General features: G+C 51.4%; 3 protein-coding genes and 4 non-coding genes across 14 annotated transcripts in view; 3 read left to right on the forward strand and 4 right to left on the reverse strand.

Moving 5' to 3' along the window:
• Nucleotides 1–1,509: 1,509 nt before the first annotated feature.
• On the reverse strand, nt 1,510–20,632 carry ctc1 (CTS telomere maintenance complex component 1). Of its 3 annotated transcripts, XM_031897664.1 has the most exons (24): nt 20,543–20,632; nt 20,236–20,375; nt 13,532–13,787; nt 13,231–13,439; nt 12,996–13,131; nt 11,897–12,190; nt 11,688–11,816; nt 11,336–11,562; nt 11,047–11,227; nt 10,803–10,955; nt 10,555–10,663; nt 9,024–9,102; nt 8,594–8,906; nt 7,371–7,460; nt 6,737–6,838; nt 6,583–6,647; nt 5,946–6,046; nt 5,699–5,861; nt 5,325–5,396; nt 5,105–5,249; nt 3,664–3,725; nt 2,549–2,714; nt 2,107–2,233; nt 1,510–1,765 (listed from the first exon to the last, which is right to left on the reverse strand). In XM_031897664.1, exons 1-24 carry the CDS (start codon nt 20,570–20,572, stop codon nt 1,626–1,628), a joined length of 3,489 nt encoding a protein of 1,162 aa, XP_031753524.1. In that variant the 5' UTR covers nt 20,573–20,632; the 3' UTR covers nt 1,510–1,625.
• Nucleotides 20,633–20,875: 243 nt separating this feature from the next.
• Nucleotides 20,876–20,957, forward strand: trnal-aag. Its single transcript has one exon. It is a non-coding gene; the product is annotated as a tRNA-Leu (tRNA).
• Nucleotides 20,958–29,955: 8,998 nt separating this feature from the next.
• trnap-ugg lies at nt 29,956–30,027 on the reverse strand. The gene has a single exon. It is a non-coding gene; the product is annotated as a tRNA-Pro (tRNA).
• A 2,572-nt stretch (nt 30,028–32,599) lies between these two features.
• LOC100489603 (T-lymphocyte activation antigen CD86) lies at nt 32,600–38,630 on the forward strand. 4 transcript variants are annotated; one of them, XM_002942158.5, is made up of 3 exons: nt 32,600–32,876; nt 36,581–36,973; nt 38,047–38,630. In XM_002942158.5, the coding sequence occupies exons 1-3, from the start codon at nt 32,822–32,824 to the stop codon at nt 38,220–38,222; spliced, it is 624 nt and encodes a 207-aa protein (XP_002942204.2). In that variant the 5' UTR covers nt 32,600–32,821; the 3' UTR covers nt 38,223–38,630. The 4 variants fall into 4 exon arrangements, with proteins under 4 accessions (XP_002942204.2, XP_004919449.2, XP_012809284.2 ...); XM_004919392.4 differs by having other exon boundaries at nt 32,601–32,876; nt 38,053–38,630; XM_012953830.3 differs by lacking the exon at nt 32,600–32,876 and adding an exon at nt 35,787–36,235.
• Nucleotides 38,631–39,535: 905 nt separating this feature from the next.
• Nucleotides 39,536–39,617, reverse strand: trnal-aag. The gene has a single exon. It is a non-coding gene; the product is annotated as a tRNA-Leu (tRNA).
• Nucleotides 39,618–42,997: 3,380 nt separating this feature from the next.
• Nucleotides 42,998–43,069, forward strand: trnap-agg. The gene has a single exon. It is a non-coding gene; the product is annotated as a tRNA-Pro (tRNA).
• A 2,895-nt stretch (nt 43,070–45,964) lies between these two features.
• Nucleotides 45,965–70,973, reverse strand: part of tmem107 (transmembrane protein 107) — a 30,254-nt gene continuing 5,245 nt past the window's right edge. For 2 of the 3 annotated variants that reach the window (XM_031899534.1, XM_031899535.1), the window contains exons 2-6: nt 59,742–59,836; nt 59,331–59,398; nt 58,607–58,707; nt 47,546–47,642; nt 45,965–46,126 (exon numbers count right to left, since the gene is read on the reverse strand). In XM_031899534.1, coding sequence (XP_031755394.1) covers nt 46,057–46,126; nt 47,546–47,642; nt 58,607–58,707; nt 59,331–59,398; nt 59,742–59,828 — 423 coding nt within the window. In that variant the 5' untranslated portion in view covers nt 59,829–59,836 and the 3' untranslated portion in view covers nt 45,965–46,056. Of the gene's footprint in view, nt 46,127–46,840; nt 46,938–47,545; nt 47,643–58,606; nt 58,708–59,330; nt 59,399–59,741; nt 59,837–70,973 lie in introns of all 3 variants that reach the window. The other variant, XM_004919391.4, reaches the window with a different exon arrangement.

Genomic DNA, 70,973 nt, shown 5'->3' on the forward strand with positions numbered 1-70,973 from the left:
TCCCTGCTGCAAAACCCCCCCCAAACCAATGCCGGTGCATTGCCATTGGCTGACTCATGCTGGGACCGGCCAATCACAACGAGGGAACTGTCAGTGACTCACAGCACATAAAATCCCTATTAATAATAATGTATCCCCTTCTATTTGCCAGTTGCCAGAGGGTTAATAACAATAGGGGGGCCCGGGGGGCCCAGACACTTTCAGCAGTGTTGTTGGGCAGCTCCCTGGTCGCTAAGGTAACATGGACCCTAGCAACCAGATAGCTGCTGAACAAAAAGTAAGACCAATTGCAAATGGTCTCAGAATATGACTCTGTACATTATACTAAAAGTTAACTCAAAGCTGAACAACCCCTTTAGGGTGCCATTCCCCCCCCCCCCCCCCCCCCCCCAAAAAATGTATATATTTGTATATAAAAGACATCGGCAATCTGAGCAATTGATTTGTTGGTGTTGTGGGGGGCAACAGTTACAATGGGCACAATCAAAGTGGCAAAGTTTACACCGGGTCTTGTTACCCATAGCAACAAATCAGCCGGCAGCCATTACGGGTCACCTTTTTTGGAAGCAAACACCTGATTGGTTGCTATGGGTTGCCAGACTGGTTCAAGCTTTGCATCTTTTAACACATTGCCCCTATTCATCTATGGCTCCGGGGCAGTAACGCACAAACGATCATTTCCGTAGCAACACGGACTGTTCCTAGAAATGGCGCGGTTGCCATGATACCGGCGTTAGTTCCGCCATCCATTGTATTGGTTATTCCCACGCTCGGCAACCGAACCAAATCAGGAAAGCCATTCAGGGAACGGAACCCACTTATAAGAAAGGGAATTGTAGTCATCGCTCACCTCCCACACTGATCCTGCAGGCAAAGGTTAAACGTACTTAGCGACGCGGCCGCCCACAATAAACGGCAAGGCTGCCCCCCCCCGGGAGATGAGCCCAAGGGAGACGGCTTTATAGGCAGGCAACGTGGGCGGGAAGCTCATCGGAGCTACGTCACGGGTCCATGGAGCGGATTGTGAGCTCTGCGGGCAAGGAATTTTATCCCCCCCTGGGGCAAATTAGAGAGGCTTCAGATGGGGTTTTCGCCTTCCTCAGGATCAACTGGCAGTTAGGCAGGTTATATATAGGCATTATGGTTGAACGTGATGGACGTGTGTCTTTTTTCAACCTAACTTACTATGTTACTATGATCCCCAGGGGCAACATGTTGCTCCCCAACCCCTTGGATGTTGCTCTCAGTGCCCCCAAACCATACTTAAGGAGAACCTTTTGGTGTCCATAAGGAGGCTATTCTCGTCCATGGGAAGGTAAGCTAGAAGTAGACCCTTGCACTACCCATTAGGAGACCATTTTACCATCTAGAAGATCTCAGTGTGCCATCCAGTTAGAGGGTACTCAAGGAGAACCATTTTGTGTCCAAGAGGAGGCTCTTCTTATCTATGAGCAGGTTCTCTAGAAGAAGCCCCTAGTAGGTTCCATGAGACTATATTTGCACAACCCATTAGGAAACAACACTGTTAATATTTTTATTCAATAAATATCATTGTATCATCTAATACTCGCCCCTTACGGGTGAATATACAGATATTACCAAAGGTGTATATATATATATATCATTTAGTTGCGTTCTTGGATCAGGCGGCACAGGGTCCCGGGCTCTACTTCTTCCAGCCCCAGACAGATGAGTGTGGGGGGCGGAGGCACGTGCGTCATGTAATCTCGTTCCCCCCGGGTGAACCGCCTCAAATGTGAAGGCTCTGGAGGAGGATGAAGAAGACGGGTGTTAAATATGGACACAACACGTGCTCACACTGGCTACAGCCAATTCCCCTGTACTGCGTATTAGCAACGGTCCATGTATAGGCCCCCGATAATGACTCCACATGGAAAAACCTGGTCAAACAGTGGGCCGCCCACCTCAATTGGTAAGTATTTGGGGGAGTGACCAGACAACCTGGAACAGGATGGACAGGAAGTGCCATTCAGCATTCCAACCAATCATTTCTAGGTATGTGGCCAACCTCACCATGCAGATAAACGTCCATTTATGATTTACAGTATTTTCATTGGTCATCCCACCACTGGCGCCACAGCCTACCTGCTGGGAGGGGCCTGCTAGAGGCAGCGAGCTGCTTAAACGTCAGGATCAGAGGCCGCGAGACGGCAGGGCGAGAAACGAGGTGGCTCACGTAGCAGGAGAGAGCGTCCTCGCTGCGCATTTCACCCTGAAACGGAGTGAAGGCAAAACAGGAGGTTAATGTACCAAGTCTGGTCCTGTATGGGGATATGAACCCTCTGTATGTGTCTTTGCTCTTCTGACTTGTGGACCTTCTATGGTTCTGATCCTCTACAGGTTGTTCTAGACTTGTTCTAGTGCTCTGATTGGCTACAAGCTGGCCTATTCCTGTGGGTATACTTACCCTTTGTATTCCCTAATGCTGGCATTACAAGAGGCACCCCAGTAACCCAGAAGCAAACTCGGGGGGCCCTACGTCACCCCCGCTAGGGATTAGCTTCCGAGCCCCCAAATGTACACTCACCGGCACCTCATAGTTGCGCCCCCGATTCTGCACCCTGACCTCCCCTCGAGAGAGAACTCGACCCTGCAAAGCCTCCCAGAGACCCTGCGGGACCCCCAGTGCTGCCAGGAGCGCCCCGTCTTGTAGCTGTATATGCGCCTCCCCCGAGCCGTCCTCCGCTTTCACCCTGAAACGACGGGAATAGGTCATTAAAGGGGCGGTTTGCCTTTAAGATAGTACGTTAGAGACTGTACCATTCCTAGCAACTTTGCACTTGGTCTTCATTATTTATTTTCTATAGTTTTTTTAATCATTTGCCTTCTTCGTCTAAATCGCTCCAGCTTTCACACGGGGGTCACTGACCCCGGCAGCCAATAAACTACAATTTATTGTCATTACTTATATTTCTATTTATTCCCCCTTCTATTCATATTTCAGTTTCTCATTCCCACCGCTGCCGGGTTGCTAAGGTAACCAAGCCCCTAGAAACCAGACAGCTGCTGAAATTCCAAACTGGAGAGCTGCTAAACAAAAAGCTAAATAACTGAAAAAAAAAATGAAGACCAACTGCAAATTTTCAGAGAATATCCATGTCTATATTATATGTCTACATTATACTAACAGTTAATTGCAAGTTGAACAACCCCTTTACCAGTTAGGTGGCCACGCCTCCCTACAAAGTGACACACCCCCGGGCCGCCAGGTTACACCCCTTCTGTTTATGGCCTTTGGGGTCATGCAATCAGCCAGGGTCGGACTGGGCCAATGGGACACCGGGAAAAAACCCGGTGGGCCCTGGCGGCCCAGACCGGACCCTTGCCGGCGCCCCCTCTGCCCGACTGTTCCTCCCCTGATGCGTTAAATTTACACAAGCTTAGGTGACAATGTCGGGTTGGGGACCCTGCAGGTGTTAGGGGGGCCCCAGGGGGGGGGGGGGAGGGTTAGGGGACACGGTCGGCGGGGGCACTTGCAGGGTCCCTGGGGCAGGAGCCCTGGTGGGCCCTGCACCCCCAAGTCCGACCCTGCAATCAGCAATGGGGTTTATTTAACCTAAAGCAGCCAATCAGCAATGAGCCCTGACTGGTTAGCGGAACAAATGGAAAAATCTGATTGGCTGGGTATAGAAGTAGTCTCACCAGGCTTTGGCACGGAACACTCCGGACTGGGACGTGCAGGATGAGGATCGGCTGCAGTGGCCCTGGGAGAGACAAGAGCAACATTGGCCCCGACACGAGGAGGAACGAACATTCCCCATACATTCCCCATACATTCCCCATACATCCCCCATACATTCCCCCATACATTCCCCCATACATTCCCCCATACATCCCCCATACATTCCCCATACATTCCCCCATACATTCCCCATACATTCCCCCATACATTCCCCCATACATTCCCCATACATTCCCCATACATTCCCCATACATTCCCCCATACATCCCCCATACATTCCCCATACATTCCCCCATACATTCCCCCATACATTCCCCATACATCCCCCATACATTCCCCCATACATCCCCATACATTCCCCATACATCCCCATACATTCCCCATACATTCCCCCATACATTCCCCATACATTCCCCCATACATTCCCACATCCCCCATACATTCCCCCATACATTCCCCATACATCCCCCATACATTCCCCATACATTCCCCCATACATTCCCCATACATTCCCCCATACATTCCCCATACATCCCCCCATACATTCCCCATACATTCCCCATACATTCCCCATACATCCCCCATACATTCCCCATACATTCCCCATACATCCCCCATACATTCCCCATACATCCCCCATACATCCCCATACATTCCCCCATACATCCCCCATACATTCCCCATACATTCCCCATACATCCCCCCATACATTCCCCATACATCCCCCATACATTCCCCATACATCCCCCCATACATTCCCCATACATTCCCCCATACATCCCCCATACATTCCCCATACATCCCCCCATACATTCCCCATACATTCCCCATACATTCCCCCATACATTCCCCATACATCCCCCATACATTCCCCATACATTCCCCATACATTCCCCATACATTCCCCATACATCCCCCCATACATTCCCCATACATTCCCCATACATTCCCCCATACATTCCCCATACATCCCCCCCATACATTCCCCATACATTCCCCCATACATTCCCCATACATCCCCCCATACATTCCCCATACATCCCCCATACATTCCCCATACATCCCCCCATACATTCCCCATACATTCCCCCATACATTCCCCATACATCCCCCCATACATCCCCCATACATTCCCCATACATTCCCCATACATCCCCCCATACATTCCCCATACATCCCCCATACATTCCCCATACATCCCCCCATACATTCCCCATACATTCCCCCATACATTCCCCCCATACATTCCCCATACATTCCCCTATACATCCCCCCATACATTCCCCATACATTCCCCATACATTCCCCCATACATTCCCCCATACATTCCCCATACATTCCCCATACATTCCCCATACATCCCCCCATACATTCCCCCATACAAGACTCAGGGGCACTTACTGCCCTAAACACGTCCTCACAGGCGGCGCAGACCCACGCCAGCGTCACGCTCAGCACACACGCGATGGAGCAAACGGCACGGTGGGGGATCAGTGACCTCGGCAGCTCAGAGAAGAGGGTGAACTTGGGCACGAGGAGACATTCACTGTGCAGGGGAGAAAATGTATTCATTTCATACATAGGGCAATTACCCCCCTAATTGCCCCATTTGCCCACTTACTTGCTCTCCGCCGGGGCGCTCAGGACACGCACACAGGTGACGGGCACACTGCGCAGGTACACGGCGCCGGCCCTGGGGAGAGATAGGAACGGCATTGGATGGAATACGGTCACATGACTGCATTTACACAGCACAAAGTCTAAGGGGGAAGACACACGGAGCTACTAGTAGCCGCTACTAAAACAGACAATGCTGATCATTTACTGATAATTGTCTCTACGTGTGTTTAGCAGAGGCAACTCTCAGTATTGTCTGGAGTTTAAAAATTAAAAAGTTGCTGCTACTAAGTAGCTCTGTGTGGCTTCGCCCTAAAGGGAAGGGCAAGGCTTCTCCTGAAGAAGGACAGAGAATGAAACGTGGAGAGGTAACGTTACCTGGATATTTTCCTCTCTAAGCCTTGTATTAATATTGTGGCCCCTGGCAGCAGCCCCAGGCAGTAAGGGCCCCCGGCCGGGTTCATATAAACAGACAGCGCAGCCTGACGGTCCAACTCTGCCACGGTGACCTTGAGGGAGACGCCATGTGGGAGGAAGGACTCTGAGGAGGGGGGACAGAATGGGAGAAACCACTGACATGGCTTAGTGTGGGGGGGGGGGAGTTTGAGGGGTAAATGGTACTTACCAGTAATGGTGCCGCTTGGGGGGAACATACGGGTGTTCTGGGCATCACACAGGGTACGGTGGGTCACCACGCCGGTCACGTTGAGGAGAGAACCCGCAGAGCTGGGGGGGGGGGGGACAGCAAATTAGACAGGGTACAGATGGGGTTTTCGCCTTCCTCGGGATCAGCTGGCAGTTAGGCAGGTTATATATAGGCATTATGGTTGAACGTGATGGATGTGTGTCTTTTTTCAACCTAACTTACTATGTTACTATGTATGTTACTGTGATTGCCATCTTGGAGTCAGGAAGGAATTTTTCCCCCCCTGCGGCAAATTAGAGAGGCTTCAGATGGGGTTTTCGCCTTCCTCGGATCAACTGGCAGTTAGGCAGGTTATATATAGGCATTAAGGTTGAACATGATGGACATGTGTCTTTTTTCAACCTAACTTACTATGTTTTATTATTCTGCTCAATACTGACGCATAAATAGGCCCCTAAGCATTACTAGAGTTGGTATCACCCGCAGACCCCAGTGCAACTGCACCCCCTTGTGACTGGCCGGAGCTGAGTGGCAGATACTTCTGCAAGTAGGTGTAAGTGTGTACAACAGGATTAGGTTTATTTCCCCTTCATATCAAAAATATAAAATCCTTCACCTGCTTTTCAGCGCTTGATCTACCGAGAGCGGCTCCTCCCGCGGCCAAGGTGGGGGGTCGGGGGCCTGTGTATAAAGCATTCTGTCAGCACCACGGGCAGCTCGGCCAATGGCCAGACACAGCCGGGGGGGGGGGGGTAAAACAGGGCAGGTACCTTCACATCCCGCAGGGCCCACTCACAGGGAATCCTGAAGCACACGGGGCAACTGGACATCTGCACGGAATCTTCCGGCTGCCGGTGAAATATCTCCAGGTCCTTTTAAAGGGGAAGCGCGACAAATGTGATTGGATACAAATGCCCATACAGCGTCCATATATATTCCCCCAGCAGGGTGACACAGTGACAGCGGGTCTGCCCCTCCCCCAGCAGGGTGACCTAGTGACAGCGGGTCTGTCCCTCCCCCAGCAGGGTGACACAGTGACAGCGGGTCTGTCCCTCCCCCAGCAGGGTGACACAGTGACAGCGGGTCTGTCCCTCCCCCAGCAGGGTGACCTAGTGACAGCGGGTCTGTCCCTCCCCCAGCAGGGTGACACAGTGACAGCGGGTCGGCCCCTCCCCCAGCAGGGTGACACAGTGACAGCGGGTCGGCCCCTCCCCCAGCAGGGTGACACAGTGACAGCGGGTCGGCCCCTCCCCAGCAGGGTGACACAGTGACAGCGGGTCTGTCCCTCCCCCAGCAGGGTGACACAGTGACAGCGGGTTGGCCCCTCCCCCAGCAGGGTGACACAGTGACAGCGGGTCGGCCCCTCCCCCACCAGGGTGACACAGTGACAGAAGCAATCGATACCTTCTCCCCGGTTGCGATGAGACGATACACCCTGTTGGGCTGAAGGAAATGGAACCATCGGGCAGCGGAATGGCAGAAAAGGAGCAGGACCTGCGGGAGCAGAGAGACAGGGGGTGAGAGAGACTGGGGGGGGAGAGAGACTGGGGGGGTGAGAGAGACGGGGGGGGGGGAGAGAGACAGGGGGTGAGAGAGACAGGGGGGGAGAGAGACGGGGGGGGGAGAGAGAGACGGGGGGAGAGAGAGACTGGGGGGTGAGAGAGACGGTGGGGGGGAGAGAGACAGGGGGTGAGAGAGACAAGGGGAGAGAGAGACAAGGGGAGAGAGAGAGACGGGGAGAGAGAGACAAGGGGAGAGAGAGAGACGGGGAGAGAGAGAGACAGGGGGGGGGGAGAGAGACAGGGGGAGAGAGAGACAGGGGGTGAGAGAGACAGGGGGTGAGAGAGACAGGGGGTGAGAGAGACAGGGGGTGAGAGAGAGACGGGGAGAGAGAGAGACGGGGGGGGGGAGAGAGACAGGGGGAGAGAGAGACGGGGGGGGAGAGAGATGGGGGGAGAGAGAGACGGGGGGGGAGAGAGATGGGGGGGGAGAGAGAGAGAGAGAGACGGGGGGAAAGAGACATGGGGGGAGAGAGACAGGGGGGGAAGAGAGACAGGGGGTGAGAGAGACAGGGGGTGAGAGACAGGGGGTGAGAGAGACAGGGGGGTGAGAGAGACAGGGGGTGAGAGAGACAGGGGGTGAGAGAGACAAGGGGAGAGAGAGAGACAGGGGGGGGAGAGAGACAGGGGGAGAGAGAGACAGGGGGAGAGAGAGACAGGGGGAGAGAGAGACAGGGGGTGAGAGAGAGACAAGGGGAGAGAGAGACAGGGGGGGTGAGAGAGACGGTGGGGGGGAGAGAGACAGGGGGTGAGAGAGACAAGGGGAGAGAGAGACAAGGGGAGAGAGAGACAAGGGGAGAGAGAGACAAGGGGAGAGAGAGAGACGGGGAGAGAGAGAGACAGGGGGGGGGGGAGAGAGACAGGGGGAGAGAGAGACAGGGGGTGAGAGAGACAAGGGGAGAGAGAGACAAGGGGAGAGAGAGAGACGGGGGGTGTGAGAGAGACGGGGGGTGTGAGAGAGACGGGGGGTGTGAGAGAGACGGGGGGTGTGAGAGAGGCAGGGGGTGTGAGAGAGGGTCGGGGGGACAGGTAGATCACATCTGAGTGTCACCATGTCTGTCTCTTTACCTTAGTTAAGGGTCTATGTTCCTCGTCCCATGATGCTCTCTGTTCCTCCTCTCGCTCAGTTACTTGCCCGGTGAGTAGTTCCGGTGCCCCCAGCCACACAGCCTGGGCCTGAAACTGGAACCCCCCGTCATGGCCCGGAATGGGCACGAGTCCTTCTACCCCCCTCACCAGGAAGAGTCGGCTGGCACTGGGCCCGTCCAGCTTGGGCAGCTTACAGGGTCGGGGCAGGAGGGAGGCAGCGGGGGGGCACGTGGGGCAGTCGTGGGGCAGGTGTAGGATTCGGGCATCGCTCAATAGAAACTGAACATATGTACTGGTTTGGGGGGGGGGGTTAAAAAAACACAACAAAGAGTTAAAAATGGAACATTCCAAAGGGAAAGCTCAGTGTCACATCATCATTATACGGAAATATAGAGAGACAGAACCTTACATTGTGCTGCTCGTCCCCTTCTCCGTGTCCTGGGCAGTCTCGCCGAGCAGCCTGTAGTGGCACACCTCTATGGTACAGCCTGGCGTTGGGGGATAGGGACCGGCTCATTATATGGGACCTGCTATAGGGTCCGGCTCATTATATGGGACCTGCTATAGGGACCGGCTCATTATATGGGAACAGGGGAGGGATGGAACCTTCTATAGGGACTGGCTCTTTATATGGGAACAGGGGAGGGATGGAACCTTCTATAGGGACCGGCTCTTTATATGGGACCTGCTATAGGGACCGGCTCATTATATGGGACCTGCTATAGGGACCGGCTCATTATATGGGACCTGCTATAGGGACCGGCTCATTATATGGGACCTGCTATAGGGACCGGCTCATTATATGGGACCTGCTATAGGGACTGGCTCTTTATATGGGACCTGCTATAGGGACCGGCTCATTATATGGGACCTGCTATAGGGACTGGCTCATTATATGGGACCTGCTATAGGGACCGGCTCATTATATGGGACCTGCTATAGGGACCGGCTCATTATATGGGACCTGCTATAGGGACCGGCTCTTTATATGGGACCTGCTATAGGGACCGGCTCATTATATGGGACCTGCTATAGGGACTGGCTCTTTATATGGGACCTGCTATAGGGACCGGCTCATTATATGGGACCTGCTATAGGGACTGGCTCTTTATATGGGAACAGGGGAGGGATGGAACCTTCTATAGGGACCGGCTCATTATATGGGACCTGCTATAGGGATCGGCTCATTATATGGGACCTGCTATAGGGACCGGCTCATTATATGGGACCTGCTATAGGGATCGGCTCATTATATGGGACCGGCTCATTATATGGGACCTGCTATAGGGACCGGCTCATTATATGGGACCTGCTATAGGGACTGGCTCTTTATATGGAACCTGCTATAGGGACCGGCTCATTATATGGGACCTGCTATAGGGACTGGCTCTTTATATGGGAACAGGGGAGGGATGGAACCTTCTATAGGGATCGGCTCATTATATTGGACATGCTATAGGGACCGGCTCATTATATGGGACCTGCTATAGGGATCGGCTCATGATATGGGACCGGCTCATTATATGGGACCTGCTATAGGGACCGGCTCATTATATGGGACCTGCTATAGGGACCGGCTCATTATATGGGACCTGCTATAGGGACCGGCTCATTACATGGGACCTGATATAGGGACTGGCTCATTATATGGGACCGGCTATAGGGACCGGCTCATTATATGGGACCTGCTATAGGGACCGGCTCATTATATGGGACCTGCTATAGGGACCGGCTCATTATATGGGACCTGCTATAGGGACCGGCTCATTATATGGGACCTGCTATAGGGACCGGCTCATTACATGGGACCTGATATAGGGACCGGCTCATTATACGGGAACAGGGGAGAGATGGGACCTGCTACAGGGACTGGCTCATTGTATGGGAACAGGGGAGAGATGGGACCAGCTCATTATATGGGAACAGGGGGGGTCACTTACCTATCCAGGCACTGGGCGGCCGGGGCAACACCAGGCAGGGGACAGACGCCGACTGATCCTTTAGCACAAGGCGCCCCGAGGGAGACGCATGGAGAACCCCAAGGAGTCGCTGGGGGAGAAGAGACATAAAAGAGAAATAAGATACGAGAATATCATATAGAGAAAGGGAAGGGCTTCCTGGTATTAAAGGAGAAGTAAACCTTTTACACTCTATAATGGGAGGGGGCGGGGCTATAACACACACTCACCAGACTGGGGCGAAGTTCTTGGGGTTGCAGGGAGTGATGGGTCCATCGCAGAGAGCGAGTAGACTCCTCCGCCCGAAGGTACCGGGAGTCCGAGACCACAGACTGGAGAAGCGAGAGTGCGGGGAGACTCCAGGGCGGGGAGAGGGGAGAATACTGACAGAGAGGAGAGTTTTCTGTTAGGGGGGGGGGGACCCCAATTTCCCCTTCTCCTACAGCCGCTCACCCCCCGTTCCCGCTCTCCTACCTCTCGCAGGGGGCACTCATGAGGCTCCTTCAGGATCTCTCCCTGTAGGTCTCGCTCGCACCTCGGCCCCGACGCGGAGAAAGACGAGAGCGTCTCGGACAGCAGCTTCTCTGTGACGCCGGGGGGTCCGGCACCGAGTGACCCCTGTAGGCACCGCGGCTTCACCAGAGACGGGCACAGCCTGCGGGGGGACCAGGGCAAGAGATGTCCAACCAATCAGAACTCACCCATTGCCTGAACCCCCAAAGAGACTGCTAAGCTTAGCTCTCTTGGTGCCCCCCCACATTACTTCTCTTGCAGTCTCCTGGAGACATCACAGGCCCACAGGTACTCGGGCAGTCTCAGGTGATAGCGGAACTGGAGGTGAAGGTGGAGGTTTCCGGCCGTAGAGACGGGCGATAACGGGGTGCAAAGCCGCGAAAACTGGGTGACCCTCAACCTGCTCCTGAGACAGCACGATAGGACGATGGGAGGGAAGAGAGGGCTGGGAGACTGCTGGAGGTGCGTGTCCGATATCTAAAGAGAGACAGACGGTTAATTGGATTAAGCCTGACCTGACCAAAATAAATGGGGACCTGACGTTAAGGGTGCCATGACAGTTAAACTGGAGTAGCCATGGCAACACTGGATTAGACTCTCACCTCCACTCCGGCCCCCTCTCTCAGGCCCCGCCCCCCATTCAGCAGCTGCAGGTAGGCCGTGCACAGCATCACCTTCCCGTCCAGCTCATATAATCCCGCCCGCGGGTCTACAACTCGGGTCAGCACCCCCTACAGGAGAGAAACGGAATAAGGGAAACGCTAAGGGGGATGGGCAAAGCCAAACCAATAGGAGGTGGTCTGTCCCTCACCTGATAGGTCAGAGTCTTGGCCTGCTTTTCCCCTACCCCCATCGCCTTCTGTTGGTACGACCGCTCCTCCTGTATCTCCTGCCCAACATGGCCGGGGGGGCTGCACCCACTAATCTCCTCAGCGGGGGACACGGGGTCAGGCAGGGGGAACTCTGGGCTTGAAAGGAGACAGGAAGAGGAGGTGACGGCGAAAACCTGATGGGAGGAGCCACGCAGGGAGGAGACAGAGAGTGATGTCACCGTGTACGTCTCGCCCACACGTAGGGCGTGGTACCAGCTCAGCCTGGGGGAAACCTGCCGCCATTGGAACAAAGGAACACAGTGAGACATACGTGCCAGGGGCTCAAGGGAGGAGCTGTGAGAGTGCCCCGCCCCCTGCAGGGTGACACAGACAGAAGGAGATATGAGTTTGCCCCTCCCCCTGCAGGGTGACACAGACAGAGGGAGCAACAGAAAGGACATAAAGGAGGAGCTGAGTTTGCCCCGCCCCCTGCAGGGTGACACAAAGGAGGAGCTGAGTTTGCCCCGCCCCCCGCAGGGTGACACAAAGAGAGCGACACAGAAAGGAGGAGCTGGGCTTGCCCCGCCCCCTGCAGTGACACAGAGAAAGGGACACAGAAGGGAGGAGCTGAGTTTGCCCCGCCCCTGCAGGGTGACACAGACAGAGAAAGGGACACAGAAGGGAGGAGCTGAGTTTGCCCCGCCCCTGCAGGGTGACACAGACAGAGAAAGGGACACAGAAGGGCATGAGCTGAGTTTGCCCCGCCCCTGCAGGGTGACACAGACAGAGAAAGGGACACAGAAGGGAGGAGCTGAGTTTGCCCCGCCCCCTGCAGGGTGACACAGACACAGAAAGGGACACAGAAGGGAGGAGCTGAGTTTGCCCCGCCCCCTGCAGGGTGACACAGACACAGAAAGGGACACAGAAGGGCATGAACTGAGTTTGCCCCACCCCCTGCAGGGTACAGACAGAGAAAGTGACACAGAAGGGAGGAGCTGGGTTTGCCCCACCCCCTGCAGGGTGACACAGAGAAAGCGACACAGAAGGGAGGAGCTGGGTTTGCCCCGCCCCCTGCAGGGTGACACAGCCCATAATCACCTGCACTATAACAGGGACACATTCCCGCTGATCCTGGAGGAAGAAGAAGAAGAAGGTTTTGTGTCGGATGCTGAGGAGGGAGGTGACGCGAGACACCCGGCCGGTGACAGTGACCCGGGGGGGCCTGGGCTGCAGCCTGTGGGGGGAGAATGGGGAGAGGGGAATACAGAGCAAAGGAACATGGGAAGGGCTGTGCCCCATTGCCCCGCCCCTTTACCTGTCCCCTCCCCTTTACCTGTCCTTTAGCAGCGCAGACGCACGGTGGGGTGTGAGGGGGGGAACACATTCCGGCGGGGTCTCTCTGACAGGGGGGGGCACGATGGGCTCCGGGGGGGAAATGATCTCCAGGTACCCGCCCCCTGAGCCTTTGGCCTGGGGAACGATGTACGACCAACATGGCAGCACCACCAGCGCCCCCAGGCAGGACAGGTCAAAGTGCAACACCTGGAAAGGAACAGGGCGGGGCTTAGTGTAGGGATGGGCGGGGCCCCACCTGAGGGGCCACAATATCCTGAATTAATGAGGGAGTCACTCACCTCACAGGGAATACAGCCGCTCCTGTCCCTCACATACAAGTTCCCATCATGCTTTGCACTCTCCCCAGGAGGAAGATCCGTGATGTACCCCACCAATAGCAGGTGAACTCTGGGGAGGGGCTTGTTAGGAGAGGGTGTGGCTTCCTTCAGCTCCACCTGTTCTTGGCACCACCTCTTATAACGCTCAGTGCTCCAGCCCAATAGGGAGACACAGGGGGAGTGCTGGAAGGCCAGCAGCTGGGAGATTGGGGTGAAACTGCAAGAGATGGGGGGCAGGTAATTAGCAGGGGCACATTGTAATGGAACAGCACAGGGATACACAAAGGGGCTTATGTTTTATTGTAACTGGCACCACCAGGGGCGGTATAGAGAGCGGCGGGGCTAGGGGCAGTATAGAGACCGGCAGGGCTAGGGGCAGTATAGAGACCGGCAGGGCTAGGGGCAGTATAGAGACAGGTGGGGCTAGGGGCAGTATAGAGACCGGCAGGGCTAGGGGCAGTATAGAGACCGGCAGGGCTAGGGGCAGTATAGAGACCGGCAGGGCTAGGGGCAGTATAGAGACCGGCAGGGCTAGGGGCAGTATACAGACCAGCAGGGCTAGGGGCAGTATAGAGACCGGCGGGGCTAGGGGCAGTATAGAGACCGGCGGGGCTAGGGGCAGTATAGAGACCGGCGGGGCTAGGGGCAGTATAGAGACCGGCGGGGGTAGGGGCAGTATAGAGACCGGCGGGGCTAGGGGCCGTATAGAGACCGGCAGGGCTAGGGGCAGTATAGAGACCGGCGGGGCTAGGGGCAGTATAGAGACCAGCGGGGCTAGGGGCAGTATAGAGACCGGCGGGGCTAGGGGCAGTATAGAGACCGGCGGGGGTAGGGGCAGTATAGAGACCGGCGGGGCTAGGGGCAGTATAGAGACCGGCGGGGCTAGGGGCAGTATAGAGACCGGCGGGGCTAGGGGCAGTATAGAGACCGGCGGAAGTAGGGGCAGTATAGAGACCGGCGGGGCTAAGGGCAGTATAGAGACCAGCGGGGGTAGGGGCAGTATAGAGACAGGTGGGGCTAGGGGCAGTATAGAGACCGGCGGGGCTAGGGGCAGTATAGAGACAGGTGGGGCTAGGGGCAGTATAGAGAACCGGCGGGGCTAGGGGCAGTAATAGAGACCGGCGGGGGTAGGGGCAGTATAGAGACAGGTGGGGCTAGGGGCAGTATAGAGACCGGCGGGGCTAGGGGCAGTATAGAGACCGGCGGGGCTAGGGGCAGTATAGAGACCGGCGGGGCTAGGGGCAGTATAGAGACCGGCGGGGCTAGGGGCAGTATAGAGACAGGTGGGGCTAGGGGCAGTATAGAGACCGGCGGGGCTAGGGGCAGTATAGAGACAGGCGGGGCTAGGGGCAGTATAGAGACAGGTGGGGCTAGGGCAGTATAGAGACAGGCGGGGCTAGGGGCAGTATAGAGACAGGTGGGGTAGGGGCAGTATAGAGACCGGCGGGGCTAGGGGCAGTATAGAGACCGGTGGGGCTAGGGGCCGTATAGAGACCGGCAGGGCTAGGGGCAGTATAGAGACCGGCAGGGCTAGGGGCCAGTATAGAGACCGGCAAGGGCTAGGGGCAGTATAGAGACGGTGGGCTAGGGGCAGTATAGAGACCGGCGGGGCTAGGGGCAGTATAGAGACCGGCAGGGCTAGGGGCAGTATAGAGACCGGCAGGGCTAGGGGCAGTATAGAGACCGGTGGGGCTAGGGGCAGTATAGAGACCGGTGGGGCTAGGGGCAGTATAGAGACTGGCAGGGCTAGGGGCAGTATAGAGACTGGCAGGGCTAGGGGCAGTATAGAGACTGGCAGGGCTAGGGGCAGTATAGAGACTGGCAGGGCTAGGGGCAGTATAGAGACTGGCAGGGCTAGGGGCAGTATAGAGACTGGCAGGTTTAGGGGCAGTATAGAGACCGTCAGGTTTAGGGGCAGTATAGAGACCGGCAGGTTTAAGGGCAGTATAGAGACCGGCAGGTTTAAGGGCAGTATAGAGACCGGCAGGGGTAGGGGCAGTATAGAGACCGGCAGGTTTAGGGGCAGTATAGAGACCGGCGGGGCTAGGGGCAGTATAGAGACCGGCAGGGCTAGGGGCAGTATAGACACCGGCAGGGCTAGGGGCAGTATAGAGACCGGCAGGGCTAGGGGCAGTATAGAGACCGGTGGGGCTAGGGGCAGTATAGAGACTGGCAGGTTTAGGGGCCAGTATAGAGACCGGCAGGGCTAAGGGCAGTATAGAGACCAGCAGGGCTAGGGGCAGTATAGAGACTGGCAGGGCTAGGGGCAGTATAGAGACTGGCAGGGCTAGGGGCAGTATAGAGACTGGCAGGGCTAGGGGCAGTATAGAGACCGGCAGGTTTAGGGGCAGTATAGAGACCGGCAGGGCTAGGGGCAGTATAGAGACCGGCAGGGCTAGGGGCAGTATAGAGACCGGCAGGGCTAGGGGCAGCATAGAGACCGGCAGGGCTAGAGGCAGTATAGGGACCGGCAGGTTTAGGGGCAGTATAGAGACCGGCAGAGCTAGGGGCAGTATAGAGACCGGCAGGTTTAGGGGCAGTATAGAGACCGGCAGGGCTAGGGGCAGTATAGGACTGGCCAGGGGTTGGTACCTGTAGCTGAGGGGCAGTATAGAAGACCGGCAGGGCTAGGGGCAGTATAGAGACCGGCAGGGCTAGGGGCAGTATAGAGACTGGCAGGGCTAGGGGCAGTATAGAGACTGGCAGGGCTAGGGGCAGTATAGAGACTGGCAGGTTTAGGGGCAGTATAGAGACCGGCAGGGCTAGGGGCAGTATAGAGACTGGCAGGGGTTGGTACCTGTAGCTGAGGGGCAGTATAGAGACTGGCAGGGGTTGGTACCTGTAGCTGAGGGGCAGTATAGAGACTGGAGGGGTTGGTACCTGTAGCTGTGGGGCAGTATAGAGACTGGCAGGGGTTGGTACCTGTAGCTGAGGGGCAGTATAGAGACTGGCAGGGGTTGGCACCTGTAGCTGAGGGGCAGTATAGAGACTGGCAGGGGTTGGTACCTGTAGCTGAGGGGCAGTATAGAGACTGGCAGGGGTTGGTACCTGTAGCTGAGGGGCAGTATAGAGACTGGCAGGGGTTGGTACCTGTACTGAGGGGCAGTATAGAGACTGGCAGGGGTTGGTACCTGTAGCTGAGGGGCAGTATAGAGACTGGCAGGGGTTGGTACCTGTAGCTGAGGGGGCAGTATAGAGACTGGCAGGGGTTGGTACCTGTAGCTGAGGGGCAGTATAGAGACTGGCAGGGGTTGGTACCTGTACCTGAGGGGCAGTATAGAGACTGGCAGGGGTTGGTACCTGTAGCTGAGGGGCAGTATAGAGACTGGCAGGGGTTGGCACCTGTAGCTGAGGGGCAGTATAGAGACTGGCAGGGGTTGGCACCTGTAGCTGAGGGGCAGTATAGAGACTGGCAGGGGTTGGTACCTGTAGCTGAGGGGCAGTATAGAGACTGGAGGGGTTGGCACCTGTAGCTGAGGGGCAGTAATAGAGACTGGCAGGGGTTGCACCTGTAGCTGAGGGGCAGTATAGAGACTGGCAGGGGTTGGTACCTGTAGCTGAGGGGCAGTAAGAGACTGGCAGGGGTTGGTACCTGTAGCTGAGGGGCAGTATAGAGACTGGCAGGGGTTGGTACCTGTAGCTTGAGGGGCAGTATAGAGACTGGCAGGGGTTGGTACTGTAGCTGAGGGGCAGTATAGAGACTGGCAGGGGTTGGTACCTGAGGGGCAGTTATAGAGACTGGCAGGGTTGGTACCTGTAGCTGAGGGGCAGTATAAGAGACTGGCAGGGGTTGGTACCTGTAGCTGAGGGGCAGTATAGAGACTGGCGGGGGTTGGTACCTGTAGCTGAGGGGCAGTATAGAGACTGGCGGGGGTTTGGTACCTGTAGCTGAGGGGCAGTATAGAGACTGGCAGGGGTTGGTACCTGTAGCTGAGGGGCAGTATAGAGACTGGCAGGGGTTGGTACCTGTAGCTGAGGGGCAGTATAGAGACTGGCAGGGGTCGGTACCTGTAGCTGAGGGGCAGTATAGAGACTGGCAGGGGTTGGTACCTGTAGCTGAGGGGCAAGTATAGAGACTGGCAGGGGTTGGTACCTGTAGCTGAGGGGCAGTATAGAGACTGGCAGGGGTTGGTACCTGTAGCTGAGGGGCAGTATAGAGACTGGCAGGGGTCGGTACCTGTAGCTGAGGGGCAGTATAGAGACTGGCAGGGTTGGTACCTGTAGCTGAGGGGCAGTATAGAGACTGGCAGGGGTTGGCACCTGTAGCTGAGGGGCAGTATAGAGACTGGCAGGGGTTGGTACCTGTAGCTGAGGGGCAGTATAGAGACTGGCAGGGGTTGGTACCTGTAGCTGAGGGGCAGTATAGAGACTGGAGGGGTTGGTACCTGTAGCTGAGGGGCAGTATAGAGACTGGCAGGGATCGGCACCTGTAGCTGAGGGGCAGTATAGAGACTGGCAGGGGTTGGCACCTGTAGCTGAGGGGCAGTATAGAGACTGGCAGGGGTTGGTACCTGTACCTGAGGGGCAGTATAGAGACTGGCAGGGGTTGGTACCTGTACCTGAGGGGCAGTATAGAGACTGGCAGGGGTTGGTACCTGTAGCTGAGGGGCAGTATAGAGACTGGCAGGGGTTGGTACCTGTAGCTGAGGGGCAGTATAGAGACTGGCGGGGGTTGGTACCTGTAGCTGAGGGGCAGTATAGAGACTGGCAGGGGTTGGTACCTGTAGCTGAGGGGCAGTATAGAGACTGGCAGGGGTTGGTACCTGAGGGGCAGTATAGAGACTGGCAGGGGTTGGTACCTGTAGCTGAGGGGCAGTATAGAGACTGGAGGGGTTGGTACCTTTAGCTGAGGGGCAGTATAGGGACTGGCAGGGGTTGGTACCTGTAGCTGAGGGGCAGTATAGAGACTGGCAGGGGTTGGTACCTGTAGCTGAGGGGCAGTATAGAGACTGGCAGGGGTTGGTACCTGTAGCTGAGGGGCAGTATAGAGACTGGCAGGGGTTGGTACCTGTAGCTGAGGGCAGTATAGAGACTGGCAGGGGTTGGTACCTGTAGCTGAGGGGCAGTATAGAGACTGGCAGGGGTTGGTACCTGTAGCTGAGGGGCAGTATAGAGACTGGCAGGGGTTGGTACCTGTAGCTGAGGGGCAGTATAGAGACTGGCAGGGGTTGGTACCTGTAGCTGAGGGGCAGTATAGAGACTGGCAGGGGTTGGTACCTGTAGCTGAGGGGCAGTATAGAGACTGGCAGGGGTAGGGGCAGTATAGAGACTGGCAGGGGTTGGTACCTGTACCTGAGGGGCAGTATAGAGACTGGCAGGGGTTGGTACCTGTAGCTGAGGGGCAGTATAGAGACTGGCAGGGGTAGGGGCAGTATAGAGACTGGCAGGGGTTGGCACCTGTAGCTGAGGGGCAGTATAGAGACTGGCAGGGGTTGGCACCTGTAGCTGAGGGGCAGTATAGAGACTGGCAGGGGTTGGTACTGTAGCTGAGGGGCAGTATAGAGACTGGCAGGGGTTGGTACCTGTAGCTGAGGGGCAGTATAGAGACTGGCAGGGGTAGGGGCAGTATAGAGACTGGCAGGGGTTGGTACCTGTAGCTGAGGGGCAGTATAGAGACTGGCAGGGGTTGGTACCTGTAGCTGAGGGGCAGTATAGAGACTGGCAGGGGTTGGCACCTGTAGCTGAGGGGCAGTATAGAGACTGGCAGGGGTAGGGGCAGTATAGAGACTGGCAGGGGTTGGTACCTGTACCTGAGGGGCAGTATAGAGACTGGCAGGGGTTGGTACCTGTACCTGAGGGGCAGTATAGAGACTGGCAGGGGTTGGTACCTGTAGCTGAGGGGCAGTATAGAGACTGGAGGGGTTGGTACCTGTAGCTGAGGGGCAGTATAGAGACTGGCAGGGGTTGGTACCTGTACCTGAGGGGCAGTATAGAGACTGGCAGGGGTTGGTACCTGTAGCTGAGGGGCAGTATAGAGACTGGCAGGGGTTGGTACCTGTAGCTGAGGGGCAGTATAGAGACTGGCAGGGGTTGGTACCTGTAGCTGAGGGGCAGTATAGAGACTGGCAGGGGTTGGTACCTGTAGCTGAGGGGCAGTATAGAGACTGGCAGGGGTTGGTACCTGTACCTGAGGGGCAGTATAGAGACTGGCAGGGGTTGGTACCTGTAGCTGAGGGGCAGTATAGAGACTGGCAGGGGTTGGTACCTGTAGCTGAGGGGCAGTATAGAGACTGGCAGGGGTTGGTACCTGTAGCTGAGGGGCAGTATAGAGACTGGCAGGGGTTGGTACCTGTAGCTGAGGGGCAGTATAGAGACTGGCAGGGGTTGGTACCTGTAGCTGAGGGGCAGTATAGAGACTGGCAGGGGTTGGTACCTGTAGCTGAGGGGCAGTATAGAGACTGGCAGGGGTTGGTACCTGTAGCTGAGGGGCAGTATAGAGACTGGAGGGGTTGGTACCTGTAGCTGAGGGGCAGTATAGAGACTGGCAGGGGTTGGTACCTGTAGCTGAGGGGCAGTATAGAGACTGGCAGGGGTTGGTACCTGTAGCTGAGGGGCAGTATAGAGACTGGAGGGGTTGGTACCTGTAGCTGAGGGGCAGTATAGAGACTGGCAGGGGTTGGTACCTGTAGCTGAGGGGCAGTATAGAGACTGGCAGGGGTTGGTACCTGTAGCTGAGGGGCAGCTGGGGGCAGTGGCGGCTCAGGCAGCGGATAAGGTTCTCCGTTAGATCAGGGGGCGGCGACCCCTCTCCTTCCCACAGGCAGTCCCGGGCATGCTGCTGGGCACACTCCAGCCACTGGGCAACCTGGGCACAAGGGAGATCACATGATCAGGGCACCTACACCCGGTACCGGGGGGAAACCCTCTCTGTTCCCCGGGCAGGGGCAAGAAGTGTAAATGGGAGAAACCCATTGCCAGAGTGACTGCCCCACAGTGAGAGAGCTCCCCCCTGTGTTGGGGTAAAACACTCACCCGGGGGCCCGCAGGCCGCTCACTGCCCATGTGCGCTGGGGAAGTACTGGCAAAACAAGCGGGAATGGCGTCACCCGTCCCTATTGCTCTCTGGCGGAAGTAAATAGAAGGCGCGCAGCGACACCGTGTGGCCGTACCGCGGAACTACAAGCACAGGCGCCTTTTGCGCTTAGGGCTGTGCGGCTGCAGCCGGGACCCGGCGCGGTAACGGGATTATTATCCGGGGGCCTATATGGTGCGACTAATCGCAAGGCCCGTATTATACACACGTACAATATGATATATCGCTATACAAAAACACTTTGTGGAAATGATTTGTCTTATTTACTAACTGGTAGCGTGGCCGAGCGGTCTAAGGCGCTGGATTAAGGCTCCAGTCTCTTCGGGGGCGTGGGTTCGAATCCCACCGCTGCCAAGCAAGCTTTTATGCTTTTTGTTGCCCCCTATCTGCCAGGGTATGCTCTCTGCCCCTCCATGATATTCCCTGCTGCCCCCTATCTGCCAGGGTATGCCCTCTGCCCCTCCGTGATATTCCCTGCTGCCCCCTATCTGCCAGGGTATGCCCTCTGCCCCTCCATGATATTCCCTGCTGCCCCCTATCTGCCAGGGTATGCCCTCTGCCCCTCCGTGATATTCCCTGCTGCCCCCTATCTGCCGGGGTATGCCCTCTGCCCCTGCATGATATTCCCTGCTGCCCCCTATCTGCCGGGGTATGCCCTCTGCCCATCCATGATATTCCCTGCTGCCCCCTATCTGCCAGGGTATGCCCTCTGCCCCTCCATGATATTCCCTGCTGCCCCCTATCTGCCGGGGTATGCCCTCTGCCCCTCCATGATATTCCCTGCTGCCCCCTATCTGCCGGGGTATGCCCTCTGCCCCTCCGTAATATTCCCTGCTGCCCCCTATCTGCCGGGGTATGCCCTCTGCCCTCCATGATATTCCCTGCTGCCCCCTATCTGCCGGGGTATGCCCTCTGCCCCTCCGTAATATTCCCTGCTGCCCCCTATCTGCCAGGGTATGCCCTCTGCCCCTCCATGATATTCCCTGCTGCCCCCTATCTGCCGGGGTATGCCCTCTGCCCCTCCATGATATTCCCTGCTGCCCCCTATCTGCCAGGGTATGCCCTCTGCCCCTCCATGATATTCTCTGCTGCCCCCTATCTGCCAGGGTATGCCCTCTGCCCCTCCATGATATTCTCTGCTGCCCCCTATCTGCCAGGGTATGCCCTCTGCCCCTCCATGATATTCCCTGCTGCCCCCTATCTGCCAGGGTATGCCCTCTGCCCCTCCATGATATTCCCTGCTGCCCCCTATCTGCCAGGGTATGCCCTCTGCCCATCCATGATATTCCCTGCTGCCCCCTATCTGCCGGAGTATGCCCTCTGCCCCTCCATGATATTCTCTGCTGCCCCCTATCTGCCAGGGTATGCCCTCTGCCCCTCCATGATATTCTCTGCTGCCCCCTATCTGCCGGGGTATGCCCTCTGCCCCTCCATGATATTCCCTGCTGCCCCCTATCTGCCAGGGTATGCCCTCTGCCCCTCCATGATATTCTCTGCTGCCCCCTATCTGCCGGGGTATACCCTCTGTCCCTCCATGATATTCCCTGCTGCCCCCTATCTGCCAGGGTATGCCCTCTGCCCCTCCATGATATTCTCTGCTGCCCCCTATCTGCCAGGGTATGCCCTCTGCCCCTCCATGATATTCTCTGCTGCCCCCTATCTGCCAGGGTATGCCCTCTGCCCCTCCATGATATTCCCCTGCTGCCCCCTATCTGCCAGGGTATGCCCCTCTGCCCATCCATGATATTCCCTGCTGCCCCCTATCTGCCAGGGTATGCCCTCTGCCCCTCCATGATATTCCCTGCTGCCCCCTATCTGCCAGGGTATGCCCTCTCACCTCCATGATATTCCCTGCTGCCCCCTATCTGCCAGGGTATGCCCTCTCACCTCCATGATATTCCCTGCTGCCCCCTATCTGCCAGGGTATGCCCTCTCACCTCCATGATATTCCCTGCTGCCCCCTATCTGCCAGGGTATGCCCTCTGCCCCTCCATGATATTCCCTGCTGCCCCCTATCTGCTAGGGTATGCCCTCTGCCCCTCCATGATATTCTCTGCTGCCCCCTATCTGCCAGGGTATGCCCTCTGCCCCTCCATGATATTCCCTGCTGCCCCCTATCTGCCAGGGTATGCCCTCTGCCCCTCCGTGATATTCCCTGCTGCCCCCTATCTGCCAGGGTATGCCCTCTGCCCCTCCGTGATATTCCCTGCTGCCCCCTATCTGCCAGGGTATGCCCTCTGCCCCTCCATGATATTCCCTGCTGCCCCCTATCTGCCAGGGTATGCCCTCTCACCTCCATGATATTCCCTGCTGCCCCCTATCTGCCAGGGTATGCCCTCTGCCCCTCCATGATATTCCCTGCTGCCCCCTATCTGCCGGGGTATGCCCTCTGCCCCTCCGTAATATTCCCTGCTGCCCCCTATCTGCCGGGGTATGCCCTCTGCCCTCCATGATATTCCCTGCTGCCCCTATCTGCCAGGGTATGCCCTCTGCCCCTCCGTGATATTCCCTGCTGCCCCCTATCTGCCAGGGTATGCCCTCTGCCCCTCCGTGATATTCCCTGCTGCCCCCTATCTGCCAGGGTATGCCCTCTGCCCCTCCATGATATTCCCTGCTGCCCCCTATCTGCCAGGGTATGCCCTCTGCCCCTCCATGATATTCCCTGCTGCCCCCTATCTGCCAGGGTATGCCCTCTGCCCCTCCGTAATATTCCCTGCTGCCCCCTATCTGCCGGGGTATGCCCTCTGCCCCTCCATGATATTCTCTGCTGCCCCCTATCTGCCAGGGTATGCCCTCTGCCCCTCCATGATATTCCCTGCTGCCCCCTATCTGCCAGGGTATGCCCTCTGCCCCTCCATGATATTCTCTGCTGCCCCCTATCTGCCAGGGTATGCCCTCTGCCCCTCCATGATATTCCCTGCTGCCCCCTATCTGCCAGGGTATGCCCTCTGCCCCTCCGTAATATTCCCTGCTGCCCCCTATCTGCCGGGGTATGCCCTCTGCCCCTCCATGATATTCCCTGCTGCCCCCTATCTGCCGGGGTATGCCCTCTGCCCCTCCGTGATATTCCCTGCTGCCCCCTATCTGCCGGGGTATGCCCTCTGCCCCTCCATGATATTCCCTGCTGCCCCCTATCTGCCGGGGTATGCCCTCTGCCCCTCCGTAATATTCCCTGCTGCCCCCTATCTGCCAGGGTATGCCCTCTGCCCCTCCATGATATTCCCTGCTGCCCCCTATCTGCCGGGGTATGCCCTCTGCCCCTCCATGATATTCCCTGCTGCCCCCTATCTGCCAGGGTATGCCCTCTGCCCCTCCATGATATTCTCTGCTGCCCCCTATCTGCCAGGGTATGCCCTCTGCCCCTCCATGATATTCTCTGCTGCCCCCTATCTGCCAGGGTATGCCCTCTGCCCCTCCATGATATTCTCTGCTGCCCCCTATCTGCCAGGGTATGCCCTCTGCCCCTCCATGATATTCTCTGCTGCCCCCTATCTGCCAGGGTATGCCCTCTGCCCCTCCATGATATTCCCTGCTGCCCCCTGTCTGCCAGGGTATGCCCTCTGCCCATCCATGATATTCCCTGCTGCCCCCTATCTGCCAGGGTATGCCCTCTGCCCATCCATGATATTCCCTGCTGCCCCCTATCTGCCGGAGTATGCCCTCTCACCTCCATGATATTCCCTGCTGCCCCCTATCTGCCGGGGTATACCCTCTGTCCCTCCATGATATTCCCTGCTGCCCCCTACCTGCCAGGGTATGCCCTCTGCCCCTCCATGATATTCTCTGCTGCCCCCTATCTGCCAGGGTATGCCCTCTGCCCCTCCATGATATTCTCTGCTGCCCCCTATCTGCCAGGGTATGCCCTCTGCCCCTCCATGATATTCCCTGCTGCCCCCTATCTGCCGGGGTATGCCCTCTGCCCATCCATGATATTCCCTGCTGCCCCCTATCTGCCAGGGTATGCCCTCTGCCCCTCCATGATATTCCCTGCTGCCCCCTATCTGCCAGGGTATGCCCTCTCACCTCCATGATATTCCCTGCTGCCCCCTATCTGCCAGGGTATGCCCTCTGCCCCTCCATGATATTCCCTGCTGCCCCCTATCTGCCAGGGTATGCCCTCTCACCTCCATGATATTCCCTGCTGCCCCCTATCTGCTGGGGTATGCCCTCTGCCCCTCCATGATATTCCCTGCTGCCCCCTATCTGCCAGGGTATGCCCTCTGCCCCTCCATGATATTCTCTGCTGCCCCCTATCTGCCAGGGTATGCCCTCTGCCCCTCCATGATATTCCCTGCTGCCCCCTATCTGCCAGGGTATGCCCTCTGCCCCTCCATGATATTCTCTGCTGCCCCCTATCTGCCAGGGTATGCCCTCTGCCCCTCCATGATATTCTCTGCTGCCCCCTATCTGCCAGGGTATGCCCTCTGCCCCTCCATGATATTCCCTGCTGCCCCCTATCTGCCGGGGTATGCCCTCTGCCCATCCATGATATTCCCTGCTGCCCCCTATCTGCCAGGGTATGCCCTCTGCCCCTCCATGATATTCCCTGCTGCCCCCTATCTGCCAGGGTATGCCCTCTCACCTCCATGATATTCCCTGCTGCCCCCTATCTGCCAGGGTATGCCCTCTGCCCCTCCATGATATTCCCTGCTGCCCCCTATCTGCCAGGGTATGCCCTCTCACCTCCATGATATTCCCTGCTGCCCCCTATCTGCTGGGGTATGCCCTCTGCCCCTCCATGATATTCCCTGCTGCCCCCTATCTGCCAGGGTATGCCCTCTGCCCCTCCATGATATTCTCTGCTGCCCCCTATCTGCCAGGGTATGCCCTCTGCCCCTCCATGATATTCCCTGCTGCCCCCTATCTGCCAGGGTATGCCCTCTGCCCCTCCATGATATTCTCTGCTGCCCCCTATCTGCCAGGGTATGCCCTCTGCCCCTCCATGATATTCTCTGCTGCCCCCTATCTGCCAGGGTATGCCCTCTGCCCCTCCATGATATTCTCTGCTGCCCCCTATCTGCCAGGGTATGCCCTCTGCCCCTCCATGATATTCTCTGCTGCCCCCTATCTGCCAGGGTATGCCCTCTGCCCCTCCATGATATTCTCTGCTGCCCCCTATCTGCCAGGGTATGCCCTCTGCCCCTCCATGATATTCCCTGCTGCCCCCTGTCTGCCAGGGTATGCCCTCTGCCCATCCATGATATTCCCTGCTGCCCCCTATCTGCCAGGGTATGCCCTCTGCCCATCCATGATATTCCCTGCTGCCTCCTATCTGCCGGAGTATGCCCTCTCACCTCCATGATATTCCCTGCTGCCCCCTATCTGCCGGGGTATACCCTCTGTCCCTCCATGATATTCCCTGCTGCCCCCTACCTGCCAGGGTATGCCCTCTGCCCCTCCATGATATTCTCTGCTGCCCCCTATCTGCCAGGGTATGCCCTCTGCCCCTCCATGATATTCTCTGCTGCCCCCTATCTGCCAGGGTATGCCCTCTGCCCCTCCATGATATTCCCTGCTGCCCCCTATCTGCCGGGGTATGCCCTCTGCCCATCCATGATATTCCCTGCTGCCCCCTATCTGCCAGGGTATGCCCTCTGCCCCTCCATGATATTCCCTGCTGCCCCCTATCTGCCAGGGTATGCCCTCTCACCTCCATGATATTCCCTGCTGCCCCCTATCTGCCAGGGTATGCCCTCTGCCCCTCCATGATATTCCCTGCTGCCCCCTATCTGCCAGGGTATGCCCTCTCACCTCCATGATATTCCCTGCTGCCCCCTATCTGCTGGGGTATGCCCTCTGCCCCTCCATGATATTCCCTGCTGCCCCCTATCTGCCAGGGTATGCCCTCTGCCCCTCCATGATATTCTCTGCTGCCCCCTATCTGCCAGGGTATGCCCTCTGCCCCTCCATGATATTCCCTGCTGCCCCCTATCTGCCAGGGTATGCCCTCTGCCCCTCCATGATATTCTCTGCTGCCCCCTATCTGCCAGGGTATGCCCTCTGCCCCTCCATGATATTCTCTGCTGCCCCCTATCTGCCAGGGTATGCCCTCTGCCCCTCCATGATATTCCCTGCTGCCCCCTATCTGCCGGGGTATGCCCTCTGCCCATCCATGATATTCCCTGCTGCCCCCTATCTGCCAGGGTATGCCCTCTGCCCCTCCATGATATTCCCTGCTGCCCCCTATCTGCCAGGGTATGCCCTCTCACCTCCATGATATTCCCTGCTGCCCCCTATCTGCCAGGGTATGCCCTCTGCCCCTCCATGATATTCCCTGCTGCCCCCTATCTGCCAGGGTATGCCCTCTCACCTCCATGATATTCCCTGCTGCCCCCTATCTGCTGGGGTATGCCCTCTGCCCCTCCATGATATTCCCTGCTGCCCCCTATCTGCCAGGGTATGCCCTCTGCCCCTCCATGATATTCTCTGCTGCCCCCTATCTGCCAGGGTATGCCCTCTGCCCCTCCATGATATTCCCTGCTGCCCCCTATCTGCCAGGGTATGCCCTCTGCCCCTCCATGATATTCTCTGCTGCCCCCTATCTGCCAGGGTATGCCCTCTGCCCCTCCATGATATTCTCTGCTGCCCCCTATCTGCCAGGGTATGCCCTCTGCCCCTCCATGATATTCTCTGCTGCCCCCTATCTGCCAGGGTATGCCCTCTGCCCCTCCATGATATTCCCTGCTGCCCCTATCTGCCGGGGTATGCCCTCTGCCCATCCATGATATTCCCTGCTGCCCCCTATCTGCCAGGGTATGCCCTCTGCCCCTCCATGATATTCCCTGCTGCCCCCTATCTGCCAGGGTATGCCCTCTGCCCCTCCATGATATTCCCTGCTGCCCCCTATCTGCCAGGGTATGCCCTCTGCCCCTCCATGATATTCCCTGTTGCCCCCTATCTGCCAGGGTATGCCCTCTGCCCCTCCATGATATTCCCTGCTGCCCCCTATCTGCCAGGGTATGCCCTCTGCCCCTCCATGATATTCCCTGCTGCCCCCTATCTGCCAGGGTATGCCCTCTGCCCCTCCGTGATATTCCCTGCTGCCCCCTATCTGCCAGGGTATGCCCTCTGCCCCTCCATGATATTCCCTGCTGCCCCCTATCTGCCAGGGTATGCCCTCTGCCCCTCCGTAATATTCCCTGCTGCCCCCTATCTGCCGGGGTATGCCCTCTGCCCCTCCGTAATATTCCCTGCTGCCCCCTATCTGCCAGGGTATGCCCTCTGCCCCTCCATGATATTCCCTGCTGCCCCCTATCTGCCGGGGTATGCCCTCTGCCCCTCCATGATATTCCCTGCTGCCCACTATCTGCCAGGGTATGCCCTCTGCCCCTCCATGATATTCCCTGCTGCCCCCTATCTGCCGGGGTATGCCCTCTCACCTCCATGATATTCCCTGCTGCCCACTATCTGCCAGGGTATGCCCTCTCACCTCCATGATATTCCCTGCTGCCCCCTATCTGCTGGGGTATGCCCTCTGCCCCTCCATGATATTCCCTGCTGCCCCCTATCTGCCAGGGTATGCCCTCTGCCCCTCCATGATATTTTCTGCTGCCCCCTATCTGCCAGGGTATGCCCTCTGCCCCTCCATGATATTCCCTGCTGCCCCCTATCTGCCAGGGTATGCCCTCTGCCCCTCCATGATATTCCCTGCTGCCCCCTATCTGCCAGGGTATGCCCTCTGCCCCTCCATGATATTCCCTGCTGCCCCCTATCTGCTGGGGTATGCCCTCTGCCCCTCCATGATATTCCCTGCTGCCCCCTATCTGCCAGGGTATGCCCTCTGCCCCTCCATGATATTCTCTGCTGCCCCCTATCTGCCAGGGTATGCCCTCTGCCCCTCCGTGATATTCCCTGCTGCCCCCTATCTGCCAGGGTATGCCCTCTGCCCCTCCATGATATTCCCTGCTGCCCCCTATCTGCCAGGGTATGCCCTCTGCCCCTCCATGATATTCCCTGCTGCCCCCTATCTGCCAGGGTATGCCCTCTCACCTCCATGATATTCCCTGCTGCCCCCTATCTGCCAGGGTATGCCCTCTGCCCCTCCATGATATTCCCTGCTGCCCCCTATCTGCCGGGGTATGCCCTCTGCCCCTCCGTAATATTCCCTGCTGCCCCCTATCTGCCGGGGTATGCCCTCTGCCCCTCCATGATATTCCCTGCTGCCCCCTATCTGCCGGGGTATGCCCTCTGCCCCTCCATGATATTCCCTGCTGCCCCCTATCTGCCGGGGTATGCCCTCTGCCCCTCCATGATATTCCCTGCTGCCCCCTATCTGCCGGGGTATGCCCTCTGCCCCTCCATGATATTCTCTGCTGCCCCCTATCTGCCAGGGTATGCCCTCTGCCCCTCCATGATATTCTCTGCTGCCCCCTATCTGCCAGGGTATGCCCTCTGCCCCTCCATGATATTCTCTGCTGCCCCCTATCTGCCAGGGTATGCCCTCTGCCCCTCCATGATATTCTCTGCTGCCCCCTAGCTGCCAGGGTATGCCCTCTGTCCCTCCATGATATTCCCTGCTGCCCCCTATCTGCCAGGGTATGCCCTCTGCCCCTCCATGATATTCCCTGCTGCCCCCTATCTGCCAGGGTATGCCCTCTGCCCCTCCATGATATTCCCTGCTGCCCCCTATCTGCCAGGGTATGCCCTCTGCCCCTCCATGATATTCCCTGCTGCCCCCTATCTGCCAGGGTATGCCCTCTGCCCCTCCATGATATTCCCTGCTGCCCCCTATCTGCCAGGGTATGCCCTCTCACCTCCATGATATTCCCTGCTGCCCCCTATCTGCCAGGGTATGCCCTCTCACCTCCATGATATTCCCTGCTGCCCCCTATCTGCCAGGGTATGCCCTCTGCCCCTCCATGATATTCCCTGCTGCCCCCTATCTGCCAGGGTATGCCCTCTGCCCCTCCATGATATTCCCTGCTAAGACACATCCTCACTTTACGGCACAGTGTGGGGCACAAAAGTCACTTGTTTATTTTAAGTGGACTCTAAAATGAAGGTAAATAGGCACAGAGACCCCCCCTGCAGCTACAGAGATGTGGCCCCAATGGGGGCAGTTCCCCGCCCGGTCACCTGACAGCACAAGGGAAAGGGGGGCCCCAGTGCAGGAGGGCCACTTGCATAAGGAATTAAGACTGGGAGCAGCCATTATACTCATCTCTACAGTAATGACAGAAGTGTTCAGGGCTTAGTTCCCCTTTAACCCACAGTACGACTTTGCAGTGATCTGCGCCGCAGGCCGGGGAACATCAATAATGATAATATTTAGTGTTGGATTCACGGCAAAGCTGTAAGTCAGGATGCACAGGGGGCAGGAAAGAAAGAAAAAAAATCATAACAATGAAAAACAGGGCTCGTCCGGGATTTGAACCCGGGACCTCTCGCACCCAAAGCGAGAATCATACCCCTAGACCAACGAGCCATTCACTAGGAAAATACATGCTGTTCCAGGTAGAAAACCCACTAAGGTACAGTTTTAGGCTATTTTATGGAGCCTTGGCGGGTTTGTAGTTTGGAAACTAGTCAGAGTTTTATTCCCTTAGTGTGCCTGTCCCACTGCATGCTGGGTAATGTAGTTTGTAGCTAACAATTAGCCTACAGCTAGGATTAATATAAAACTACAATACCCAGCATGCAATTCGACAGTATAGACAGAGGCTCCCATTTCTATTCTATTCAGGCTCAACCTGTCTGCCCTACACCCTGCTCCCTGCTCTATAGGGTATGTGATTGTACTGTTACTTTCTACTGGGATGTGGGGCAGTTCTACCCCCTGCTCTATAGGGTATGTGATTGTACTGTTACTTTCTACTGGGATGTGGGGCAGTTCTACCCCCTGCTCCCTGCTCTATAGGGTATGTGATTGTACTGTTACTTTCTACTGGGATGTGGGGCAGTTCTACTCCCTGCTCTATAGGGAATGTGATTGTACTGTTACTTTCTACTGGGATGTGGGGCAGTTCTACCCCCTGCTCTATAGGGAATGTGATTGTACTGTTACTTTCTACTGGGATGTGGGGCAGTTCTACCCCCTGCTCTATAGGGTATGTGATTGTACTGTTACTTTCTACTGGGATGTGGGGCAGTTCTACCCCCTGCTCTATAGGGTATGTGATTGTACTGTTACTTTCTACTGGGATGTGGGGCAGTTCTACCCCCTGCTCTATAGGGTATGTGATTGTACTGTTACTTTCTACTGGGATGTGGGGGCAGTTCTACCCCCTGCTCTATAGGGTATGTGATTGTACTGTTACTTTCTACTGGGATGTGGGGCAGTTCTACCCCCTGCTCTATAGGGTATGTGATTGTACTGTTACTTTCTACTGGGATGTGGGGCAGTTCTACCCCCTGCTCTATAGGGTATGTGATTGTACTGTTACTTTCTACTGGGATGTGGGGCAGTTCTACCCCCTGCTCCCTGCTCTATAGGGTATGTGATTGTACTGTTACTTTCTACTGGGATGTGGGGCAGTTCTACCCCCTGCTCTATAGGGTATGTGATTGTACTGTTACTTTCTACTGGGATGTGGGGCAGTTCTACCCCCTGCTCCCTGCTCTATAGGGTATGTGATTGTACTGTTACTTTCTACTGGGATGTGGGGCAGTTCTACCCCCTGCTCCCTGCTCTATAGGGTATGTGATTGTACTGTTACTTTCTACTGGGATGTGGGGCAGTTCTACCCCCTGCTCCCTGCTCTATAGGGTATGTGATTGTACTGTTACTTTCTACTGGGATGTGGGGCAGTTCTACCCCCTGCTCCCTGCTCTATAGGGTATGTGATTGTACTGTTACTTTCTACTGGGATGTGGGGGCAGTTCTACCCCCTGCTCTATAGGGTATGTGATTGTACTGTTACTTTCTACTGGGATGTGGGGCAGTTCTACCCCCTGCTCCCTGCTCTATAGGGTATGTGATTGTACTGTTACTTTCTACTGGGATGTGGGGCAGTTCTACCCCCTGCTCTATAGGGTATGTGATTGTACTGTTACTTTCTACTGGGATGTGGGGCAGTTCTACCCCCTGCTCCCTGCTCTATAGGGTATGTGATTGTACTGTTACTTTCTACTGGGATGTGGGGCAGTTCTACCCCCTGCTCCCTGCTCTATAGGGTATGTGATTGTACTGTTACTTTCTACTGGGATGTGGGGGCAGTTCTACCCCCTGCTCTATAGGGTATGTGATTGTACTGTTACTTTCTACTGGGATGTGGGGCAGTTCTACCCCCTGCTCTATAGGGTATGTGATTGTACTGTTACTTTCTACTGGGATGTGGGGCAGTTCTACCCCCTGCTCTATAGGGTATGTGATTGTACTGTTACTTTCTACTGGGATGTGGGGCAGTTCTACCCCTGCTCCCTGCTCTATAGGGTATGTGATTGTACTGTTACTTTCTACTGGGATGTGGGGCAGTTCTACACCCTGCTCTATAGGGTATGTGATTGTACTGTTACTTTCTACTGGGATGTGGGGCAGTTCTACTCCCTGCTCTATAGGGTATGTGATTGTACTGTTACTTTCTACTGGGATGTGGGGCAGTTCTACCCCCTGCTCCCTGCTCTATAGGGTATGTGATTGTACTGTTACTTTCTACTGGGATGTGGGGCAGTTCTACCCCCTGCTCCCTGCTCTATAGGGTATGTGATTGTACTGTTACTTTCTACTGGGATGTGGGGCAGTTCTACCCCCTGCTCTATAGGGTATGTGATTGTACTGTTACTTTCTACTGGGATGTGGGGCAGTTCTACCCCCTGCTCCCTGCTCTATAGGGTATGTGATTGTACTGTTACTTTCTACTGGGATGTGGGGCAGTTCTACCCCCTGCTCCCTGCTCTATAGGGTATGTGATTGTACTGTTACTTTCTACTGGGATGTGGGGCAGTTCTACCCCCTGCTCTATAGGGTATGTGATTGTACTGTTACTTTCTACAGGGATGTGGAGCAGTTCTGCAGTTGATCCTTAAGCTTCCTTCTACCTGGTCACATGACTAGCGAGTCCTTCCGGCTGGGAGTGAAGCCAAAGGGGGCGGGCGGGTTGCACAATCCCGGGCAGGACGGGAACATGGGGCTGAGCGCTGCCCATACACTGCCTGGGAATTCCCAGGTACAGAGCCGGGGAGAATCTGGAGCAAACGCTGCGACTTCCTGTGGCTCCGGGATAGGCATAAAGGCACTACATTGATGGCTGGACCCCCCCCCCCCACTCACACTATGACTCATGGCCGCAGCGGCTCCTCTTGCTCTCACTGGGCTGCTGTGTCTCACCCTGGCAGGTAAGTACCCCCGACCCCTCTCCTCAAGCTGCTCCTGTGCCAGGGGATAGGTTTCTCCAGCAGTGAAAGGGTTTTGGGGAGGGAGGGAATAAGTCACATGACCAGAGAGTCCAGGGCTGCCAGATTTATTTTTCCAAACCAGCCCAAAACTAGTCAAAAGCCACTTTGAAAGTAGCCCAATAATAGCCCAATGTGTGCAATGAAAAAAATTCTAAAGAAATAAAAGTATATATGGGAAAACCTGCCTTTTTATAGTGTATAATCACTATCCATGCCCTGCGCCCCCTCTCCAGTTACTGGGATGGCTCCCTCTGTGCCCAGTCCAGCTGGGAAGTCACTACAGAATGTTGCATTGACCCCAGACATGATATACATATGGGTGCGTTGAACTACAACTCTCAGCAGCCCCAAGATATCCTGTTATAGCTTAAGGGCCAACTGCAGAACTGCCCCCACATCCCAGTACAATCACATACCCTATAGAGCAGGGAGCAGGGGGTAGAACTGCCCCACATCCCAGTAGAAAGTAACAGTACAATCACATACCCTATAGAGCAGGGAGCAGGGGGTAGAACTGCCCCACATCCCAGTAGAAAGTAACAGTACAATCACATACCCTATAGAGCAGGGAGCAGGGGGTAGAACTGCCCCACATCCCAGTAGAAAGTAACAGTACAATCACATACCCTATAGAGCAGGGGGTAGAACTGCCCCACATCCCAGTAGAAAGTAACAGTACAGTCACATACCCTATAGAGCAGGGGGTAGAACTGCCCCACATCCCAGTAGAAAGTAACAGTACAATCACATACCCTATAGAGCAGGGAGCGGGGGGTAGAACTGCCCCACATCCCAGTAGAAAGTAACAGTACAATCACATACCCTATAGAGCAGGGGGTAGATCTGCCCCACATCCCAGTAGAAAGTAACAGTACAGTCACATACCCTATAGAGCAGGGGGTAGAACTGCCCCACATCCCAGTAGAAAGTAACAGTACAATCACATACCCTATAGAGCAGGGGGTAGAACTGCCCCACATCCCAGTAGAAAGTAACAGTACAATCACATACCCTATAGAGCAGGGGGTAGAACTGCCCCACATCCCAGTAGAAAGTAACAGTACAATCACATACCCTATAGAGCAGGGGGTAGAACTGCCCCACATCCCAGTAGAAAGTAACAGTACAATCACATACCCTATAGAGCAGGGAGCAGGGGGTAGAACTGCCCCACATCCCCAGTAGAAAGTAACAGTACAATCACATACCCTATAGAGCAGGGGGTAGAACTGCCCCACATCCCAGTAGAAAGTAACAGTACAATCACATACCCTATAGAGCAGGGGGTAGAACTGCCCCACATCCCAGTAGAAAGTAACAGTACAATCACATACCCTATAGAGCAGGGGGTAGAACTGCCCCACATCCCAGTAGAAAGTAACAGTACAATCACATACCCTATAGAGCAGGGGGTAGAACTGCCCACATCCCAGTAGAAAGTAACAGTACAATCACATACCCTATAGAGCAGGGAGCAGGGGGTAGAACTGCCCCACATCCCAGTAGAAAGTAACAGTACAATCACATACCCTATAGAGCAGGGAGTAGAACTGCCCCACATCCCAGTAGAAAGTAACAGTACAGTCACATACCCTATAGAGCAGGGGGTAGAACTGCCCCACATCCCAGTAGAAAGTAACAGTACAATCACATACCCTATAGAGCAGGGGGTAGAACTGCCCCACATCCCAGTAGAAAGTAACAGTACAATCACATACCCTATAGAGCAGGGGGTAGAACTGCCCCACATCCCAGTAGAAAGTAACGGTACAATCACATACCCTATAGAGCAGGGAGCAGGGGGTAGAACTGCCCCACATCCCAGTAGAAAGTAACAGTACAATCACATACCCTATAGAGCAGGGGGTAGAACTGCCCCACATCCCAGTAGAAAGTAACGGTACAATCACATACCCTATAGAGCAGGGAGCAGGGGGCAGAACTGCCCCACATCCCAGTAGAAAGTAACAGTACAATCACATACCCTATAGAGCAGGGAGCAGGGGGTAGAACTGCCCCACATCCCAGTAGAAAGTAACAGTACAATCACATACCCTATAGAGCAGGGAGCAGGGGGTAGAACTGCCCCACATCCCAGTAGAAAGTAACAGTACAATCACATACCCTATAGAGCAGGGGTAGAACTGCCCCACATCCCAGTAGAAAGTAACAGTACAATCACATACCCTATAGAGCAGGGGGTAGAACTGCCCCACATCCCAGTAGAAAGTAACAGTACAATCACATTCCCTATAGAGCAGGGAGCAGGGGGTAGAACTGCCCCACATCCCAGTAGAAAGTAACAGTACAATCACATACCCTATAGAGCAGGAAGCAGGGGGTAGAACTGCCCCACATCCCAGTAGAAAGTAACAGTACAATCACATACCCTATAGAGCAGGGGGTAGAACTGCCCCACATCCCAGTAGAAAGTAACAGTACAATCACATACCCTATAGAGCAGGGGTAGAACTGCCCCACATCCCAGTAGAAAGTAACAGTACAATCACATTCCCTATAGAGCAGGGAGCAGGGGGTAGAACTGCCCCACATCCCAGTAGAAAGTAACAGTACAATCACATACCCTATAGAGCAGGGGGTAGAACTGCCCCACATCCCAGTAGAAAGTAACAGTACAATCACATTCCCTATAGAGCAGGGAGCAGGGGGTAGAACTGCCCCACATCCCAGTAGAAAGTAACAGTACAATCACATACCCTATAGAGCAGGGGGTAGAACAGACAGGTTGAGCCTGAAAGAGCAAAAAGAATACAAAATGGAGCCTCTGTCTATACTGTCCAATTGCATGCTGGGTATTGTAGTTTTATATTAATCCTAACTGTAGGCTAATTGTTAGATACAAACTACATTACCCAGCATGCAGTGGAACAGCCACACTAGGGTGGAAAAAACTTTGACTAGTTTCCAAACTCACCAAGGCTCCTAAAAATAGCCCAAAACTGTACCTTGGCGGGTTTGTACTTTGGAACCCCCCCCCCCCAGGGCTGTAAATTAGTAGCCCAATTTGGTGGGAAAACCACCAACCTGGCAACCCTGAGGGACAGGTTTCTCCAGCAGTGAAAGGGTTTGGGAGGAATCAGTCACATGATCAGAGAGTCCCCAGTCATTATATAATGTGGGGATAATTACTCCACCAATGGTGAAATACTTTCTGCCCCCTTTTACAAGGAGTAGGAGGGGTACCTGTTACTCAGTACTGCTAGTTACCCACCCAGCTCAGTTATTACTGCCTGGGAATGAATATTCCATTTTAGTAGGGAAAACCCCTGAATGGGAAGGTAGGAAACACTTAATATGGTGCAGGGGCTCCACCTAGTGGTGTCTCTGTGTTACTCCACCCCGCCCTCCCCTCCTCCCTGTCATTATTTGCTGCTCCCAGTGCCACAGCTAATGCCAGACAGGACGGTCCACTGAAGCCCATGGGGGGGGGGACTGTTAGAGAACACCCCTACTTCATCACCCAATCAGATACTTGCTTTCATAAGTTTACTAGACCCTAGACAGATGAAGGGTACCTGCCGATTGGTCAGTATGAGCGACTGCTACAATGTTGCACCTCAGTAGAGACTTTAATGGCATCAGTTACCATGGTCATATGTCTAATTGCCCCTTTCCTTCCTCAGCTGCAGCCTCCATCTCCTGCCCCGAGCACAAGGGGGCAGTCTCTGCTGTTTCAGGGGGCACTGCCCGTCTCCCGTGTAACTTCTCCCCCCCTGTCGGCCCCCCGGCACAGGAAGCCAAAGTGGCCTGGCAAAAGCAGGAGGATGAGGAGGAAGTGGTGGTCCATTTCCAGAATGGGAGAGAGAATGGGGACTTCCAGCACCGGCGCTACCACAACAGAACCTACATCCAACAGGACTGGTTTCAGCTTGGGGATGTGGGGATGGAACTGCGCAACGTGAGGGGTGGGGATAATGGAATCTACGTCTGCTGGGTCACCCTCCTACCCCTGAGGCCGGATTCCCAGCACCGCTGCTGTGAGGTGGCACTGACTGTAATGGCCGCCTTTGTGACAGGTATCACTCATGTATTATAGGGGATAATGTACCCCCTACTGTAAATGATAAGGATATTAGCAGTCACTGAGGGGTTCTGTGCCCCCCATATAAAGGCATAAGGCTGCAGGCTGAGTTATACAGGGAACTTTGAGTATCACTCATGTATTATAAGGGATAATGTACCCCCTACTGTAAATGATAAGGATATTAGCAGTCACTGAGGGGTTCTGTGCCCATATAAAGGCACAAGGCTGCAGGCTGAGTTATACAGGGAACTCTGAGTATCACTCATGTATTATAAGGGATAATGTACCCCCTACTGTAAATGATAAGGATATTAGCAGTCACTGAGGGGTTCTGTGCCCATATAAAGGCACAAGGCTGCAGGCTGAGTTATACAGGGAACTCTGAGTATCACTCATGTATTATAAGGGATAATGTACCCCCTACTGTAAATGATAAGGATATTAGCAGTCACTGAGGGGTTCTGTGCCCATATAAAGGCACAAGGCTGCAGGCTGAGTTATACAGGGAACTCTGAGTATCACTCATGTATTATAAGGGATAATGTACCCCCTACTGTAAATGATAAGGATATTAGCAGTCACTGAGGGGTTCTGTGCCCCCCATATAAAGGCACAAGGCTGCAGGCTGAGTTATGCAGGGAACTCTGAGTATCACTCATGTATTATAAGGGATAATGTACCCCCCTACTGTAAATGATAAGGATATTAGCAGTCACTGAGGGGTTCTGTGCCCATATAAAGGCACAAGGCTGCAGGCTGAGTTATACAGGGAACTCTGAGTATCACTCATGTATTATAAGGGATAATGTACCCCCTACTGTAAATGATAAGGATATTAGCAGTCACTGAGGGGCATATAAAGGCACAAGGCTGCAGGTCAGGTGACTTGTAATATGCTGATAAGGGCATTATTTCGTATGGGCAGTTTCAGTAGTTGTGTAGCTCAGCATAAGGATATAGTGTATGTGAGTAAATGAGCTGACACACACACACAGGGGCAGACACTGTAGCAGCAGACAGAAGTTGCTACATGCAATTAATGCACATTTTGTCTCTTTTTTCCAGAACCAGAACCAGAACCCGTCGCTCTCTCCCCCCAGTGGAACCATGTGATCGCATGGATAATGTTTATAGTGACTGTATCTCTGCTTCTATTTCTGCCCATTTGTTGGGTTTTCAGCAATACCTGCGTACGGACTCTGCCCCCCCTCGTACAGCCTCTGATGCACCATCGCTACTGAGCTGGGGGCCCCAGCGATTGCACACAAGGATTTTCCCACGTTTTGGCCCCCTGTAAAAGGGGAAATATTCCCATTCCTAAGTAACGGATGTTTCTATTTGTTCTGGAACGGCTCAGTATCCCTCTTTTCTATCCCCCCCCCTATTTATTGTTCTACCTGCTCCTTGTCCCACAGCGACTCCTACTGGCCAACACTGTGTATTTATTCCTGTCTGTGTGGAACTGGATCACTTTGTGTTCTGGTTGGACCCCATTTCTAATTCATGTTGGTATGAGGCTGGGGGTGATCTTTTCTTATTTAATGGGGGACGTGTATAACAAACTGTGAGTATAATCCAAGGGGAAGTAAAACCTTCTCTTTCCTGCAGTTTCCATTGGACAATAAAGAATGCTGTGTCCCCAGAACACACCTAGTGGTATATTTGTCTTTATATATAAGTGAGCGCCGCCATATTGTCTATCCTTAGATTCCATGGATTTGCATCCTTTCCCTTGAGCCGCCATTTTGTGATGGGCTGTGTGCTCCCTCATAGATCAGCTGACAGGAAGTGATGCAGCTCTAACTGTAACAGGAAGTAGTGTGGGAGCAAAAGGCAGAATTCTGCCCATTCATTGGCTGATGGGGCCTAGCATGTATGTGTGCCTTGGCTTGTTTGTGTGCACTGTGACTCCTATGATCCCAGGGGGCGGCCCTTAGTACTTAAAATGGCAGTTTCCTATTTAGGATTACCCAATGGCACATACTGCTAAAAAAGTATATTTATATGAAAATGGTTTATTTAGATGAAGCAGGGTTTCATATTTTTGCTTCTTGTGGGGGGGCAGTTTAATTTTCAGGGGTCATTAACTGCCCTGTAATGATGTCATAGAAAGAGAACGATTGGTGGGTGGGAGGAGCCCACACCTGACCCAAACCAACCGCTTCTGAAGCTAAACCCAAACGCAATACTTCTTAGACCTGATTCCCCCTCAACCCCCCTCCTTGGTGACATAGTAAAATGGCAGAATAATGGTGCTTACACCCCCCTAGGGGGCAGTGTGTAGCCCCCAACCTGGTAGGCACCATGAGTAAGGATAAAGGAGGGCCTTATAGTGGGCCAATGATTTCTCCTACAGAATGTTTGAGGCGGGATTATATAAAAATGATGTCAAACAGTTAAGTCCATGGAGCCTCTGAGCAGACTGGAGGCCATAATTATTCCCACGTGGCCTCCAGTTGGATCGATGGGAAGGTTTCCTCGTATCTATGGGGTTTTACTGTCACCGACTCGGCTTTATGGCGTATATAGCTTTTACTTGCCTGGAGAAAATATGTGGCAGCGGTGGGATTCGAACCCACGCCCCCGAAGAGACTGGAGCCTTAATCCAGCGCCTTAGACCGCTCGGCCACGCTACCTTACATAGCTGTGGTTTTTAGTTAACTCTTTTCTTTCACTGATGCCCTACAAAGCCTATATTTTTAACTCTATGCTACCCATAACACATCCCTCCTTCCTTACATACTGGGAAATCCCATTATTATCCTGCCATAGGGGGCGCTCCTCCATTCAGGCCGTCCCTCCCAAGCCAGGTGTAAGATTCTATCATTCTCATTCTTCAGTCTGAGCACTAACACTACTACATGTAACCTTTATGCCCCATCCTGGCTCCTCCAGTTGCTCCATTTAATGCCCAACTACTGCCCCATAGTCCTTTGTTTTCCCAGTAGGAAGCCGTGTCGGTGCTACTGGCTCAGACTGGTTCTCCCAGTTTGTAAATGTGTTTTACAGCAGAGTTTGACACATATGCACTATGTATCTGCTGGGAAAGGAGGAAAGGTGTGCCGGCGAGGAAGGGACGGTAACCATTGTTGGGTGTGGGTCCCTCAAGAAAACTGAGGTTGCTACCTTTGCTGAATGTAGGAGACCCCAAAGCTGGATTTAGGGATCTACTCCTGGAAACAGTGCTGAGTGGGGGTTGTTCTTAAGAGGGGGTGCCACCGCAGAACTTCATAGTGTCTCGATGAGTGGCCGTAGAGCCCACTGCTGGATCTGAAGAGAAGAAGAGAGAAGAGCTACTGTTGTCCAGGTTGGACCCCAGCAAGGTGAGGAGGGTTACCACTGTTGAATCTGAAATGATACCTCAGTGAAGGTTTCCGCTATTGAATTTGGAGTTGTATCTAGGGGAAGATGGGGGGATTAGAGTTATTGAATATATTATGGAAGGTTTGTTAATGGTGGAGGGTTATCACTTGTGAAATTGCGAATGTTCCTAGGGCAGGACAGGAGGGTTACCACTGTTGAATTATTCATGGAACCTTGGTTAAGGGTAGAGAGATACCACTGTTGATTGTGGGATTGTACCTCAGTGAAGATGGGGGTTACCGCTGTTGAATGTGGGATTGTACTTCAGTGAAGTTGGGGGTTACCACTGTTGAATGTGGGATTGTACCTCAGTGAAGTTTGGGGTTACCGCTGTTGAATGTGGGATTGTACTTCAGTGAAGTTGGGGGTTACCGCTGTTGAATGTGGGATTGCACTTCAGTGAAGTTGGGGGTTACCACTGTTGAATGTGGGATTGTACTTCAGTGAAGTTGGGGGTTACCACTGTTGAATGTGGGATTGTACTTCAGTGAAGTTGGGGGTTACCACTGTCGAATGTGGGATTATATTTAAGTGAAGACGGGGGTTACCGGTGTTGAATATGAGATTATACCTCAGTGAAGATGGGGGTTACTGCTGTTGAATGTGGGGTTATATTTAAATGAAGCTGGGGGTTAAAGGTGTTGAATATGAGATTATACCTCAGTGAAGATGGGGGTTACTGCTGTTGAATGTGGGATTGTACCTCACTGAAGACAGAGGGGGTTACCGCTGTTGAATGTGGGATTGTACCTCAGTGAAGACAGGGGGGTACCACAGTTGAATGTGGGATTGTACCTTAGTGAAGATGAGGGTTACCGCTGTTGAATGTGGGACTGTACCTCAGTGAAGATGAGGGTTACCGCTGTTGAATGTGGGACTGTACCTCAGTGAAGACACGGGGGTTACAACTGTTTAATTTGTAATTGTATTTAGGTGACAGATAGGTCACAGCTGTTGAATTTGGGGTTGGACCTCGGTGAAGATAGAAGGGTTACCGCTGTTGAAACTGGATCACTACCATTGCTGGTACCTCAGGTTCTGGAGCTCCTAGTGTCTTCTCCAGCTCTGTACCTTCACCATGAGTCGGATTCGCTCATTTCTAGACCCTACAACAGGTATGAAACTCTATAGCTTTCATCTAGAGCCACCGCCTAGAATCCTCTAATGCCACCCCAGCCCGTTACCATTATTATACACCTCAAGCCGTCACATTTAGATGGATCTAAAATTCAGATGGTCCTGGTCCCGCCTGTAATGGTTGTCCTATCTCTTAATGTTTTCCCAAGTCCAGAACATTGGAAGATGTCCTTGTCCTCAAAGGCAGGCTTCTTGCATTCCTGGTGGCACCGTCCTTCTCCAGTGCTCTCTTCCTTGGCCACCATCGAACCCTGAGAACTGGAAGATCACCTGGGAGAAAAAATTGCCCAGTGGTGACCAGAAGAGAGCCACAGTCCTGTCCCAGTATGCCGGAACTGTTAAAGAGACGACAGAATACAGCGGCAGGGCCACTTTGCTTGAGGATGGTTCCCTGGAGCTGAGGAACGTTAACGTGGGAGATTGTGGAGTTTACACATTGTGGGTTAAAGAGCTGACGGATGGGAGCGAGTCCAGCAGTATGTGTTGTGAAGTCACCCTGAAAGTGGAGAGCACAGAGGGCTCGGCCGGTGAAGGTAAGTGGGCAGCGTCGGGCAGGAGCAGTCACGCTTGCACCCATTAACTGCCCAGCCATGTAAGCAATCGATCTAGAGCTCAAATAGAGATGGAAAGACCCAGTTCTAGTAATATAACTACTGACGCATGGGTCACTTGGGAGGAGATTCAAAAGAGACTTGAACATGGAAAGGTAAACAAAGGTCCAGGACCGGATGGGATTCGTCCCGGGGTATTAAACGAGCTGAGCGCTGTGATTGTCAAGTCTCTTCGGGATTCGTTGAGGTCTGGCATGGTGCCGAGAGACTGGCGGATTGCTAATGTGGTGCCGTTATTAAAAAAACGGATCCCGTTCTCACCCTGGAAACTATAGGCCTGTTAGTCTGACATCAGTAGTAGGAAAGCTTCTGGAAGGGGTAATAAGGGATCGTTCAATACATTGTGGATCACAATACTATAAGTTTGTGCCAGCATGGTTTTATGGGTAACAGATCTTGCCAGACCAATGTAATTGATTTTTATAAGAAGGTGAGCAGGAACCTCGATGCTGGAATGGCAGTGAATGGGATCTACTTGGACTTTTCTAAAGCGTTTGATACAGTACCGCATAGTAAGTAAATAAAATTGAGGAATATTGACCTAGAACATAATATTTGTAATTGGATAGAGAACTGGCTGAAGGGTAGATTACACAGAGTGGGGGTAAATGGAACATTTTCTTTATAGGTCCCTGGTAAGGCCTCACCTTGAGTACATAGTAGGAATGCAGTGATGATGGATTCTAGTTTGAACTGTCATTCTATTTTCTCCCTGCAGGTTGTTCCTAGGACTTCTACAAACTCCAATAACAGGGCCGACGGCCTCACAGATACCAGAGTCCCGTCGTCTCCCAGGATTGGAGCGGATATCAATGTATTTACTCAGGCTTAGTGCTAAATCACTGTATAACATAATAACCAGATTCCAAAATTAAAAAATATACCGCTAAAATCCAAAATCAGCTGGCTCGTTGGTCTAGGGGTATGATTCTCGCTTAGGGTGCGAGAGGTCCCGGGTTCAAATCCCGGACGAGCCCTGTTTTTTTTTACATTTTTTTAATATATATTTTTTTTACCACTTACAGTGGTAAGGTTACTTTTTTTGAAAATATATGGTGTAGCATAATGTATCACCTACTGGCATAGTTCTCTTGCACCCCCATTAGTAGCATAAATTCATTCACTGTGCCCATAGAAAGGCTGCAGGCTGAGTTATACAGGGAATTCTGAGTATCACTCATGTATTATAAGGGATAATGTACCCCCTACTGTAAATGATAAGGATATTAGCAGTCACTGAGGGGTTCTGTGCCCATATAAAGGCACAAGGCTGCAGGCTGAGTTATACAGGGAACTCTGAGTATCACTCATGTATTATAAGGGATAATGTACCCCCTACTGTAAATGATAAGGATATTAGCAGTCACTGAGGGGTTCTGTGCCCCCCATATAAAGGCACAAGGCTGCAGGCTGAGTTATACAGGGAACTCTGAGTATCACTCATGTATTATAAGGGATAATGTACCCCCTACTGTAAATGATAAGGATATTAGCAGTCACTGAGGGGTTCTGTGCCCCCCATATAAAGGCACAAGGCTGCAGGCTTAGTTATACAGGGAACTCTGAGTATTACTCATGTATTATAAGGGATAATGTACCCCCTACTGTAAATGATAAGGATATTAGCAGTCACTGAGGGGTTCTGTGCCCATATAAAGGCACAAGGCTGCAGGCTGAGTTATACAGGGAATTCTGAGTATCACTCATGTATTATAAGGGATAATGTACCCCCTACTGTAAATGATAAGGATATTAGCAGTCACTGAGGGGTTCTGTGCCCATATAAAGGCACAAGGCTGCAGGCTGAGTTATACAGGGAACTCTGAGTATCACTCATGTATTATAAGGGATAATGTACCCCCTACTGTAAATGATAAGGATATTAGCAGTCACTGAGGGGTTCTGTGCCCCCCATATAAAGGCACAAGGCTGCAGGCTGAGTTATACAGGGAACTCTGAGTATCACTCATGTATTATAAGGGATAATGTACCCCCTACTGTAAATGATAAGGATATTAGCAGTCACTGAGGGGTTCTGTGCCCCCCATATAAAGGCACAAGGCTGCAGGCTTAGTTATACAGGGAACTCTGAGTATTACTCATGTATTATAAGGGATAATGTACCCCCTACTGTAAATGATAAGGATATTAGCAGTCACTGAGGGGTTCTGTGCCCATATAAAGGCACAAGGCTGCAGGCTGAGTTATACAGGGAACTCTGAGTATCACTCATGTATTATAAGGGATAATGTACCCCCTACTGTAAATGATAAGGATATTAGCAGTCACTGAGGGGTTCTGTGCCCATATAAAGGCACAAGGCTGCAGGCTGAGTTATACAGGGAACTCTGAGTATCACTCATGTATTATAAGGGATAATGTACCCCCTACTGTAAATGATAAGGATATTAGCAGTCACTGAGGGGTTCTGTGCCCCCCATATAAAGGCACAAGGCTGCAGGCTGAGTTATACAGGGAACTCTGAGTATCACTCATGTATTATAAGGGATAATGTACCCCCTACTGTAAATGATAAGGATATTAGCAGTCACTGAGGGGTTCTGTGCCCATATAAAGGCACAAGGCTGCAGGCTGAGTTATACAGGGAACTCTGAGTATCACTCATGTATTATAAGGGATAATGTACCCCCTACTGTAAATGATAAGGATATTAGAAGGGGTTCTGTGACCAGAAAACAAATGTGTTTTGTATTAAAATAAAAAAAAACACACAAATCTGACAGTCTTTAAAATAAATATATATAATATCACATTATATAATACAAAAGTCATAATTAATGAGAAAAGTGTAAAATGCCCCAGAACATTTATGGGAGCCACAGCCCCCCTCAACCTAACAAAAGGAAATCCGTGTGAAGAAAATACAAAAATAGATCTGTGGGGACAAAACAGCGGACCAGTCACACTCTGGGGGGACACTGTTATAGTTGCACACCCCGGGGGGGACACTGTTATAGTTGCACACCCCGGGGGGACACTGTTATAGTTGCACACCCCGGGGGGACACTGTTATAGTTACACCCCGGGGGGGACACTGTTATAGTTGCACACCCCGGGGGGACACTGTTATAGTTGCACACCCCGGGGGGGACACTGTTATAGTTGCACACCCCGGGGGACACTGTTATAGTTGCACACCCCGGGGGGGACACTGTTATAGTTGCACACCCCGGGGGGACACTGTTATAGTTGCACACCCCGGGGGGGACACTGTTATAGTTGCACACCCCGGGGGACACTGTTATAGTTGCACACCCCATCACATTCGTTACTTCTCACAGATATAAGAATCTTATCCTCAAATAATGAGGCCCAGCCCAGGGAAGCACCAAGTAATTATTGCCAGCACTAGGTGGCGCTGTTCTACTGACAGCTTCACAGAAAGGCCTGCTGTACCGGACCCCGTTCTTTAACATAATAGGGACAGAATCATGGTGACGACCAGGCAGAATCTTTCTTGCGGGAAGATTGTCATTTGCAGAGGATTTAGGAGCCGCCTTGTAAGGGTGAAGACACACTGAGCTACTAGTAGTTGCTACTTTTTCACAGCTACTAAACTCCAGCAAATACCTTTCCATAGAGCATACTGAGAATTGCCTCTGCTAAAACACACGTAGAGATAGTTATCCGTAAATAATCAGCATTGTCTATTTTAGTAGCCATGACAAGTAGCTGCTACTAGTAGCTCTGTGTGTCTTCGCCCTAAGGGTGAAGACACACGGAGCTACTTAGCTACTTGTCACAGCTACTAAACGCCAGAAAATCCCCTGCCATAGACAATACTGAGAACTGCCTCTGCTAAAACACACGTAGAGACAATTATCAGTAAATGATCAGCATTGTCTGTTTTAGTAGCCACGACAAGTAGCTGCTACTAGTAGCTCCGTGTGTCTTCACCCTAAGGCTGGGCAGCCCTCGGTATCCATTTGGGAACCCGAAATCATTACAGAGGTTTTCTTTTCCATCCAATCACGGCAATAAAGATAATAATCTCTGTGAATGCCGGCAGGGCGCTGGCAAAAGTGGGAGAAAAATAAAAAAACAGAAATTGTTACCGTAAGGGAATAGAAACTGAACAGCTTGTCGGTAAATTAGAATGAGAGACAAAAGTAATGGATTTAGCAGCAAACACACAGGCCAAAGGCGGCCCAGTCTGGCACAGAATATCATTATAATAAATAGAAATTATATGTGTGTATATGGATGGGTAGGTTTTTATGGTGAAGACACACTGAGCTACTAAGTAGCAGCTAGTTTTTCACGGCTACTAAACTCCAGAAAATCCCCTGCCATAGACAATACTGAGAATTGCCTCTGCTAAAACACACGTAGAGACAATTATCAGTAAATGATCAGCATTGTCTGTTTTAGTAGCCACGACAAGTAGCTGCTACTAGTAGTTCTGTGTGTCTTCACCCTTAGGATGAAGACACACTGAGCTACTAGTAGCAGCTACTTGTCACGCCTACTAAACACCAGAAAATCCCCTGCCATAGACAATTCTGAGAATTGCCTCTGCTAAACACACATAGAGACAATTATCAGTAAATGATCAGCATTGTCTGTTTTAGTAGCCACAACAAGTAGCTGCTACTAGTAGCTCTGTGTGTCTTCAACCGAAATAGTGTATAATGTAAAAGCTGTATTGATCCGCAGCCTGGCTAAAGACAGAGCATAGCAGTGTTTTTCCCTCCTTAGCTGCCCCTTCCCTGCCCCAATGTCAGTACCTGCAGAATCCAAAGATATACCAGTAGGAGGTGCACTCCCATTGCTCAGAGACAAAGAGGGACAGGCTGACAGAGGCTGCACAGTGAGCGGCCAGGGCTAATGGCACCCAGTTAAGGAGACAAAGCTATTGGGCAAAATAATCTACATTCATACAGGGTCCCGGCACAAGGAGAGAAAAGTGTTCAAAGGGATTCTGTCATGATTTTTATGGGGCACTAACCTATTGTTTCTCCTACTCCCATGTAACTGGAGGAGTCCCAAGCCGGACTTGGATTCTTGGATTTCTTACTATTGAGTGCTATTCTGATACCTACTGGGAGCTGCTATCTTGCTCCCTTCCCATTGTTCTGCTGATCGGCTGCTGGGGGTGAGGGGGGGGGGGGATATCACTCCAACTTGCAGAGCAGCAGTAAAGTGTGCCTGAGTCTGAGCTTTCAGCCAGCGCTACACATTAGAACTGCTTTCAGCTAACCTATTGTTTCTCCTACTCCCATGTAACTGGAGGAGTCCCAAGCCGGACTTGGATTTCTTACTATTGAGTGCTATTCTGATACCTACTGGGAGCTGCTATCTTGCTCCCTTCCCATTGTTCTGCTGATCGGCTGCTGGGTATTTTAAGGAAGAAGCAGGGGGGTGGGGGGTATAAACAGACCAATCAGAAGGAAGAAGAATTGGATTATTTCACGTCACTGGCGCAAACTCACCTGCAAAAAGACATAATCCACCAGTAGAGATAGCACTGCCATCCCTCAAACAGAAAGAAGAGGAGGGATACACTGGCACTGGCATGGGCACCCACGGCTACACCAAACAGGGCAGGGTTAGGGAATCAATTGAAAAGCAGCACCCTGACCCATGGAACCCCTCTCTCTTACTGCCCTATTGCCCCAGGGAGGGCACACATACTAAGGCTAAACATTATATATGAAGTCAGGAAAGAGAGACTGGGCCTTACCATCCCTCTATGTCGCCAACCATGGCTAGGTGAGAGTAAGCAGCAACTCTAGGTCTTAACATGCCTGCCCAATGGGTAAACAGTGGCCCAGACATGGCCAGCGTGATATAACCCTATAACTGTGCAGTATAGGTCAACACTCCAATCATGTGACCATTTTGAAGCAAATGGCAGCCACCAGGGGTCATTATAGCTTTAAGAAGGGGTTGGATGGGTATTTAGCAAGTGAGGGAGATAGCTCTCAGTACAAGTGAGGGAATACAGGGGTAGGGGGAGATAGCTCTCAGTACAAGTGAGGGAATACAGGGGTAGGGGGGATAGCTCTCAGTACAAGTGAGGGAATACAGGGGTAGGGGGGATAGCTCTCAGTACAAGTGAGGGAATACAGGGGTAGGGGGGATAGCTCTCAGTACAAGTGAGGGAATACAGGGGTAGGGGGGATAGCTCTCAGTACAAGTGAGGGAATACAGGGGTAGGGGAGATAGCTCTCAGTACAAGTGAGGGAATACAGGGGTAGGGGGGATAGCTCTCAGTACAAGTGAGGGAATACAGGGGTATGGGAGTTAGCTCTCAGTACAAGTGAGGGAATACAGGGGTGGGGAGATAGCTCTCAGTACAAGTGAGGGAATACAGGAGTAGGGGAGATAGCTCTCAGTACCAGTGAGGGAATACAGGGGTAGGGGAGATAGCTCTCAGTACAAGTGAGGGAAGACAGGAGTAGGGGAGATAGCTCTCAGTACAAGTGAGGGAATACAGGGGTAGGGGAGATAGCTCTCAGTACAAGTGAGGGAATACAGGGGTATGGGAGATAGCTCTCAGTACAAGTGAGGGAATACAGGGGTGGGGAGATAGCTCTCAGTACAAGTGAGGGAATACAGGGGTAGGGGGGATAGCTCTCAGTACAAGTGAGGGAATACAGGGGTAGGGGAGATAGCTCTCAGTACAAGTGAGGGAATACAGGGGTAGGGGGGATAGCTCTCAGTACAAGTGAGGGAATACAGGGGTAGGGGAGATAGCTCTCAGTACAAGTGAGGGAATACAGGGGTAGGGGGGATAGCTCTCAGTACAAGTGAGGGAATACAGGGGTAGGGGGGATAGCTCTCAGTACAAGTGAGGGAATACAGGGGTAGGGGAGATAGCTCTCAGTACAAGTGAGGGAATACAGGGGTAGGGGAGATAGCTCTCAGTACAAGTGAGGGAATACAGGGTTATGGGAGATAGCTCTCAGTACAAGTGAGGGAATACAGGGGTAGGGGGGATAGCTCTCAGTACAAGTGAGGGAATACAGGGGTATGGGAGATAGCTCTCAGTACAAGTGAGGGAATACAGGGGTAGGGGGGATAGCTCTCAGTACAAGTGAGGGAATACAGGGGTAGGGGGATAGCTCTCAGTACAAGTGAGGGAATACAGGGGTAGGGGGGATAGCTCTCAGTACAAGTGAGGGAATACAGGGGTAGGGGATATAGCTCTCAGTACAAGTGAGGGAATACAGGGGTATGGGAGATAGCTCTCAGTACAAGTGAGGGAATACAGGGGTAGGGGGGATAGCTCTCAGTACAAGTGAGGGAATACAGGGGTAGGGGGGATAGCTCTCAGTACAAGTGAGGGAATACAGGGGTAGGGGGGATAGCTCTCAGTACAAGTGAGGGAATACAGGGGTAGGGGATATAGCTCTCAGTACAAGTGAGGGAATACAGGGGTATGGGAGATAGCTCTCAGTACAAGTGAGGGAATACAGGGGTAGGGGGATAGCTCTCAGTACAAGTGAGGGAATACAGGGGTAGGGGGGATAGCTCTCAGTACAAGTGAGGGAATACAGGGGTAGGGGGATAGCTCTCAGTACAAGTGAGGGAATACAGGGGTATGGGAGATAGCTCTCAGTACAAGTGAGGGAATACAGGGGTAGGGGGGATAGCTCTCAGTACAAGTGAGGGAATACAGGGGTAGGGGATATAGCTCTCAGTACAAGTGAGGGAATACAGGGGTATGGGAGATAGCTCTCAGTACAAGTGAGGGAATACAGGGGTAGGGGGGATAGCTCTCAGTACAAGTGAGGGAATACAGGGGTAGGGGAGATAGCTCTCAGTACAAGTGAGGGAATACAGGGGTAGGGGGGATAGCTCTCAGTACAAGTGAGGGAATACAGGGGAGGGGGGATAGCTCTCAGTACAAGTGAGGGAATACAGGGGTAGGGGATATAGCTCTCAGTACAAGTGAGGGAATACAGGGGTAGGGGGGATAGCTCTCAGTACAAGTGAGGGAATACAGGGGTATGGGAGATAGCTCTCAGTACAAGTGAGGGAATACAGGGGTAGGGGGGATAGCTCTCAGTACAAGTGAGGGAATACAGGGGTATGGGGGATAGCTCTCAGTACAAGTGAGGGAATACAGGGGTAGGGGGGATAGCTCTCAGTACAAGTGAGGGAATACAGGGGTATGGGAGATAGCTCTCAGTACAAATGAGGGAATACAGGGGTATGGGAGATAGCTCTCAGTACAAGTGAGGGAATACAGGGGTAGGGGAGATAGCTCTCAGTACAAGTGAGGGAATACAGGGGTAGGGGGGATAGCTCTCAGTACAAGTGAGGGAATACAGGGGTATGGCTGATAGCTCTCAGTACAAGTGAGGGAATACAGGAGTAGGGGAGATAGCTCTCAGTACAAGTGAGGGAATACAGGGGTAGGGGGGATAGCTCTCAGTACAAGTGAGGGAATACAGGGGTAGGGGGGATAGCTCTCAGTACAAGTGAGGGAATACAGGGGTATGGGAGATAGCTCTCAGTACAAGTGAGGGAATACAGGAGTAGGGGAGATAGCTCTCAGTACAAGTGAGGGAATACAGGGGTAGGGGGGATAGCTCTCAGTACAAGTGAGGGAATACAGGGTTGGGGAGATAGCTCTCAGTACAAGTGAGGGAATACAGGGGTAGGGGGGATAGCTCTCAGTACAAGTGAGGGAATACAGGGTTGGGGAGATAGCTCTCAGTACAAGTGAGGGAATACAGGGTTGGGGAGATAGCTCTCAGTACAAGTGAGGGAATACAGGGGTAGGGGGGATAGCTCTCAGTACAAGTGAGGGAATACAGGGGTATGGGAGATAGCTCTCAGTACAAGTGAGGGAATACAGGGGTAGGGGAGATAGATCTCAGTACAAGTGAGGGAATACAGGGGTAGGGGGGATAGCTCTCAGTACAAGTGAGGGAATACAGGGGTATGGGAGATAGCTCTCAGTACAAGTGAGGGAATACAGGAGTAGGGGAGATAGCTCTCAGTACAAGTGAGGGAATACAGGGGTAGGGGGGATAGCTCTCAGTACAAGTGAGGGAATACAGGGTTGGGGAGATAGCTCTCAGTACAAGTGAGGGAATACAGGGGTGGGGAGATAGCTCTCAGTACAAGTGAGGGAATACAGGGGTGGGGAGATAGCTCTCAGTACAAGTGAGGGAATACAGGGGTAGGGGGGATAGCTCTCAGTACAAGTGAGGGAATACAGGGGTAGGGGAGATAGCTCTCAGTACAAGTGAGGGAATACAGGGGTGGGGAGATAGGTCTCAGTACAAGTGAGGGAATACAGGGGTAGGGGAGATAGCTCTCAGTACAAGTGAGGGAATACAGGGGTAGGGGAGATAGCTCTCAGTACAAGTGAGGGAATACAGGGGTAGGGGAGATAAGTCTCAGTACAAGTGAGGGAATACAGGGGTAGGGGAGATAGCTCTCAGTACAAGTGAGGGAATACAGGGGTATGGGAGATAGCTCTCAGTACAAGTGAGGGAATACAGGGGTATGGGAGATAGCTCTCAGTACAAGTGAGGGAATACAGGGGTAGGGGGGATAGCTCTCAGTACAAGTGAGGGAATACAGGGGTAGGGGAGATAGCTCTCAGTACAAGTGAGGGAATACAGGGGTAGGGGAGATAGCTCTCAGTACAAGTGAGGGAATACAGGGGTAGGGGAGATAGCTCTCAGTACAAGTGAGGGAATACAGGGGTAGGGGAGATAGCTCTCAGTACAAGTGAGGGAATACAGGGGTATGGGAGATAGCTCTCAGTACAAGTGAGGGAATACAGGGGTAGGGGGGATAGCTCTCAGTACAAGTGAGGGAATACAGGGGTATGAGAGATAGCTCTCAGTACAAGTGAGGGAATACAGGGGTAGGGAGATAGCTCTCAGTACAAGTGAGGGAATACAGGGGTAGGGGAGATAAGTCTCAGTACAAGTGAGGGAATACAGGGGTAGGGGAGATAGCTCTCAGTACAAGTGAGGGAATACAGGGGTAGGGGAGATAGCTCTCAGTACAAGTGAGGGAATACAGGGGTAGGGGAGATAGCTCTCAGTACAAGTGAGGGAATATAGGGGTAGGGGAGATAGCTCTCAGTACAAGTGAGGGAATACAGGGGTATGGGAGATAGCTCTCAGTACAAGTGAGGGAATACAGGGGTAGGGGGGATAGCTCTCAGTACAAGTGAGGGAATACAGGGGTAGGGGGGATAGCTCTCAGTACAAGTGAGGGAATATAGGGGTAGGGGGGATAGCTCTCAGTACAAGTGAGGGAATACAGGGGTATGGGGGATAGCTCTCAGTACAAGTGAGGGAATACAGGGGTAGGGGGGATAGCTCTCAGTACAAGTGAGGGAATACAGGGGTAGGGGGATAGCTCTCAGTACAAGTGAGGGAATACAGGGGTAGGGGGGATAGCTCTCAGTACAAGTGAGGGAATACAGGGGTATGGGGGATAGCTCTCAGTACAAGTGAGGGAATACAGGGGTAGGGGGGATAGCTCTCAGTACAAGTGAGGGAATACAGGGGTAGGGGGGATAGCTCTCAGTACAAGTGAGGGAATACAGGGGGTAGGGGGATAGCTCTCAGTACAAGTGAGGGAATACAGGGGTATGGGAGATAGCTCTCAGTACAAGTGAGGGAATACAGGGGTAGGGGAGATAGCTCTCAGTACAAGTGAGGGAATACAGGGGTAGGGGGGATAGCTCTCAGTACAAGTGAGGGAATACAGGGGTAGGGGGGATAGCTCTCAGTACAAGTGAGGGAATACAGGGGTATGGGAGATAGCTCTCAGTACAAGTGAGGGAATACAGGGGTAGGGGGGATAGCTCTCAGTACAAGTGAGGGAATACAGGGGTAGGGGGGATAACTCTCAGTACAAGTGAGGGAATACAGGGGTAGGGGGGATAGCTCTCAGTACAAGTGAGGGAATACAGGGGTAGGGTAGATAGCTCTCAGTACAAGTGAGGGAATACAGGGGTAGGGGGGATAGCTCTCAGTACAAGTGAGGGAATACAGGGGTAGGGGGAGATAGCTCTCAGTACAAGTGAGGGAATACAGGGGTATGGGGGATAGCTCTCAGTACAAGTGAGGGAATACAGGGGTAGGGGGGATAGCTCTCAGTACAAGTGAGGGAATACAGGGGTAGGGGGGATAGCTCTCAGTACAAGTGAGGGAATACAGGGGTAGGGGGGATAGCTCTCAGTACAAGTGAGGGAATACAGGGGTAGGGGGGATAGCTCTCAGTACAAGTGAGGGAATACAGGGGTAGGGGGGATAACTCTCAGTACAAGTGAGGGAATACAGGGGTAGGGGGGATAGCTCTCAGTACAAGTGAGGGAATACAGGGGTAGGGTAGATAGCTCTCAGTACAAGTGAGGGAATACAGGGGTAGGGGGGATAGCTCTCAGTACAAGTGAGGGAATACAGGGGTAGGGGAGATAGCTCTCAGTACAAGTGAGGGAATACAGGGGTATGGGGGATAGCTCTCAGTACAAGTGAGGGAATACAGGGGTAGGGGGGATAGCTCTCAGTACAAGTGAGGGAATACAGGGGTAGGGGGGATAGCTCTCAGTACAAGTGAGGGAATACAGGGGTAGGGGATATAGCTCTCAGTACAAGTGAGGGAATACAGGGGTATGGGAGATAGCTCTCAGTACAAGTGAGGGAATACAGGGGTAGGGGGGATAGCTCTCAGTACAAGTGAGGGAATACAGGGGTAGGGGGGATAGCTCTCAGTACAAGTGAGGGAATACAGGGGTAGGGGGGATAGCTCTCAGTACAAGTGAGGGAATACAGGGGTATGGGAGATAGCTCTCAGTACAAGTGAGGGAATACAGGGGTAGGGGGATAGCTCTCAGTACAAGTGAGGGAATACAGGGGTAGGGGATATAGCTCTCAGTACAAGTGAGGGAATACAGGGGTATGGGAGATAGCTCTCAGTACAAGTGAGGGAATACAGGGGTAGGGGGGATAGCTCTCAGTACAAGTGAGGGAATACAGGGGTAGGGGAGATAGCTCTCAGTACAAGTGAGGGAATACAGGGGTAGGGGGGATAGCTCTCAGTACAAGTGAGGGAATACAGGGGAGGGGGATAGCTCTCAGTACAAGTGAGGGAATACAGGGGTAGGGGAGATAGCTCTCAGTACAAGTGAGGGAATACAGGGGTAGGGGGGATAGCTCTCAGTACAAGTGAGGGAATACAGGGGTAGGGGATATAGCTCTCAGTACAAGTGAGGGAATACAGGGGTAGGGGGGATAGCTCTCAGTACAAGTGAGGGAATACAGGGGTATGGGAGATAGCTCTCAGTACAAGTGAGGGAATACAGGGGTAGGGGGGATAGCTCTCAGTACAAGTGAGGGAATACAGGGGTATGGGGGATAGCTCTCAGTACAAGTGAGGGAATACAGGGGTAGGGGGGATAGCTCTCAGTACAAGTGAGGGAATACAGGGGTATGGGAGATAGCTCTCAGTACAAGTGAAGGAATACAGGGGTATGGGAGATAGCTCTCAGTACAAGTGAGGGAATACAGGAGTAGGGGAGATAGCTCTCAGTACAAGTGAGGGAATACAGGGGTAGGGGGGATAGCTCTCAGTACAAGTGAGGGAATACAGGGTTGGGGAGATAGCTCTCAGTACAAGTGAGGGAATACAGGGGTGGGGAGATAGCTCTCAGTACAAGTGAGGGAATACAGGGGTGGGGAGATAGCTCTCAGTACAAGTGAGGGAATACAGGGGTAGGGGGGATAGCTCTCAGTACAAGTGAGGGAATACAGGGGTAGGGGAGATAGCTCTCAGTACAAGTGAGGGAATACAGGGGTGGGGAGATAGGTCTCAGTACAAGTGAGGGAATACAGGGGTAGGGGAGATAGCTCTCAGTACAAGTGAGGGAATACAGGGGTAGGGGAGATAGCTCTCAGTACAAGTGAGGGAATACAGGGGTAGGGGAGATAAGTCTCAGTACAAGTGAGGGAATACAGGGGTAGGGGAGATAGCTCTCAGTACAAGTGAGGGAATACAGGGGTATGGGAGATAGCTCTCAGTACAAGTGAGGGAATACAGGGGTATGGGAGATAGCTCTCAGTACAAGTGAGGGAATACAGGGGTAGGGGGGATAGCTCTCAGTACAAGTGAGGGAATACAGGGGTAGGGGAGATAGCTCTCAGTACAAGTGAGGGAATACAGGGGTAGGGGAGATAGCTCTCAGTACAAGTGAGGGAATACAGGGGTAGGGGAGATAGCTCTCAGTACAAGTGAGGGAATACAGGGGTAGGGGAGATAGCTCTCAGTACAAGTGAGGGAATACAGGGGTATGGGAGATAGCTCTCAGTACAAGTGAGGGAATACAGGGGTAGGGGGGATAGCTCTCAGTACAAGTGAGGGAATACAGGGGTATGAGAGATAGCTCTCAGTACAAGTGAGGGAATACAGGGGTAGGGAGATAGCTCTCAGTACAAGTGAGGGAATACAGGGGTAGGGGAGATAAGTCTCAGTACAAGTGAGGGAATACAGGGGTAGGGGAGATAGCTCTCAGTACAAGTGAGGGAATACAGGGGTAGGGGAGATAGCTCTCAGTACAAGTGAGGGAATACAGGGGTAGGGGAGATAGCTCTCAGTACAAGTGAGGGAATATAGGGGTAGGGGAGATAGCTCTCAGTACAAGTGAGGGAATACAGGGGTATGGGAGATAGCTCTCAGTACAAGTGAGGGAATACAGGGGTAGGGGGGATAGCTCTCAGTACAAGTGAGGGAATACAGGGGTAGGGGGGATAGCTCTCAGTACAAGTGAGGGAATATAGGGGTAGGGGGGATAGCTCTCAGTACAAGTGAGGGAATACAGGGGTATGGGGGATAGCTCTCAGTACAAGTGAGGGAATACAGGGGTAGGGGGGATAGCTCTCAGTACAAGTGAGGGAATACAGGGGTAGGGGGGATAGCTCTCAGTACAAGTGAGGGAATACAGGGGTAGGGGGGATAGCTCTCAGTACAAGTGAGGGAATACAGGGGTATGGGGGATAGCTCTCAGTACAAGTGAGGGAATACAGGGGTAGGGGGGATAGCTCTCAGTACAAGTGAGGGAATACAGGGGTAGGGGGGATAGCTCTCAGTACAAGTGAGGGAATACAGGGGTAGGGGGATAGCTCTCAGTACAAGTGAGGGAATACAGGGGTATGGGAGATAGCTCTCAGTACAAGTGAGGGAATACAGGGGTAGGGGAGATAGCTCTCAGTACAAGTGAGGGAATACAGGGGTAGGGGGGATAGCTCTCAGTACAAGTGAGGGAATACAGGGGTAGGGGGGATAGCTCTCAGTACAAGTGAGGGAATACAGGGGTATGGGAGATAGCTCTCAGTACAAGTGAGGGAATACAGGGGTAGGGGGGATAGCTCTCAGTACAAGTGAGGGAATACAGGGGTAGGGGGGATAACTCTCAGTACAAGTGAGGGAATACAGGGGTAGGGGGGATAGCTCTCAGTACAAGTGAGGGAATACAGGGGTAGGGTAGATAGCTCTCAGTACAAGTGAGGGAATACAGGGGTAGGGGGGATAGCTCTCAGTACAAGTGAGGGAATACAGGGGTAGGGGGGATAGCTCTCAGTACAAGTGAGGGAATACAGGGGTAGGGGGGATAGCTCTCAGTACAAGTGAGGGAATAAAGGGGTAGGGGAGATAGGTCTCAGTACAAGTGAGGGAATACAGGGGTAGGGGAGATAGCTCTCAGTACAAGTGAGGGAATACAGGGGTAGGGGGGATAGCTCTCAGTACAAGTGAGGGAATACAAGGGTAGGGGAGATAGCTCTCAGTACAAGTGAGGAAATACAGGGGTAGGGGGGATAGCTCTCAGTACAAGTGAGGGAATACAGGGGTAGGGGAGATAGGTCTCAGTACAAGTGAGGGAATACAGGGGTAGGGGAGATAGCTCTCAGTACAAGTGAGGGAATACAGGGGTAGGGGAGATAGCTCTCAGTACAAGTGAGGGAATACAGGGGTAGGGGAGATAAGTCTCAGTACAAGTGAGGGAATACAGGGGTAGGGGAGATAGCTCTCAGTACAAGTGAGGGAATACAGGGGTAGGGGAGATAGCTCTCAGTACAAGTGAGGGAATACTGGGGTAGGGGAGATAGCTCTCAGTACAAGTGAGGGAATACAGGGGTAGGGAGATAGCTCTCAGTACAAGTGAGGGAATACAGGGGTAGGGGAGATAGCTCTCAGTACAAGTGAGGGAATACAGGGGTAGGGGGGATAGCTCTCAGTACAAGTGAGGGAATACAGGGGTATGGGAGATAGCTCTCAGTACAAGTGAGGGAATACAGGGGTATGGGAGATAGCTCTCAGTACAACTGAGGGAATACAGGGGTAGGGGAGATAGCTCTCAGTACAAGTGAGGGAATACAGGGGTAGGGGGGATAGCTCTCAGTACAAGTGAGGGAATACAGGGGTAGGGGGGATAGCTCTCAGTACAAGTGAGGGAATACAGGGGTAGGGGAGATAGCTCTCAGTACAAGTGAGGGAATACAGGGGTAGGGGGGATAGCTCTCAGTACAAGTGAGGGAATACAGGGGTAGGGGAGATAGCTCTCAGTACAAGTGAGGGAATACAGGGGTATGGGAGATAGCTCTCAGTACAAGTGAGGGAATACAGGGGTAGGGGGGATAGCTCTCAGTACAAGTGAGGGAATACAGGGGTAGGGGAGATAGGTCTCAGTACAAGTGAGGGAATACAGGGGTAGGGGGATAGCTCTCAGTACAAGTGAGGGAATACAGGGGTAGGGGGGATAGCTCTCAGTACAAGTGAGGGAATACAGGGGTAGGGGGGATAGCTCTCAGTACAAGTGAGGGAATACAGGGGTAGGGGGGATAGCTCTCAGTACAAGTGAGGGAATACAGGGGTATGGGAGATAGCTCTCAGTACAAGTGAGGGAATACAGGGGTAGGGGGGATAGCTCTCAGTACAAGTGAGGGAATACAGGGGTAGGGGGGATAGCTCTCAGTACAAGTGAGGGAATACAGGGGTAGGGGGGATAGCTCTCAGTACAAGTGAGGGAATACAGGGGTAGGGGGGATAGCTCTCAGTACAAGTGAGGGAATACAGGGTTATGGGAGATAGCTCTCAGTACAAGTGAGGGAATACAGGGGTAGGGGGGATAGCTCTCAGTACAAGTGAGGGAATACAGGGGTAGGGGAGATAGCTCTCAGTACAAGTGAGGGAATACAGGGGTAGGGGGGATAGCTCTCAGTACAAGTGAGGGAATACAGGGTTATGGGGGATAGCTCTTAGTACAAGTTGCCCCAGGGACTGGTCCCATTGCCATCTTGGAGTCAGGAAGGAATTCTTCCCCCCCTGGGGCAAATTAGAGAGGCTTCAGATGGGGTTTTTTCCTTCCTCGGGATAAACTAGCAGTTAGGCAGGTTATATATAGGCATTATGGTTGAACTTGATGGACATAGGTCTTTTTTCAACCTAACTTACTATGTTACTATTTTAGATCCTAAATGGATATTCTAAGTAAGCTGTAGGTTTCTCTGAAAGGATACACAGGAGGCTCTGGGTCTTATTAAACATGGACACGCCCGATAGGAAGCCGGCGTACTCGATAGCAAACAGCCCGAGGGTCACCGACAGAGCCACGATTAACCTGTAAAAGGAAGGGAGAATGTTACTGTGCTCTGATAAACTTCAGTCACACTTTACTGCTGCGCTGCAAGTTGGAGTGATATCCCCCCCCCTCACCCCCAGCAGCCGATCAGCAGAACAATGGGAAGGGAGCAAGATAGCAGCTCCCAGTAGGTATCAGAATAGCACTCAATAGTAAGAAATCCAAGTCCGGCTTGGGACTCCTCCAGTTACATGGGAGAAGGAGAAACAATAGGTCAGCTGAAAGCAGTTCTAATGTGTAGCGCTGGCTGAAAGCTCAGACTCAGGCACACTTTACTGCTGCGCTGCAAGTTGGAGTGATATCCCCCCCTCACCCCCAGCAGCCGATCAGCAGAACAATGGGAAGGGAGCAAGATAGCAGCTCCCAGTAGGTATCAGAATAGCACTCAATAGTAAGAAATCCAAGTCCGGCTTGGGACTCCTCCAGTTACATGGGAGTAGGAGAAACAATAGGTTAGCTGAAAGCAGTTCTAATGTGTAGCGCTGGCTGAAAGCTCAGACTCAGGCACACTTTACTGCTGCGCTGCAAGTTGGAGTGATATCCCCCCCCATAAAAATCATGACAGTAAGGCGACTTTCCATGTAGGGCAGGCTGGGACTTACTCTGTATCCCGGGATGAATACTGTTGCGGTGTGAAGTCGATGGGTAAGCAGGCAAGGACATTATTATCCTAATAAGACAAAATTGAGATATTATCAGTTTCCATGCTAGCAGGGACAGATTGGTGATGAGTGGGGCCTGGCAGCAGCATTCCAGTCTCTCATTCAAACCACTGCCTGGTTCCTAGGGTAATCTGTACCCTAGCAACAGATACATGCTGAAAGTCTGCTGAACAAAAACCTAAACCATTCAAAAACCACAGGAAATAAAAAAAAAGTGAAGACCAATTGCAAATTGTCTCAGAATATCAGGCTCCATGTCATATTTAAAGTTAGTTTTAAGGTGAACTACCCCTTTAAAGGGCACTGAGGTGTTCATTACATTGGCCAAACCCCAGCTTGGGTGCTGCTTACCCTTGACCAGAAGATGATGATGACGATGACCAGATGAGCCGTGAGTGTGAGGAAGCGAGAGGGCACCAGGCTGCTGATGGCGGACATGATAAAACCTGCAGAAGGGAAAATAAAAGAGAAAAAATGGGAAGGGGCCCACCGGTACGTGAGGGAAGGGGCCCACCGGTACGTGAGGGAAGGGGCCCACCGGTACGTGAGGGAAGGGGCCCACCGGTACGTGAGGGAAGGAGCCCACCGGTACGTGAGGGAAGGGGCCCACAGGTACGTGAGGGAAGGAGCCCACCGGTACGTGAGGGAAGGGGCCCACCGGTACGTGAGGGAAGGGGCCCACCGGTACGTGAGGGAAGGAGCCCACCGGTACGTGAGGGAAGGGGCCCACCGGTACGTGAGGGAAGGGGCCCACCGGTAAGTGAGGGAAGGAGCCCACCGGTACGTGAGGGAAGGGGCCCACCGGTACGTGAGGGAAGGGGCCCACCGGTACGTGGCTTCCCTGACTCCTATTACAGTATATACAGGCCGGCAACCCTCTCATATAATATATACAGGCTTCCCTGACTCCTATTACTGTATATACAGGTGGGTAACCCTCTCATATAATATATACAGGCTTCCCTGACTCCTATTACTGTATATACAGGCCGGCAACCCTCTCATATAATATATACAGGCTTCCCTGACTCCTATTACTGTATATACAGGCCGGTAACCCTCTCATGTAATATATACAGGCTTCCCTGACTCCTATTGCTGTATATACAGGCCAGGGACCCTCTCATATAATATATACAGGCTTCCCTGACCCCTATTACTGTATATACAGGCCGGCAACCCTCTCATATAATATATACAGGCTTCCCTGACTCCTATTACTGTATATACAGGCCAGGGACCCTCTCATATAATATATACAGGCTTCCCTGACTCCTATTACTGTATATACAGGCCGGTAACCCTCTCATATAATATATCCAGGCTTCCCTGACTCCTATTACTGTATATACAGGCCGGCAACCCTCTCATATAATATATACAGGCTTCCCTGACTCCTATTACTGTATATACAGGCCGGTAACCCTCTCATATAATATATACAGGCTTCCCTGACTCCTATTACTGTATATACAGGCCGGTAACCCTCTCATATAATATATCCAGGCTTCCCTGACTCCTATTACTGTATATACATGCCGGCAACCCTCTCATATAATATATACAGGCTTCCCTGACTCCTATTACTGTATATACAGGCCGGCAACCCTCTCATATAATATATCCAGGCTTCCCTGACTCCTATTACAGTATATACAGGCCGGCAACCCTCTCATATAATATATACAGGCTTCCCTGACTCCTATTACTGTATATACAGGCGGGTAACCCTCTCATATAATATATACAGGCTTCCCTGACTCCTATTACTGTATATACAGGCCGGCAACCCTCTCATATAATATATACAGGCTTCCCTGACTCCTATTACTGTATATACAGGCCGGTAACCCTCTCATATAATATATACAGGCTTCCCTGACTCCTATTACTGTATATACATGCCGGCAACCCTCTCATATAATATATACAGGCTTCCCTGACCCCTATTACTGTATATACAGGCCGGCAACCCTCTCATATAATATATACAGGCTTCCCTGACTCCTATTACTGTATATACAGGCCAGGGACCCTCTCATATAATATATACAGGCTTCCCTGACTCCTATTACTGTATATACAGGCCAGTAACCCTCTCATATAATATATCCAGGCTTCCCTGACTCCTATTACTGTATATACAGGCCGGCAACCCTCTCATATAATATATACAGGCTTCCCTGACTCCTATTACTGTATATACAGGCCGGTAACCCTCTCATATAATATATACAGGCTTCCCTGACTCCTATTACTGTATATACAGGCCGGCAACCCTCTCATATAATATATACAGGCTTCCCTGACTCCTATTACTGTATATACAGGCCGGTAACCCTCTCATATAATATATACAGGCTTCCCTGACTCCTATTACTGTATATACAGGCCGGTAACCCTCTCATATAATATATACAGGCTTCCCTGACTCCTATTACTGTATATACAGGCCGGTAACCCTCTCATATAATATATCCAGGCTTCCCTGACTCCTATTACTGTATATACAGGCCGGTAACCCTCTCATATAATATATCCAGGCTTCCCTGACTCCTATTACTGTATATACAGGCCGGTAACCCTCTCATATAATATATCCAGGCTTCCCTGACTCCTATTACTGTATATACAGGCCAGTAACCCTCTCATATAATATATCCAGGCTTCCCTGACTCCTATTACTGTATATACAGGCCGGCAACCCTCTCATATAATATATCCAGGCTTCCCTGACTCCTATTACTGTATATACAGGCCGGTAACCCTCTCATATAATATATCCAGGCTTCCCTAACTCCTATTACTGTATATACAGGCCAGGGACCCTCTCATATAATATATCCAGGCTTCCCTGACTCCTATTACTGTATATACAGGCCAGGGACCTTCTCATATAATATATCCAGGCTTCCCTGACTCCTATTACTGTATATACAGGCCGGCAACCCTCTCATATAATATATACAGGCTTCCCTGACTCCTATTACTGTATATACAGGCCGGCAACCCTCTCATATAATATATCCAGGCTTCCCTGACTCCTATTACTGTATATACAGGCCAGGGACCCTCTCATATAATATATCCAGGCTTCCCTGACTCCTATTACTGTATATACAGGCCGGTAACCCTCTCATATAATATATCCAGGCTTCCCTGACTCCTATTACTGTATATACAGGCCAGGGACCCTCTCATATAATATATACAGGCTTCCCTGACTCCTATTACTGTATATACAGGCCAGGGACCCTCTCATATAATATATAGTTACATAGTTACATAGTTACATAGGGTTGAAAAAAGACCTGTGTCCATCAAGTTCAACCCATCCAAGTAAACCCAGCACACCTAACCCACACCTACCAATCTATACTCACATACATAAACTATAAATACAACCACTAGTACTAACTGTAGATATTAGTATCACAATAGCCTTGGATATTCTGATTGATCAAGAACTCATCCAGGCCCCTCTTAAAGGCATTAACAGAATCTGCCATTACCACATCACTAGGAAGGGCATTCCATAACCTCACTGCCCTCACCGTGAAAAACCACCTACGCTGCTTCAAATGGAAGCTCCGTTCCTCTAATCTAAAGGGGTGACCTCTGGTGCGTTGATTGTTTTTATGGGAAAAAAGAACATCCCCCAACTGCCTATAATCCCCTCTAATGTACTTGTACAGAGTAATCATGTCCCCTCGCAAGCGCCTCTTTTCCAGAGAAAACAACCCCAACCTCGACAGTCTAACCTCATAGTTTAAATCTTCCATCCCCTTAACCAGTTTAGTTGCACGTCTCTGCACTCTCTCCAGCTCATTAATATCCTTCTTAAGGACTGGAGCCCAAAACTGCACTGCATACTCAAGGTGAGGCCTTACCAGGGACCTATAAAGGGGCAAAATTATGTTCTCATCCCTTGAGTCAATGCCCTTTTTTATACAAGACAGCACTTTATTTGCTTTAGTAGCCACAGAATGACACTGCCTGGAATTAGACAACTTGTTATCAACAAAAACCCCTAGATCCTTCTCCATTAAGGAAACCCCCAACACACTACCATTCAGTAGATAGTTTGCGTTTATATTATTTCTACCAAAGTGCATAACTTTGCACTTATCAACATTGAACCTCATTTTCCAGTTTGCTGCCCAGTTATCTAATTTTGTCAAATCGCTCTGCAAAGCGGCAGCATCCTGCATGGAACTTATAGTTTTGCACAATTTAGTGTCATCAGCAAAAATAGAAACAATACTGTCTATGCCCACCTCCAGGTCATTAATAAACAAGTTAAACAGCAAAGGCCCAAGGACTGACCCCTGCGGTACTCCACTAACCACACTGGTCCAATTAGAAAATGTTCCATTTACAACCACTCTTTGTACTCTATCCTTCAGCCAGTTCTCTATCCAATTACAAATATTATGTTCTAGGCCAATATTCCTTAATTTGATCATTAACCTTCTGTGAGGTACTGTATCAAACGCTTTAGCAAAGTCCAAGTAGATGACATCAACTGCCATTCCAGCATCAAGGTTCCTACTCACCTCCTCATAAAAGGCAACTAAATTAGTCTGGCAAGATCTGTTACGCATAAAACCATGCTGGCACAAACTAATAGTATTGTGAACTGCAATGTATTCAAGTACCCTATCCCTTATTACCCCTTCCAAAAGTTTTCCTACTACTGATGTCAGACTAACAGGCCTATAGTTTTCAGGCTGAGAACGGGATCCCTTTTTAAATAACGGCACCACATTAGCAATCCGCCAGTCTCTTGGCACCATGCCAGACCTCAATGAATCCTGAAAAATTAAGTGAAGAGGTTTGGCAATCACAGCGCTCAGCTCATTTAATACCCTGGGATGAATCCCATCCGGCCCTGGACCTTTGTTTACCTTTACATGTTCAAGTCTCTTTTGAATTTCCTCCCGAGTGACCCATGCGTCAGTAGCTAAATTACTAGAACTGGGCATATTACAAGGGAAGCCTTCATTATCTGGCTCCTCAGATGTATAGACAGATGAAAAATAAGAGTTCAAAATTTCAGCTTTTTCCCCGTTTTCATCAACCAACGTACCCCCCCGTGATAATAAAGTTCCCACCCCTTCTTGCTTCATTTTTTTACTATTCACATAATTAAAAAATAATTTTGGATTCTTTTTACTCCTAGCAGCAATATCCCTTTCCATCTCTATTTTAGCTTGCCTGATAGCTTTTTTGCATGCTTTATTTGCTTCCTTGTACCTGATGAAAGTTTCTGCTGTCCCAGCTAACTTGAATGCCCTAAAAGCACGTTTTTTCTTACCAACCTCGACAATAACACTTTTATTCAGCCATAAAGGTTTTGCTTTGCGATGCCTCTCCTTGCTTACTAGGGGGATATACTGTTGCGTATACCTACAAAGCAATGTTTTAAAGATGTTCCATTTTCCTTCTGTGTCTAACCCCATGAAAAGCCTTTCCCAGTTGACACATTGCAGAGATGCCCTTATACTGGCAAAGTCTGCACGTCTAAAATTGAGTGTTTTAGTTACTCCCTTATAGCGCTGTCTCTGCAGCATTATCTCAAAGGAGACCATGTTGTGATCACTGTTCCCCAAATGCTCACCCATATACAGGCTTCCCTGACTCCTATTACTGTATATACAGGCCGGTAACCCCCTCATATAATATATACAGGCTTCCCTGACTCCTATTACTGTATATACAGGCCAGGGACCCTCTCATATAATATATCCAGGCTTCCCTGACTCCTATTACTGTATATACAGGCCAGGGACCCTCTCATATAATATATACAGGCTTCCCTGACTCCTATTACTGTATATACAGGCCAGGGACCCTCTCATATAATATATCCAGGCTTCCCTGACTCCTATTACTGTATATACAGGCCGGTAACCCTCTCATATAATATATCCAGGCTTCCCTGACTCCTATTACTGTATATACAGGCCGGCAACCCTCTCATATAATATATCCAGGCTTCCCTGACTCCTATTACAGTATATACAGGCCGGCAACCCTCTCATATAATATATACAGGCTTCCCTGACTCCTATTACTGTATATACAGGCCGGTAACCCTCTCATATAATATATACAGGCTTCCCTGACTCCTATTACTGTATATACAGGCCAGTAACCCTCTCATATAATATATACAGGCTTCCCTGACTCCTATTACTGTATATACAGGCCGGCAACCCTCTCATATAATATATCCAGGCTTCCCTGACACCTACTACTGTATATACAGGCCGGCAACCCTCTCATATAATATATACAGGCTTCCCTGACTCCTATTACTGTATATACAGGCCGGCAACCCTCTCATATAATATATCCAGGCTTCCCTGACACCTACTACTGTATATACAGGCCGGCAACCCTCTCATATAATATATCCAGGCTTCCCTGACTCCTATTACTGTATATACAGGCCGGCAACCCTCTCATATAATATATCCAGGCTTCCCTGACTCCTATTACTGTATATACAGGCCGACAACCCTCTCATATAATATATCCAGGCTTCCCTGACTCCTATTACTGTATATACAGGCCTGCAACCCTCTCATATAAAATATCCAGGCTCCCCTGACTCCTATTACTGTATATACAGGCCGGCAACCCTCTCATATAATATATCCAGGCTTCCCTGACACCTACTACTGTATATACAGGCCGGCAACCCTCTCATATAATATATCCAGGCTTCCCTGACACCTACTACTGTATATACAGGCCGGCAACCCTCTCATATAATATATACAGGCTTCCCTGACTCCTATTACTGTATATACAGGCCGGTAACCCTCTCATATAATATATCCAGGCTTCCCTGACTCCTATTACTGTATATACAGGCCGGCAACCCTCTCATATAATATATACAGGCTTCCCTGACTCCTATTACTGTATATACAGGCCGGCAACCCTCTCATATAATATATCCAGGCTTCCCTGACACCTACTACTGTATATACAGGCCGGCAACCCTCTCATATAATATATCCAGGCTTCCCTGACTCCTATTACTGTATATACAGGCCGGCAACCCTCTCATATAATATATCCAGGCTTCCCTGACTCCTATTACTGTATATACAGGCCGGCAACCCTCTCATATAATATATCCAGGCTTCCCTGACTCCTATTACTGTATATACAGGCCGGCAACCCTCTCATATAATATATCCAGGCTTCCCTGACTCCTATTACTGTATATACAGGCCGGTAACCCTCTCATATAATATATCCAGGCTTCCCTGACTCCTATTACTGTATATACAGGCCAGTAACCCTCTCATATAATATATACAGGCTTCCCTGACTCCTATTACTGTATATACAGGCCGGCAACCCTCTCATATAATATATCCAGGCTTCCCTGACTCCTATTACTGTATATACAGGCCGGTAACCCTCTCATATAATATATCCAGGCTTCCCTAACTCCTATTACTGTATATACAGGCCAGGGACCCTCTCATATAATATATCCAGGCTTCCCTGACTCCTATTACTGTATATACAGGCCAGGGACCCTCTCATATAATATATCCAGGCTTCCCTGACTCCTATTACTGTATATACAGGCCGGCAACCCTCTCATATAATATATACAGGCTTCCCTGACTCCTATTACTGTATATACAGGCCGGCAACCCTCTCATATAATATATCCAGGCTTCCCTGACTCCTATTACTGTATATACAGGCCAGGGACCCTCTCATATAATATATCCAGGCTTCCCTGACTCCTATTACTGTATATACAGGCCGGTAACCCTCTCATATAATATATCCAGGCTTCCCTGACTCCTATTACTGTATATACAGGCCAGGGACCCTCTCATATAATATATACAGGCTTCCCTGACTCCTATTACTGTATATACAGGCCAGGGACCCTCTCATATAATATATACAGGCTTCCCTGACTCCTATTACTGTATATACAGGCCGGTAACCCTCTCATATAATATATACAGGCTTCCCTGACTCCTATTACTGTATATACAGGCCAGGGACCCTCTCATATAATATATCCAGGCTTCCCTGACTCCTATTACTGTATATACAGGCCGGTAACCCTCTCATATAATATATACAGGCTTCCCTGACTCCTATTACTGTATATACAGGCCGGTAACCCTCTCATATAATATATACAGGCTTCCCTGACTCCTATTACTGTATATACAGGCCAGGGACCCTCTCATATAATATATACAGGCTTCCCTGACTCCTATTACTGTATATACAGGCCAGGGACCCTCTCATATAATATATACAGGCTTCCCTGACTCCTATTACTGTATATACAGGCCAGGGACCCTCTCATATAATATATCCAGGCTTCCCTGACTCCTATTACTGTATATACAGGCCGGTAACCCTCTCATATAATATATCCAGGCTTCCCTGACTCCTATTACTGTATATACAGGCCAGGGACCCTCTCATATAATATATACAGGCTTCCCTGACTCCTATTACTGTATATACAGGCCAGGGACCCTCTCATATAATATATACAGGCTTCCCTGACTCCTATTACTGTATATACAGGCCGGTAACCCTCTCATATAATATATACAGGCTTCCCTGACTCCTATTACTGTATATACAGGCCAGGGACCCTCTCATATAATATATCCAGGCTTCCCTGACTCCTATTACTGTATATACAGGCCGGTAACCCTCTCATATAATATATACAGGCTTCCCTGACTCCTATTACTGTAAATACAGGCCAGGGACCCTCTCATATAATATATACAGGCTTCCCTGACCCCTATTACTGTATATACAGGCCGGCAACCCTCTCATATAATATATACAGGCTTCCCTGACTCCTATTACTGTATATACAGGCCAGGGACCCTCTCATATAATATATACAGGCTTCCCTGACTCCTATTACTGTATATACAGGCCGGTAACCCTCTCATATAATATATCCAGGCTTCCCTGACTCCTATTACTGTATATACAGGCCGGCAACCCTCTCTTATAATATATACAGGCTTCCCTGACTCCTATTACTGTATATACAGGCCGGTAACCCTCTCATATAATATATACAGGCTTCCCTGACTCCTATTACTGTATATACAGGCCGGCAACCTTCTCATATAATATATACAGGCTTCCCTGACTCCTATTACTGTATATACAGGCCGGTAACCCTCTCATATAATATATACAGGCTTCCCTGACTCCTATTACTGTATATACAGGCCGGTAACCCTCTCATATAATATATCCAGGCTTCCCTGACTCCTATTACTGTATATACAGGCCGGCAACCCTCTCATATAATATATCCAGGCTTCCCTGACTCCTATTACAGTATATACAGGCCGGCAACCCTCTCATATAATATATACAGGCTTCCCTGACTCCTATTACTGTATATACAGGCGGGTAACCCTCTCATATAATATATACAGGCTTCCCTGACTCCTATTACTGTATATACAGGCCGGCAACCCTCTCATATAATATATACAGGCTTCCCTGACTCCTATTACTGTATATACAGGCCGGTAACCCTCTCATATAATATATACAGGCTTCCCTGACTCCTATTACTGTATATACATGCCGGCAACCCTCTCATATAATATATACAGGCTTCCCTGACCCCTATTACTGTATATACAGGCCGGCAACCCTCTCATATAATATATACAGGCTTCCCTGACTCCTATTACTGTATATACAGGCCAGGGACCCTCTCATATAATATATACAGGCTTCCCTGACTCCTATTACTGTATATACAGGCCGGTAACCCTCTCATATAATATATACAGGCTTCCCTGACTCCTATTACTGTATATACATGCCGGCAACCCTCTCATATAATATATACAGGCTTCCCTGACCCCTATTACTGTATATACAGGCCGGCAACCCTCTCATATAATATATACAGGCTTCCCTGACTCCTATTACTGTATATACAGGCCAGGGACCCTCTCATATAATATATACAGGCTTCCCTGACTCCTATTACTGTATATACAGGCCGGTAACCCTCTCATATAATATATCCAGGCTTCCCTGACTCCTATTACTGTATATACAGGCCGGCAACCCTCTCATATAATATATACAGGCTTCCCTGACTCCTATTACTGTATATACAGGCCGGTAACCCTCTCATATAATATATACAGGCTTCCCTGACTCCTATTACTGTATATACAGGCCGGCAACCCTCTCATATAATATATACAGGCTTCCCTGACTCCTATTACTGTATATACAGGCCGGTAACCCTCTCATATAATATATACAGGCTTCCCTGACTCCTATTACTGTATATACAGGCCGGTAACCCTCTCATATAATATATACAGGCTTCCCTGACTCCTATTACTGTATATACAGGCCGGTAACCCTCTCATATAATATATCCAGGCTTCCCTGACTCCTATTACTGTATATACAGGCCGGTAACCCTCTCATATAATATATCCAGGCTTCCCTGACTCCTATTACTGTATATACAGGCCGGCAACCCTCTCATATAATATATCCAGGCTTCCCTGACTCCTATTACAGTATATACAGGCCGGCAACCCTCTCATATAATATATACAGGCTTCCCTGACTCCTATTACTGTATATACAGGCGGGTAACCCTCTCATATAATATATACAGGCTTCCCTGACTCCTATTACTGTATATACAGGCCGGCAACCCTCTCATATAATATATACAGGCTTCCCTGACTCCTATTACTGTATATACAGGCCGGTAACCCTCTCATATAATATATACAGGCTTCCCTGACTCCTATTACTGTATATACATGCCGGCAACCCTCTCATATAATATATACAGGCTTCCCTGACCCCTATTACTGTATATACAGGCCGGCAACCCTCTCATATAATATATACAGGCTTCCCTGACTCCTATTACTGTATATACATGCCGGCAACCCTCTCATATAATATATACAGGCTTCCCTGACTCCTATTACTGTATATACATGCCGGCAACCCTCTCATATAATATATACAGGCTTCCCTGACTCCTATTACTGTATATACAGGCCAGGGACCCTCTCATATAATATATACAGGCTTCCCTGACTCCTATTACTGTATATACAGGCCGGCAACCCTCTCATATAATATATCCAGGCTTCCCTGACTCCTATTACTGTATATACAGGCCGGCAACCCTCTCATATAATATATACAGGCTTCCCTGACTCCTATTACTGTATATACAGGCCGGTAACCCTCTCATATAATATATCCAGGCTTCCCTGACTCCTATTACTGTATATACAGGCCGGTAACCCTCTCATATAATATATCCAGGCTTCCCTGACTCCTATTACTGTATATACAGGCCGGCAACCCTCTCATATAATATATCCAGGCTTCCCTGACTCCTATTACAGTATATACAGGCCGGCAACCCTCTCATATAATATATACAGGCTTCCCTGACTCCTATTACTGTATATACAGGCCGGTAACCCTCTCATATAATATATACAGGCTTCCCTGACTCCTATTACTGTATATACAGGCCAG

This window comes from Xenopus tropicalis, chromosome 3, assembly GCF_000004195.4.
Source record: "Xenopus tropicalis strain Nigerian chromosome 3, UCB_Xtro_10.0, whole genome shotgun sequence".
Lineage (NCBI taxonomy): Eukaryota > Metazoa > Chordata > Amphibia > Anura > Pipidae > Xenopus > Xenopus tropicalis.

What these genes read in the sequence shown, in the direction of transcription:
- LOC100489603 (XM_012953830.3), top strand. Translation starts at nt 36,094, where the DNA reads ATGGTGAAATACTTTCTGCCCCCTTTTACAAGGAGTAGGAGGGGTACC. An exon ending in GAAAACCCCTGAATGGGAAG is followed by an intron (nt 36,236 to 36,580) that starts GTAGGAAACACT and finishes TTCCTTCCTCAG; the next exon opens with CTGCAGCCTCCATCTCCTGC. An exon ending in AATGGCCGCCTTTGTGACAG is followed by an intron (nt 36,974 to 38,046) that starts GTATCACTCATG and finishes TCTTTTTTCCAG; the next exon opens with AACCAGAACCAGAACCCGTC.
- ctc1 (XM_031897664.1), bottom strand. Translation starts at nt 20,572, where the DNA reads ATGGGCAGTGAGCGGCCTGCGGGCCCCCGG. An exon ending in CCCAAGCGGCACCATTACTG is followed by an intron (nt 5,862 to 5,945) that starts GTAAGTACCATT and finishes CCCCCTCCTCAG; the next exon opens with AGTCCTTCCTCCCACATGGC. An exon ending in TAGCAGGCCCCTCCCAGCAG is followed by an intron (nt 1,766 to 2,106) that starts GTAGGCTGTGGC and finishes ATCCTCCTCCAG; the next exon opens with AGCCTTCACATTTGAGGCGG.